The 64,069-nt window shown below is 46.4% G+C and overlaps 1 protein-coding gene across 1 annotated transcript; it reads right to left on the reverse strand.

Moving 5' to 3' along the window:
* Positions 1 to 39,271: 39,271 nt before the first annotated feature.
* LOC122930276 (ras-related protein Rap-1A-like) lies at positions 39,272 to 58,759 on the reverse strand. The gene is made up of 6 exons (XM_044283523.1): positions 58,671 to 58,759; positions 55,828 to 55,884; positions 49,793 to 49,933; positions 49,056 to 49,199; positions 44,437 to 44,555; positions 39,272 to 40,017 (listed from the first exon to the last, which is right to left on the reverse strand). The coding sequence occupies exons 2-5, from the start codon at positions 55,855 to 55,857 to the stop codon at positions 44,466 to 44,468; spliced, it is 405 nt and encodes a 134-aa protein (XP_044139458.1). The 5' UTR covers positions 55,858 to 55,884; positions 58,671 to 58,759; the 3' UTR covers positions 39,272 to 40,017; positions 44,437 to 44,465.
* Between the last annotated feature and the right edge of the window lie 5,310 nt (positions 58,760 to 64,069).

Genomic DNA, 64,069 nt, shown 5'->3' on the forward strand with positions numbered 1-64,069 from the left:
GTTGTCACCGTCTACCGTGGCTCTCACACATCCCGATAACATTGGAGATTTAACAACGTTATACTCATATTTGTCAGTGTTGACTCTGAGGGGCACTTCTTCCATTGTCAAGTGTTGGTGCTGATAGACATTTCTTTGTTTTAGCTGTTTTATTGTTGTGCCATACAAGCTGTTGCCCTTATTCAATATTTGATCAAGATCATCCTTCCTCACATCATCAAGCTCACCGTGGTATGCCAAAAATGTCAGAGCCATGCATGTACACTGTTTGTTCCTTAACCTTCCATAGCCATGATGACCCTGATGAAATGATGCCTGCACAGGTTCTTGCATGCCATGTTTTTCAGAAGTGCCCATCACACTGTCACTGTGCTCTTGAACTTGACACTGAGTTGAACATGGGAATGACACCACAGGTTCACTATATACCTCCTGGGCAAATTCACTGCCACAAACCTCCATTTACACTATTCTGCTGCGGATCCCGAAAGCGTGGGTCTGAAAGGTCCAGTTTAGTCCAGCATATCTTTGCTGCTTTAGATCTCTTTCTTTTAGCTGGCATGATGACATTCACACCGCTCTAATTTCTTTTCATAAATGTAGCTAGTTGAAACACCTCAAATACTCTCTACTGTATAAAACATATTTCCAAACCTTAAAGGGAACCTGTCACCAAAAAAATTGCCTACTAAGCTGTTAATAGTACCTTATAGTGCTGCATAGTAGTTTCCTAATGCTCTTTTTCATCGTTTAGCCGCATCTAGCCTCCTTGAAAAATCAATGTTTTATTCAGCCGCTGCCCCCTGCTTCAAGTCAGGTTTGAAGTCAAGGGGGCAGCGGCCTAGGCGTCTCCAATCCTGCTCTAGATGTGGCTAAACGATGAAAAATTGCATTAGGAAACTACTATGCAGCACTATAAGGTACTATTAACAGCTTAGTAAGCTATTTTTTGGTGACAGGTTCCCTTTAACCAGAAGCCAACCAAACTGTCTAGAATTCAAAATTAGATTTCAAATAGGGCAGAGAAGAGTGGTTAAAAACAAACTGCTCCAAATTGCTCACTTCACTGGAGGTTGCCATCTTCAAATGGTCATAGCTTTAAAAACTATAAATCCTAAGAGCTTTATATTGTGAGAATCACAAGACCCAGACCTACATTTTGATGCATAGTATGTCTCTGAAATATTAAAAATGAAGGCACAGTTGCATTTTAGAAATTACCCTTCAAATTTGAGGTGGCTAGAGTGGCGTTTCAATGAATGTCAATAGGCGGCGTGAGTTGCATACAAATGGTCATATTGTGAAAACTATCAGGACTATGGCTTAGCCTTGGACATTTTTAGTGGCAACAGGGATACCTGAACGTTTTGATATAAGATTTGTCAAGGTGGGCTTGAAAATGAGGGCGTAGTAGCAGTTTAGAAATCATGTCCTGATTTTTCAGCTCCCACTCTAGCTTTTGTCAGCTCCCACTCTAGTGTTGAACATTCCGCTATTCATTCCCATGGGACCAATTTCGCCACAAAAACATTGATATTTTGTGAACCATTCAGCGAAATGTTCCACAAAGTAATAGCACACCAATCGGGAACAATCCGCAAGTTTCGGTATATTACTGTCTATGTAGTGTAAAAACTGTGGGAGGAGTTAGGGTGGTAAATTTGGCTATAATAATAAGAATAACATATATGTGAGATAACAGTAAGTGGTCTTGCCAAGCAAATAATTCCCCAGTGTAAATGAGGGATATGATCAACAATATCAGTGAGAACTGACTGATCTAATTAGGGGTGCACCGAAATTTCGGCGGCCGAAAATATCGGCCGAAAATGCACCTAATCTGTTTCTGCCGATATTTTTACATATCGGCCGGAAATAGCAGGGAGGGACTGGGAGGAGGAGCTGGGGGCCGGTGCGTTCACTGTGCTCCGGCCCCCAGCTCCAGTAGTTATAAAAAGTGTGCAATTAATACGGATTCTATTCATGAGGCCCCCTCTGCAGTATTACATTCAATACAGCCACATCCTACTCACAGGGCTGTCATCTTAATGCTGGCCGGCCGGGCAGACGAGCGGCAGCGTCACGACTGACGTCACATGCCTGCGCCGCCTCCTTCATTCAGAAAGTAGGCCGGGCACATGACGTCAGTTGTGACGCTGCCGCTCCTCTGCCCGCCAGCATTAAGATGACAGCCCTGTGAGTAGGATGTGGCTGTATTGAATGTAATACTGCAGAGGGGGCCTCATGAATAGAATGCTTATTAATTGTACAACATTTTATAACTACTGGAGCTGGGGGCCGGAGCACAGTGAACGCACCGGCCCCCAGCTCCTCCTCCCAGTCCCTCCCCGCTATTTTCTATTAATTGTACAATGGGGGGGGGGGGGGCTGTGGATGGCACTGTTATGGGGTGGGGGTCTGTGGATGGCACTGTTATGGGGTGGGTGGGGGTCTGTGGATGGCACTGTTATGAGGTGGGGGGGTCTGTGGATGGCACTGTTATGGGGTGGGTGGGGGTCTGTGGATGGCACTGTTATGGGGTGGGTGGGGGTCTGTGGATGGCACTGTTATGAGGTGGGGGGGTCTGTGGATGGCACTGTTATGAGGTGGGGGGGTCTGTGGATGGCACTGTTATGGGGTGGGGGGTCTTCTAAAAGTATTTGGGCAAAAAGGCAGTTTCGGTTTCGGTTTCGGTCAAGGGGTATCCTGAATTTTCGGTTTCGGTTTCGGACCAGAATTTTCATTTCAGTGCACCCCTAGATCTAATATGTAAAGCTGTGTGTCTTGCTGAGTGTATGTGTGTGTGTGTATGTCCGCTAAAGGAATCCGCACCATCGCATTTACAATCACAAAATTTGGCACACAGGTACATCAGGTGTCAGGGAAGGTTTTAGACCAGCTCAGCTCTCTAGGACATACAGTTCCTGAAATATTCCCCCAAAAATGCATTAGCATTTAGAAGCTTGGTCACATGACCCTTATCAGACAATAGAAGGCCGTTAGCTTCCACATACACAGTTTTACTCCAGGTTTCCATAACAACCCAGCCATTTATTTTCACTGCTGTAGGTCAGCTTTAAAGGAAATCTGTCACCAGGATAATTGCTATTGAAGTAAAGCCATGTCCTAATAGCACTTAGTACCTTATTTCAAGATGTGCCTTTGTTCCAGCAATAGATGTTTTTATCCTCTGAAAATCCAGTTTTTTTAAATGCAAATGAGCCAGTAAGGTGCCCAGAGGGGCGTCACTCTAGCAGGAAGGAGCCCAGACACGCTCCCTGCCACAATGTGTCCACCGTCAAAAGACGAACTTAAAATCCCACCCCAGGTCCTGCTAAACCACGTCCCTAATCCGGTTAGGCCATGCCCCCTCCCACTCATTAGCCGACAAGGATTTAAAAAATTTTGTTAAAAATCAACTTCTGTCAGCTGCAGGGATGGGAGGGATGGTGACTTTCTTCCTGTAGCTCACACTCAGACAGCAGAGTGCTGATGTCTGAGAGTGAGCTGTTCAAAAGGACATCCTTGTGTCCATCCAGGCCCTGTGCCAGATAGAGAACAGGGAGTCTGAAAGTTGGATTGTCTGGCCTAAAACTGGACCTCTGGCCACCCTAAAGGCAGGCTACTGTGCAGGTCACAGTTAAGGGGATGGTCCGCTATGGAGGTCAATGTTAAGGGGCAGATTGCTGTAAAGGCCACTGTTAATGGGGCGGGCCCCTGTGGAGGTCACTGTCAAGGGGGTGGTGTGCTGTGAAACTCACTGTTAAAGGGGCAGGCTGCTGTAAAGGTCAAAGTTAAGGGGTGGGATGCTGTGGAGGTCCAATTTTAAGGGACGGGGCACTGTGGGGGGGTCAGTGTTAAGGGGTGGGGGGCTGTGGAGGTCATTGTAAAGGGGACGGGGTGCTATAGATGTCACTTTTATAGTGGATAGTGTTGGTATCTTTTAACGACACACACAAACATGAAATGAAATAGATTAAATATACACAAGCGAAGCCGGGTCCTTCAGCTAGTCATAAATAAAAATGATTATTCTCATTTTGTGATCTCGTTCCTTTGTAACTTTTTAGAAATTTGTCCCTTGACATTTACAACAGTGATGTAACTATGAAAAGGAAATCCCTTGTAGTGTGTATAAATAGTATTAAAGGTGTAACCATCCACCTTATCATTAGCATGTATCAATGGACCTTTCAGGAACATTTTGGGAGGGGTCATATTTTATTTATAGACAGGTCAGGACATTACAGTGGGGAGGTGTTGCTGGAACTAAACTATAGGTAGAGCTCAAATTGCACAGGTAAACTGACAGAGTAACCACCAGGGAAGGGACACCGACTATCTTAGAAAAGCTATAGGAAATGTGTCACCAGAAATAACCAATTATTTCAATGAGGTTTTTATTAGTGTTGAGCAAATTAAAGTCAACTATTTGACTTCCATCCGAATTTCAGGAAACATTTGATTTGCTGCAAAGCTGAATTTCCTAACGTTTCATGGCAACAAATCAATTTTCACTGAAATGGCAGCAAAAACAAAAAAATACATACCTCATCCACTTGTGCAGAGGTGGTCACGACCATCTTGATAGAAGATACAATGCAAAATTTCGTGCGCAGCGATGTATGATGTCGCCACGCCGGCCAGCGCGATGGCGGCATCATGTCACCCCCTGAGATTTTGCACAGTGTCTTCAATCAAGATGGCCGCGACGGCCTCTCCGCAATCAATTTGATGAGGTGAGTATGTACAGTATTTATTAATTTTTTACCCTGATCAACCTGAAAGGCCTAAATGGTAGCCTCAGATGCCGCGATCAGCGATAAACGTGGCATCTGAGGGGTTCATTGATGGAGAGAGAGGCAAAATGACTGTCCCCTGTCATTGCCACTGCTACATACAGAAAATGTGCTTTGTAATATTCAGCAAAGCAGCCAAATCAAATTTTCCATAACTTCGATAATCTATAGTTGTTTTCACAACATATATATTTATTTTTTTCACACTGACCACTGGAGAACTGGAAATAGCACTGGAGCACCTTCTGTCCTTTGTAGCTTGCTTTTTAGCTTTGCTGTATAGATTGTGACAGAAAGTCAGTTGGGACTTTACTACACCATTGCATTCATACTAGTTTAAGACTGTATGGGAAATTGTGGGCACATCTATACCTCACATCCACCTTCTCACATCTTGTATTCATAAATAGTTTTCATATCAATAGTTACTCAGACAGAAGACTATCAAAATGTTAATATCCCAGCTAGACAAATGAAAGGGAATCTGTCACCATCATATACCGTTTGTAACTGTTGGTATGGCACTGTAACTCTGCTATAGCCATGGGAAAATACATAATTATGTCCAGATCCATGTGCTCTTTCACCCATACATTTGATAATTAGGGTTGAAAAGAGCCCAAGGGGCTATACTTATCTGTTGTGGAGTCCCGCTCCTCCCCAATTTCGCACAGGTGCACGTTCACCTTTCTGTGTAGGCTCGTCTGATCTGTAATCTTCTGCAGGCAGTGGCTTCATTAACTGAACCATGCATGCACCAGCAAGATTTGGAGCGGCAGCATGATGGTGTCACCGCTGCTAGGGGGTGGAGAGAAGACGGGGAGGAGCAGGGCTCACTGCTGATGGGTGCGGCTGGGCTCCGCAATGGGTAAGTACAGCCCCTTGGGCTCTTTTCAACCTAATTAGCATATCTATGGAAACATGTTTTTTGGGTGATGGAGAACATGGATTTGGACACAAAGGTCTATTTACACATGGCTATAGCAGAGCTATAGTGCCATACCAAAAGTTACAAAGGGTCTACGTCAGGGGCAGACTAGGAGCCTGGAAAAATACTAAAAGTGTCCCTGTTTGGTAGTCGGGTCCAAATTGATGGAAGGCAGGGCCAGCAATACCATATTGTGGCACATTATACCTCTCCAACAGATCCAAATGCCATAGTCCATCACAAAATACTGCCAGCAGCACAAAATACATCCCCAAAAACTTCCACTGGCCAGCTGTGAGGAAGGCTCAGGCTCCCCCTGGGCATCGGACCACCGGAAAATTTCCTTGTAAGGTCTATGGCCAATCCGCCCCTGGTCTACGTTGGTGACAGATTCCCTTGAAGGCTAGGTTAACATCTGCTGTATAGCTTTTGTTAGGAGCCTCCAATGCAGGACAAAATATACTACTGCGCCATGCTGGCTATTTTGGTGGCCAAATATAAGACTTGTGGGGTCATTTATCAAACTGGTGTAAAGTAGAACTTGCTTAGTTGCCCATAGCAACCAATCAGATTCCACCTTTCATTTTTGACAGCTCCTTTGTAAAATGAAAGGTGGAATCTGATTGGTTGCTGTGGGCAACTAAGCCAGTTCTACCTTACACTAGTTTGATAAATGACCCCATAGGTTTTTAGATATAATGTTTAAAAGGGTTTTTCCAAGATTCTGATATTGATGACCTGTCCTTAGTATTAAGTCAGTGGGGGTCTCACTCCTTATCACTCCCACCAATCAGCAGGCCAGTGATGTCTTGTCCATCCGTCACATGGCCTAGGCGCAGCTCAGTCCTATTCAAGTAAATAGGACTGAGGCGCAATACCAAGCACATCCGCTATCCAATGGATGGCGCTGTGATTGGTAAGGTGTGAGGAGGCTGTTCGGTAGGGCTCCCGGTTGTTGGAAACCCCCTTTCATACAGCACTCTAAGAACAGTTATAAATACAATTTTGCACAAATAATGCAAGACTTTAAGAACTAGTCTCATCACAAAAAGCAGGGTGTTGTGTAATTTTGTAACAAAACATTATGAGCCTTTATTTTCCTGTGGTTCTTGCTGCTGTGTCCTACACCTTGGATCTTCCCTTGTTGTGATGAAGGGTGTGTGGTGACATTTGAGGTTAGTTAAGCAAATTATAGGCGGGATCATTCTCGTCTAATTGAGTTGGTTAACATAATACATAATGACATAATAAAATAATAATTATTATTATTATGATTACTAAGACATGCATACATAAAAGCCTAAATATGTGTATGTACTGAGTTTTTATAGTGGTGTGGTCATTGATATTACAGGACCTACCTGCAACGGACGGGTTCAGCGTTTGGGGTATCCCTTACCCTTTAAGAGTTTTTTTACGATTATATGTCCCTCTGTTAGAGTAAGTAGTCGTGACGCCAGTTGTCTTCCAGCAACGGAAGCACAAGGCTCCCTTTAAGTTAATTGCTGGTACCCAGGTGTGGGATTGCCAGGGTGGTGTAGAAGTGGCCACAATATCCCTGAAGATGTTGTGTTGCACGTCACAGTGCTCTTACCTGGATACGGTTGGATCCCAGACGTGGCCGTCCGAAGCAGTGCAAAAGGGGTAGTTAACTTGGATAATGTAAAAATAAAGTTGAGTCCAGACTTGGTTAAACATTGAACAATTGCTTTTACTTGAAATAAACGGTAATCCAAACAATCCACAGAACTTGTCTTGGTTGCCAATAGGTTTTAGAAGGACTTTGGCAGGCGAACAACTTCTGCAAAACAAACTACTCTCTGCCAAATCTGTAGTGTACTCTCTTAGCTCTGCTATGTCAGCAATATTAAATAGGAATGCTTTCCTTTCTGCTTGATGCTGTTGTTCTAAGTCTGTCTCTCACTGTGATCCTAGAAACTGTGTCCTGGCTGGCTTTTAGGGAGAGCTCAGTCCCACGAGGACGAGTGCCTGTGTTCCTCCCTACAGCATGGAGTACAGGAACTAACTGGTTCTAACTAGATCCATACTTTATCCTGGAGGAGAGTATAATGGCACAATACATAGCTCAAAGATATTGTCACTATGCATCTAAAATAGAAAATGAAGCAATTGTATAAGTCTTAAAAACCTCATATGATTTTGTGTATACAGTTTGTATGCAGACCTATGTGTCTCCATGCTTACAGGCTACAAACAAACCTTTACTAGCCCTTACTTATGGGCCTTTTAAAATATATGGTCACACCACCCTAGATTTGGCTGAACATGGTAACTTTTAGGCAGGGCCGTAGATAATTTTTTTTCCTGGGGGGGGGTTCAGCTTTCTCAAATTATAAGAGTCATCATCCACATCCACAGATATCTCCCCCCCCCCCATAACAGTGTCCCTGACAGTGTCCCTATCGTAAGACGGACCCGCCGTTCCTTATGTAAGTGACTAAGTGAGCTATTTGTGCAAAGTATATGTACTACTACTATCTAATAATCTATCACTAACTTAAAATACCCCAAATTGGGTCATAAACTGAAAAATTTGGTCGCCAAATTTAAAATACATATAATTGTAATAAAAAAGACATGGAGGAGAATACAGCACCACATACCTCTTACATCCAGTGACATCTCCTGTCATGTAGACCTTCTCTTTCCTCTTCTCCTCCATTTGACCCAGACCACCATGGCAAATTCTTACAGCCGCATCTCTTCTCTACAGTTTGTAACACAGACACGTTAGATTTCAAAATTTTTCCATCAACCTCCCCATCCTGGTGTCCCCACAGTGTCATCCTGCCACCCCCAATACTGTGCCCGTTGTGCTCCCCAATGTCCTAGGAACTATACTGCTGAAAAAATAGTGACCCTAATAGACATAATTGGGGTAATTTATCAAACTGGTGTAAAGTAGAACTGGATTTCCAAAAGAGCTGTCAAATATGAAAGGTGGAATCTGATTGGCTGCTATGGGCAACTAAGCCAGTTCTGCGTTACACCAGTTTGATAAATTACCGCAATGTTTATGTCCACAGCAGCTATAATGTCTCCTAGAGTGCCCCCAGTAATAATACCACCCTCTATTGTGCTCCAGGCAATAATCCCTGTATAGTGTCCCCAGAAATAATAGAATTGCCCCTACAGTGCCTCCCAAATAGCAACACCCCCATATAGTAATTTCCACCACACTGCCCCCACATAGTAATCCCCCCATAGTAATTTGCCCCCACACAGTAATTTCCCCCAAACTGCCCCCATATAGTAGTTTGCCCCCACACAGTAATTTGCCCCACACTGCCCCCATAGTAATTTCCACCACACTGCCCCCACATAGTAATTTGCCCCCACATATCAATTTCCCCACACTGTCCCCACATATCAATTTCCCCACACTGCCCCCACATAGTAATTTGCCCCCACATAGCAATTACCCCACACTGTCCCCACATAGAAATTACCCCACACTGCCCCCACACAATAGTTTCCCCCACACTGCCCCACATAGTAATTTTCCCCACACTGCTCCACATAGCAATTTGTCCCCACATAGCAATTTCCCCACACTGTCCCCACATAGAAATTACCCCACACTGTCCCCACATAGCAATTACCCCCACACAATAGTTTCCCCCCACACTGCCCCCATATAGAAATTTACCCCCACATAGTAGTTACTCCCATAATAATTTGCCCCCACATAGTAGTCCCTCCCATAATAATTTGCCCCCACACTGCCCCATCTAGTAATTTGCCCCCACATAGTAGTCGCTCTCATAATAATTTGCCCCCACACTGCCCCCACATAGCAATTTGCCCCCACACTGCCCCATCTAGTAATTTGCCCCCACATAGTAGTCCCTTATAATAATTTGCCCCCACATAGTAATAATATTTCCTCCCATAATAATTTGCCCCCACACTGCCCCATCTAGTAATTTGCCCCTACATAGTAGTCCCTCTCATAATAATTTGCCCCCACATAGCAATTTGCCCCCACATAGTATTCCCTCCCATAATAATTTGGCTCCATACAGTCCCCACATCCCCCCCCCCCATGTACTCGATTTATCTTCCCTAATATGTCCTCCTGTGTGTCCCCCCCCCCCCCAAAGTAGGCACATGAAATAAAAAAAATAAAAATGAACAAAAAATAAAAAGATAAATATTCACCTATGTCCAGGGCCAGGCGCTTGCTCGCAGAGGAAGGTGGGATGAGTCAGGCGCGTCACAGTGCTGCGTCCCGGCACAGGCGCGCGATTACATCATCACGCATGCCTGCGCCGGTATTTCACTACCGCATAGGCCTCAGGCCTACAAGGCCTCAGGCCTACAAGGCCTGAAGCCTATGGCGGTGATCGGCGACAGGACAGGGAGCTATGCGCTCCCGTGCCCCGGCGCAGTATGTGGGCGTTCGGGTCAGCGTTGGGCCCCCCAGCGGTGCTGGGCCCGGGGCTGCCGACCCGAACGTCCCTATTGTAATCCGTAAATCCGCCACTGATGCTGAGGACAGACACTCTGGGGGGGGGGGGGGGTTTGAACCCCCTATCTCCCCCCTTATCTACGCCCCTGCTTTTAGGATACATTAACACATTTTGGAAATTTTCTACTGTCACATTTGCTTTGTTTCTGTATCGCAAAGAGTCAAAACATAAAAAAAATTGCAGAAAATCTGCAACATATACTGTTGAAGCTAATCAGAATTTTACTGCCACGATTGATTTAACAAAAAAAAAAACATTAATTTGCATTGTACTATCATTTGCATCAGCTTTTCTGTGCTGAATATGCAAAATCCATAACAAATTCACCACATCTGAACATGGCTGTATATTGAAGATTGTTTGTCAGCAGTGCCATGAACTGTACCAGACAATGACAGGCTCAAGAACTAGCCAACCTTCTGCTGTACGTAGAAATGCAAGGCGGGTACAGCTTTTTTTAGAGAAGTAGTTTTGGCTGGGGACTCTCCACCTTGGCTTGGCAAAAGCCATCAGTTCTCTGAAATGTGTAGAGTCCACCACATGGAACGGGAGAAACTGTAGTACCAGCAACCTGGCCAGGAGCACGTTCAGCTTCTGGGCCGTTGGATGAGTGCACGCATACTGTTGTCTCTTTGCAATCGCCTTGGTGGTCGATTGCTGCCAAAACGTGTTACGAGGAGTAGGAGCATCAGGACCAGTAGACAATGGGAAGGAAACACAGCTCTCTTCTGCTGAGGTGGTAGAGCCTTGACTGCTGGAGAAGGGGTGCAGGACGCTGGGAGATGCATCAGGCTGTACCACTACATTAGCACCACGGTTTTCCCATGCCACTTTGTGGTGGTGCACCATGTGATGACGCAGAGCCATGGTACCAACATTGGCACCCTGGCTGCGCTTCACCTTCCCACACCGGCTACTACCACTCTGAGCTGACTGACTGCCGCTGCCTTTATGAAGCCGTGCACCACTAGTTGTTTCCAGACCGGTAGGCTCTTGAGTAGCACACGGTCTACCCCGGGAATGTTTGGCTCTGGATTGCACACCGCCGCCACCCTGCTGGCTCAACCACATGCTGCCCCCCGCCACTGTCTCGTGGGCAAGCTTTCACCCTCTGATAATGATGAAACCCCCTCTTTACCTGGCTCCCATGTGCATTCCCCTACATCATCATCCACTACTGTCTGCTCGTCACTTATGTCATTCTCACATTACTTATCTATTAAACAAGGTGGACACCACAATAACAGTTATATTACACAGCTTATTCACCCCAATTTGAGAATCAAGGCTTAATAGAATTGCTTATGTGTTAAACAAGGTGGACACCCCAATAACAGTAGAACAAGACAGCGTATTCAACCCAATTTGAGAATCAAGGCCTAATAGAATTGCTTATGTATTAAGCAAGGTGGACACCCCAATAACAGTAGTATTACACAGCTTATTCACCCCAATTTGAGAATCAAGGCCTAATAGAATTGCTTATGTATTAATACGGTGGACACCCCACTAACAGTAGAACTAGACAGCTTATTCACCCCAATTTAAGAATCAATGCCTAATAGAATTTGTTAGCTATTAAACAATGACACTGTGCCCTTCACAGGGAGTAATGCAAACTGCGCTGTCTCCTATGGATCCCTTCAGCTTCAGATTACAGTCCCTGCCCTGTCCCTACACTCTCCCTATCCAATGTTCCACAATTAAAAGCTTCTAGCAACACTGGCCCTTGACACGTCTCTCCCTATGTTCAGCTCACAGTGAAATGGTACAGACTGCGTGGGGTGAGGCTTTTAAAGGACTGTGACATTACCGGGGCTGGCTAGCACGACATTATGGGTGATCTTGCATTACTTTCACTTTGTTTAACATGTGTACTGATTCATTGCGAATCAAGTTTTTTCTAAACTTCAGGATCAGATCGAATTCCACTTCGGATGCTTTAATTCGCTCAACACTACTTATCTGCAACATGTGAATAAGAAGCTAAATGACTAGAGTTGAGCGGACACCTGGATGTTCGGGTTCGAGAAGTTCGGCCGAACTTCCCGAAAATGTTCGGGTTCGGGATCCGAACCCGATCCGAACTTCGTCCCGAACCCGAACCCCATTGAAGTCAATGGGGACCCAAACTTTTCGGCACTAAAAAGGCTGTAAAACAGCCCAGGAAAGGGCTAGAGGGCTGCAAAGGGCAGCAACATGTAGGTAAATCCCATGCAAACAAATGTGGATAGGGAAATGAATAAAAATAAAAATAAAATAAATAAAAATTAACCAATATCAATTGGAGAGAGGTCCCATAGCAGAGAATCTGGCTTCACGTCACCCACCACTGGAACAGTCCATTCTCAGATATTTAGGCCCCAGCACCCAGGCAGAGGAGAGAGGTCCCGTAACAGACAATCTGGCTTCATGTCAGCAGAGAATCAGTCTGCATGTCATAGCAGAGAATCAGGCTTCACGTCAGCCACCACTGCAACAGTCCATTGTCATATAAATAGGCCCAGCACCCAGGCAGAGGAGAGAGGTCCCGTAACAGAAAATCTGTCTTCATGTCAGCAGAGAATCAGTCTGCATGTCATAGCAGAGAATCAGGCTTCACGTCAGCCACCAGTGCAACAGTCCATTGTCATATATTTAGGCCCAGCACCCAGGCAGAGGAGAGAGGTCCCGTAACAGAGGATCTGGCTTCATGTCAGCAGAGAATCAGTCTGCATGTCATAGCAGAGAATCAGGCTTCACGTCAGCCACCACTGCAACAGTCCATTGTCATATATTTAGGCCCAGCACCCAGGCAGAGGAGAGAGGTCCCGTAACAGAGAATCTGTCTTCATGTCAGCAGAGAATCAGTCTGCATGTCATAGCAGAGAATCAGGCTTCACGTCAGCCACCAGTGCAACAGTCCATTGTCATATATTTAGGCCCAGCGCCCAGGCAGAGGAGAGAGGTCCCGTAACAGATGATCTGGCTTCATGTCAGCAGAGAATCAGTCTGCATGTCATAGCAGAGAATCAGGCTTCACGTCAGCCACCACTGCAACAGTCCATTGTCATATATTTAGGCCCAGCACCCAGGCAGAGGAGAGAGGTCCCGTAACAGAGAATCTGTCTTCATGTCAGCAGAGAATCAGTCTGCATGTCATAGCAGAGAATCAGGCTTCACATCAGCCACCACTGCAACAGTCCATTGTCATATATTTAGGCCCAGCACCCAGGCAGAGGAGAGAGGTCCCGTAACAGAGGATCTGGCTTCATGTCAGCAGAGAATCAGTCTGCATGTCATAGCAGAGAATCAGGCTTCACGTCAGCCACCACTGCAACAGTCCATTGTCATATATTTAGGCCCAGCACCCAGGCAGAGGAGAGAGGTCCCGTAACAGAGGATCTGGCTTCATGTCAGCAGAGAATCAGTCTGCATGTCATAGCAGAGAATCAGGCTTCACGTCAGCCACCACTGCAACAGTCCATTGTCATATATTTAGGCCCAGCACCCAGGCAGAGGAGAGAGGTCCCGTAACAGAGAATCTGTCTTCATGTCAGCAGAGAATCAGTCTGCATGTCATAGCAGAGAATCAGGCTTCACGTCAGCCACCAGTGCAACAGTCCATTGTCATATATTTAGGCCCAGCGCCCAGGCAGAGGAGAGAGGTCCCGTAACAGAGGATCTGGCTTCATGTCAGCAGAGAATCAGTCTGCATGTCATAGCAGAGAATCAGGCTTCACGTCAGCCACCACTGCAACAGTCCATTGTCATATATTTAGGCCCAGCGCCCAGGCAGAGGAGAGAGGTCCCGTAACAGAGAATCTGTCTTCATGTCAGCAGAGAATCAGTCTGCATGTCATAGCAGAGAATCAGGCTTCACGTCAGCCACCACTGCAACAGTCCATTGTCATATATTTAGGCCCAGCACCCAGGCAGAGGAGAGAGGTCCCGTAACAGAGGATCTGGCTTCATGTCAGCAGAGAATCAGTCTGCATGTCATAGCAGAGAATCAGGCTTCACGTCAGCCACCACTGCAACAGTCCATTGTCATATATTTAGGCCCAGCACCCAGGCAGAGGAGAGAGGTCCCGTAACAGAGGATCTGGCTTCATGTCAGCAGAGAATCAGTCTGCATGTCATAGCAGAGAATCAGGCTTCACGTCAGCCACCACTGCAACAGTCCATTGGCATATATTTAGGCCCAGCACCCAGGCAGAGGAGAGAGGTCCCGTAACAGAGAATCTGTCTTCATGTCAGCAGAGAATCAGTCTGCATGTCATAGCAGAGAATCAGGCTTCACGTCAGCCACCACTGCAACAGTCCATTGTCATATATTTAGGCCCAGCACCCAGGCAGAGGAGAGAGGTCCTGTAACAGAGGATCTGGCTTCATGTCAGCAGAGAATCAGTCTGCATGTCATAGCAGAGAATCAGGCTTCACCTCAGCCACCACTGCAACAGTCCATTGGCATATATTTAGGCCCAGCACCCAGGCAGAGAAGAGAGGTCCCGTAACAGAGGATCTGGCTTCATGTCAGCAGAGAATCATTCTGCATGTCATAGCAGAGAATCAGGCTTCATGTCAGCCACCACTGCAACAGTCCATTGACATATATTTAGGCCCAGCACCCAGGCAGAGGAGAGAGGTCCCGTAACAGAGAATCTGTCTTCATGTCATCAGAGAATCAGTCTGCATGTCATAGCAGAGAATCAGGCTTCACCTCAGCCACCACTGCAACAGTCCATTGTCATATATTTAGGCCCAGCACCCAGGCAGAGGAGAGAAGTCCCGTAACAGAGGATCTGGCTTCATGTCAGCAGAGAATCAGTCTGCATGTCATAGCAGAGAATCAGGCTTCACGTCAGCCACCACTGCAACAGTCCATTGGCATATATTTAGGCCCAGCACCCAGGCAGAGGAGAGAGGTCCCGTAACAGAGGATCTGGCTTCATGTCAGCAGAGAATCAGTCTGCATGCCGTAGCAGAGAATCAGGCTTCACGTCAGCCACCACTGCAACACTCCATTGGCATATATTTAGGCCCAGCACACAGGCAGAGGAGAGAGGTCCCGTAACAGAGGATCTGTCTTCATGTCAGCAGAGAATCAGTCTGCATGTCATAGCAGAGAATCAGGCTTCACGTCAGCCACCACTGCAACAGTCCATTGTCATATATTTAGGCCCAGCACCCAGGCAGAGGAGAGAGGTCCCGTAACAGAGAATCTGTCTTCATGTCAGCAGAGAATGAGTCTGCATGTCATAGCAGAGAATCAGGCTTCATGTCAGCCACCAGTGCAACAGTCCATTGTCATATATTTAGGCCCAGCACCCAGGCAGAGGAGAGAGGTCCCGTAACAGAGGATCTGGCTTCATGTCAGCAGAGAATCAGTCTGCATGTCATAGCAGAGAATCAGGCTTCACGTCAGCCACCACTGCAACAGTCCATTGTCATATATTTAGGCCCAGCACCCAGGCAGAGGAGAGAGGTCCCATAACAGAGAATCTGTCTTCATGTCAGCAGAGAATCAGTCTGCATGTCATAGCAGAGAATCAGGCTTCACGTCAGCCACCAGTGCAACAGTCCATTTTCATATATTTAGGCCCAGCACCCAGGCAGAGGAGAGAGGTCCCGTAACAGAGGATCTGGCTTCATGTCAGCAGAGAATCAGTCTGCATGTCATAGCAGAGAATCAGGCTTCACGTCAGCCACCAGTGCAACAGTCCATTGTCATATATTTAGGCCCAGACAGAGGAGAGAGGTCCCGTAACAGAGGATCTGGCTTCATGTCAGCAGAGAATCAGTCTGCATGTCATAGCAGAGAATCAGGCTTCACGTCAGCCACCACTGCAACAGTCCATTGTCATATATTTAGGCCCAGCACCCAGGCAGAGGAGAGAGGTCCCGTTACAGAGGATCTGGCTTCATGTCAGCAGAGAATCAGTCTGCATGTCATAGCAGAGAATCAGGCTTCACGTCAGCCACCACTGCAACAGTCCATTGTCATATATTTAGGCCCAGCACCCAGGCAGAGGAGAGAGGTCCCGTAACAGAGGATCTGGCTTCATGTCAGCAGAGAATCAGTCTGCATGTCATAGCAGAGAATTAGGCTTCACGTCAGCCACCACTGCAACAGTCCATTGGCATATATTTAGGCCCAGCACCCAGGCAGAGGAGAGAGGTCCCGTAACAGAGAATCTGGCTTCATGTCATCAGAGAATCAGTCTGCATGTCATAGCAAGCAGAGAATCAGGTTTCACGTCAGCCACCACTGCAACAGTCCATTGTCATATATTTAGGCCCAGCACCCAGGCAGAGGAGAGAGGTCCCGTAAAAGAGAATCTGTCTTCATGTCAGCAGAGAATCAGTCTGCATGTCATAGCAGAGAATCAGGCTTCATGTCAGCCACCACTGCAACAGTCCATTGGCATATATTTAGGCCCAGCACCCAGGCAGAGGAGAGAGGTCCCGTAACAGAGAATCTGGCTTCATGTCAGCAGAGAATCAGTCTGCATGTTATAGCAGAGAATCAGGCTTCACGTCAGCCACCAGTGCAACAGTCCATTGTCATATATTTAGGCCCAGCACCCAGGCAGAGGAGAGAGGTCCCTTAACAGAGGATCTGGCTTCATGTCAGCAGAGAATCAGTCTGCATGTCATAGCAGAGAATCAGGCTTCACGTCAGCCACCACTGCAACAGTCCATTGTCATATATTTAGGCCCAGCACCCAGGCAGAGGAGAGAGATCCCGTAACAGAGGATCTGGCTTCATGTCAGCAGAGAATCAGTCTGCATGTCATAGCAGAGAATCAGGCTTCACGTCAGCCACCAGTGCAACAGTCCATTGTCATATATTTAGGCCCAGCACCCAGGCAGAGGAGAGAGGTCCCTTAACAGAGGATCTGGCTTCATGTCAGCAGAGAATCAGTCTGCATGTCATAGCAGAGAATCAGGCTTCATCTCAACCACCACTGCAACAGTCCATTGACATATATTTAGGCCCAGCACCCAGGCAGAGGAGAGAGATCCCGTAACAGAGGATCTGGCTTCATGTCAGCAGAGAATCAGTCTGCATGTCATAGCAGAGAATCAGGCTTCACGTCAGCCACCAGTGCAACAGTCCATTGTCATATATTTAGGCCCAGCACCCAGGCAGAGGAGAGAGGTCCCTTAACAGAGGATCTGGCTTCATGTCAGCAGAGAATCAGTCTGCATGTCATAGCAGAGAATCAGGCTTCATCTCAACCACCACTGCAACAGTCCATTGACATATATTTAGGCCCAGCACCCAGGCAGAGGAGAGAGATCCCGTAACAGAGGATCTGGCTTCATGTCAGCAGAGAATCAGTCTGCATATCATAGCAGAGAATCAGGCTTCACGTCAGCCACCAGTGCAACAGTCCATTGTCATATATTTAGGCCCAGCACCCAGGCAGAGGAGAGAGGTCCCTTAACAGAGGATCTGGCTTCATGTCAGCAGAGAATCAGTCTGCATGTCATAGCAGAGAATCAGGCTTCATCTCAACCACCACTGCAACAGTCCATTGACATATATTTAGGCCCAGCACCCAGGCAGAGGAGAGGGGTTCCGTAACAGAGAATCTGTCTTCATGTCAGCAGAGAATCAGTCTGCATGTCATAGCAGAGAATCAGGCTTCACCTCAGCCACCACTGCAACAGTCCATTGTCATATATTTAGGCCCAGCACCCAGGCAGAGGAGAGAAGTCCCGTAACAGAGGATCTGGCTTCATGTCAGCAGAGAATCAGTCTGCATGTCATAGCAGAGAATCAGGCTTCATGTCAGCCACCACTGCAACAGTCCATTGGCATATATTTAGGCCCAGCACCCAGGCAGAGGAGAGAGGTCCCGTAACAGAGGATCTGGCTTCATGTCAGCAGAGAATCAGTCTGCATGTCATAGCAGAGAATCAGGCTTCATGTCAGCCACCACTGCAACAGTCCATTGGCATATATTTAGGCCCAGCACCCAGGCAGAGGAGAGAGGTCCCGTAACAGAGGATCTGGCTTCATGTCAGCAGAGAATCAGTCTGCATGTCGTAGCAGAGAATCAGGCTTCACGTCAGCCACCACTGCAACACTGCATTGGCATATATTTAGGCCCAGCACACAGGCAGAGGAGAGAGGTCCCGTAACAGAGGATCTGTCTTCATGTCAGCAGAGAATCAGTCTGCATGTCATAGCAGAGAATCAGGCTTCACGTCAGCCACCACTGCAACAGTCCATTGTCATATATTTAGGCCCAGCACCCAGGCAGAGGAGAGAGGTCCCGTAACAGAGAATCTGTCTTCATGTCAGCAGAGAATCAGTCTGCATGTCATAGCAGAGAATCAGGCTTCACGTCAGCCACCAGTGCAACAGTCCATTGTCATATATTTAGGCCCAGCACCCAGGCAGAGGAGAGACGTCCCGTAACAGAGGATCTGGCTTCATGTCAGCAGAGAATCAGTCTGCATGTCATAGCAGAGAATCAGGCTTCACGTCAGCCACCAGTGCAACAGTCCATTGTCATATATTTAGGCCCAGGCAGAGGAGAGAGGTCCCGTAACAGAGGATCTGGCTTCATGTCAGCAGAGAATCAGTCTGCATGTCATAGCAGAGAATCAGGCTTCATGTCAGCCACCACTGCAACAGTCCATTGGCATATATTTAGGCCCAGCACCCAGGCAGAGGAGAGAGGTCCCGTAACAGAAGATCTGGCTTCATGTCAGCAGAGAATCAGTCTGCATGTCATAGCAGAGAATCAGGCTTCATGTCAGCCACCACTGCAACAGTCCATTGGCATATATTTAGGCCCAGCACCCAGGCAGAGGAGAGAGGTCCCGTAACAGAGGATCTGGCTTCATGTCAGCAGAGAATTAGTCTGCATGTCATAGCAGAGAATCAGGCTTCACGTCAGCCACCACTGCAACAGTCCATTGGCATATATTTAGGCCCAGCACCCAGGCAGAGGAGAGAGGTCCCGTAACAGAGAATCTGTCTTCATGTCAGCAGAGAATCAGTCTGCATGTCATAGCAGAGAATCAGGCTTCACCTCAGCCACCACTGCAACAGTCCATTGTCATATATTTAGGCCCAGCACCCAGGCAGAGGAGAGAAGTCCCGTAACAGAGGATCTGGCTTCATGTCAGCAGAGAATCAGTCTGCATGTCATAGCAGCGAATCAGGCTTCATGTCAGCCACCACTGCAACAGTCCATTGGCATATGTTTAGGCCCAGCACCCAGGCAGAGGAGAGAGGTCCCGTATCAGAGGATCTGGCTTCATGTCAGCAGAGAATCAGTCTGCATGCCATAGCAGAGAATCAGGCTTCACGTCAGCCACCACTGCAACACTCCATTGGCATATATTTAGGCCCAGCACCCAGGCAGAGGAGAGAGGTCCCGTAACAGAGGATCTGTCTTCATGTCAGCAGAGAATCAGTCTGCATGTCATAGCAGAGAATCAGGCTTCACGTCAGCCACCACTGCAACAGTCCATTGTCATATATTTAGGCCCAGCACCCAGGCAGAGGAGAGAGGTCCCGTAACAGAGAATCTGTCTTCATGTCAGCAGAGAATCAGTCTGCATGTCATAGCAGAGAATCAGGCTTCACGGCAGCCACCAGTGCAACAGTCCATTGTCATATATTTAGGCCCAGCACCCAGGCAGAGGAGAGAGGTCCCGTAACAGAGGATCTGGCTTCATGTCAGCAGAGAATTAGTCTGCATGTCATAGCAGAGAATCAGGCTTCACGTCAGCCACCAGTGCAACAGTCCATTGTCATATATTTAGGCCCAGGCAGAGGAGAGAGGTCCCGTAACAGAGGATCTGGCTTCATGTCAGCAGAGAATCAGTCTGCATGTCATAGCAGAGAATCAGGCTTCACGTCAGCCACCAGTGCAACAGTCCATTGTCATATATTTAGGCCCAGCACCCAGGCAGAGGAGAGAGGTCCCGTAACAGAAGATCTGGCTTCATGTCAGCAGAGAATCAGTCTGCATGTCATAGCAGAGAATCAGGCTTCATGTCAGCCACCACTGCAACAGTCCATTGGCATATATTTAGGCCCAGCACCCAGGCAGAGGAGAGAGGTCCCGTAACAGAAGATCTGGCTTCATGTCAACAGAGAATCAGTCTGCATGTCATAGCAGAGAATCAGGCTTCATGTCAGCCACCACTGCAACAGTCCATTGGCATATATTTAGGCCCAGCACCCAGGCAGAGGAGAGAGGTCCCGTAACAGAGGATCTGTCTTCATGTCAGCAGAGAATCAGTCTGCATGTCATAGCAGAGAATCAGGCTTCACCTCAGCCACCACTGCAACAGTCCATTGTCATATATTTAGGCCCAGCACCCAGGCAGAGGAGAGAAGTCCCGTAACAGAGGATCTGGCTTCATGTCAGCAGAGAATCAGTCTGCATGTCATAGCAGAGAATCAGGCTTCATGTCAGCCACCACTGCAACAGTCCATTGGCATATATTTAGGCCCAGCACCCAGGCAGAGGAGAGAGGTCCCGTAACAGAGGATCTGGCTTCATGTCAGCAGAGAATCAGTCTGCATGTCATAGCAGAGAATCAGGCTTCATGTCAGCCACCACTGCAACAGTCCATTGGCATATATTTAGGCCCAGCACCCAGGCAGAGGAGAGAGGTCCCGTAACAGAGGATCTGGCTTCATGTCAGCAGAGAATCAGTCTGCATGTCGTAGCAGAGAATCAGGCTTCACGTCAGCCACCACTGCAACACTGCATTGGCATATATTTAGGCCCAGCACACAGGCAGAGGAGAGAGGTCCCGTAACAGAGGATCTGTCTTCATGTCAGCAGAGAATCAGTCTGCATGTCATAGCAGAGAATCAGGCTTCACGTCAGCCACCACTGCAACAGTCCATTGTCATATATTTAGGCCCAGCACCCAGGCAGAGGAGAGAGGTCCCGTAACAGAGAATCTGTCTTCATGTCAGCAGAGAATCAGTCTGCATGTCATAGCAGAGAATCAGGCTTCACGTCAGCCACCAGTGCAACAGTCCATTGTCATATATTTAGGCCCAGCACCCAGGCAGAGGAGAGACGTCCCGTAACAGAGGATCTGGCTTCATGTCAGCAGAGAATCAGTCTGCATGTCATAGCAGAGAATCAGGCTTCACGTCAGCCACCAGTGCAACAGTCCATTGTCATATATTTAGGCCCAGGCAGAGGAGAGAGGTCCCGTAACAGAGGATCTGGCTTCATGTCAGCAGAGAATCAGTCTGCATGTCATAGCAGAGAATCAGGCTTCATGTCAGCCACCACTGCAACAGTCCATTGGCATATATTTAGGCCCAGCACCCAGGCAGAGGAGAGAGGTCCCGTAACAGAAGATCTGGCTTCATGTCAGCAGAGAATCAGTCTGCATGTCATAGCAGAGAATCAGGCTTCATGTCAGCCACCACTGCAACAGTCCATTGGCATATATTTATGCCCAGCACCCAGGCAGAGGAGAGAGGTCCCGTAACAGAGGATCTGGCTTCATGTCAGCAGAGAATTAGTCTGCATGTCATAGCAGAGAATCAGGCTTCACGTCAGCCACCACTGCAACAGTCCATTGGCATATATTTAGGCCCAGCACCCAGGCAGAGGAGAGAGGTCCCGTAACAGAGAATCTGTCTTCATGTCAGCAGAGAATCAGTCTGCATGTCATAGCAGAGAATCAGGCTTCACCTCAGCCACCACTGCAACAGTCCATTGTCATATATTTAGGCCCAGCACCCAGGCAGAGGAGAGAAGTCCCGTAACAGAGGATCTGGCTTCATGTCAGCAGAGAATCAGTCTGCATGTCATAGCAGCGAATCAGGCTTCATGTCAGCCACCACTGCAACAGTCCATTGGCATATGTTTAGGCCCAGCACCCAGGCAGAGGAGAGAGGTCCCGTATCAGAGGATCTGGCTTCATGTCAGCAGAGAATCAGTCTGCATGCCATAGCAGAGAATCAGGCTTCACGTCAGCCACCACTGCAACACTCCATTGGCATATATTTAGGCCCAGCACCCAGGCAGAGGAGAGAGGTCCCGTAACAGAGGATCTGTCTTCATGTCAGCAGAGAATCAGTCTGCATGTCATAGCAGAGAATCAGGCTTCACGTCAGCCACCACTGCAACAGTCCATTGTCATATATTTAGGCCCAGCACCCAGGCAGAGGAGAGAGGTCCCGTAACAGAGAATCTGTCTTCATGTCAGCAGAGAATCAGTCTGCATGTCATAGCAGAGAATCAGGCTTCACGGCAGCCACCAGTGCAACAGTCCATTGTCATATATTTAGGCCCAGCACCCAGGCAGAGGAGAGAGGTCCCGTAACAGAGGATCTGGCTTCATGTCAGCAGAGAATTAGTCTGCATGTCATAGCAGAGAATCAGGCTTCACGTCAGCCACCAGTGCAACAGTCCATTGTCATATATTTAGGCCCAGGCAGAGGAGAGAGGTCCCGTAACAGAGGATCTGGCTTCATGTCAGCAGAGAATCAGTCTGCATGTCATAGCAGAGAATCAGGCTTCACGTCAGCCACCAGTGCAACAGTCCATTGTCATATATTTAGGCCCAGCACCCAGGCAGAGGAGAGAGGTCCCGTAACAGAAGATCTGGCTTCATGTCAGCAGAGAATCAGTCTGCATGTCATAGCAGAGAATCAGGCTTCATGTCAGCCACCACTGCAACAGTCCATTGGCATATATTTAGGCCCAGCACCCAGGCAGAGGAGAGAGGTCCCGTAACAGAAGATCTGGCTTCATGTCAACAGAGAATCAGTCTGCATGTCATAGCAGAGAATCAGGCTTCATGTCAGCCACCACTGCAACAGTCCATTGGCATATATTTAGGCCCAGCACCCAGGCAGAGGAGAGAGGTCCCGTAACAGAGGATCTGTCTTCATGTCAGCAGAGAATCAGTCTGCATGTCATAGCAGAGAATCAGGCTTCACCTCAGCCACCACTGCAACAGTCCATTGTCATATATTTAGGCCCAGCACCCAGGCAGAGGAGAGAAGTCCCGTAACAGAGGATCTGGCTTCATGTCAGCAGAGAATCAGTCTGCATGTCATAGCAGAGAATCAGGCTTCACGTCAGCCACCACTGCAACAGTCCATTGTCATATATTTAGGCCCAGCACCCAGGCAGAGGAGAGAGGTCCCGTAACAGAGGATCTGGCTTCATGTCAGCAGAGAATTAGTCTGCATGTCATAGCAGAGAATCAGGCTTCACGTCAGCCACCAGTGCAACAGTCCATTGTCATATATTTATGCCCAGGCAGAGGAGAGAGGTCCCGTAACAGAGGATCTGGCTTCATGTCAGCAGAGAATCAGTCTGCATGTCATAGCAGAGAATCAGGCTTCACGTCAGCCACCAGTGCAACAGTCCATTGTCATATATTTAGGCCCAGCACCCAGGCAGAGGAGAGAGGTCCCGTAACAGAGGATCTGGCTTCATGTCAGCAGAGAATCAGTCTGCATGTCATAGCAGAGAATCAGGCTTCATGTCAGCCACCACTGCAACAGTCCATTGGCATATATTTAGGCCCAGCACCCAGGCAGAGGAGAGAGGTCCCGTAACAGAAGATCTGGCTTTATGTCAACAGAGAATCAGTCTGCATGTCATAGCAGAGAATCAGGCTTCATGTCAGCCACCACTGCAACAGTCCATTGGCATATATTTAGGCCCAGCACCCAGGCAGAGGAGAGAGGTCCCGTAACAGAGGATCTGTCTTCATGTCAGCAGAGAATCAGTCTGCATGTCATAGCAGAGAATCAGGCTTCACGTCAGCCACCACTGCAACAGTCCATTGGCATATATTTAGGCCCAGCACACAGGCAGAGGAGAGAGGTCCCGTAACAGAGGATCTGTCTTCATGTCAGCAGAGAATCAGTCTGCATGTCATAGCAGAGAATCAGGCTTCACGTCAGCCACCACTGCAACAGTCCATTGGCATATATTTAGGCCCAGCACCCAGGCAGAGGAGAGAGGTCCCGTAACAGAGAATCTGGCTTCATGTCAGCAGAGAATCAGTCTGCATGTCATAGCAGAGAATCAGGCTTCACGTCAGCCACTACTGCAGGAGTCCATTGGCATATATTTAGGCCCAGCACACAGGCAGAGGAGAGAGGTTCCGTAACAGAGAATCTGTCTTCATGTCAGCAGAGAATTAGTCTGCATGTCATAGCAGAGAATCAGGCTTCACGTCAGCCACCACTGCAACAGTCCATAGGCATATATTTAGGCCCAGCACACAGGCAGAGGAGAGAGGTCCCGTAATAGCGAATCTGTCTTCATGTCATAGCAGAGAATCAGGCTTCATGTCAGCCACCACTGCAACAGTCCATTGTCAGATATTTAGGCCCAGCACCCAGGCAGAAGAGAGAGGTCCCGTAACAGAGGATCTGGCTTCATGTCAGCAGAGAATTAGTCTGCATGTCATAGCAGAGAATCAGGCTTCACTTCACCCAACATTGGAACAGTCCATTGGCATATATTTAGGCCCCGGCACACAGACAGAGGAGAGGTTCATTCAACTTTGGGTAGCCTCGCAATATAATAGTAAAATGAAAATAAAAATAGGATTGAATGAGGAAGTGCCCTGGAGTACAATAATATATGGTTAAGGGGAGGTAGTTAATGTCTAATCTGGACAAGGGACGGACAGGTCCTGTGGGATCCATGCCTGGTTCATTTTTATGAACGTCAGCTTGTCCACATTGGCTGTAGACAGGCGGCTGTGTTTGTCTGTAATGACGCCCCCTGCCGTGCTGAATACACGTTCAGACAAAACGCTGGCCGCCGGGCAGGCCAGCACCTCCAAGGCATAAAAGGCTAGCTCTGGCCACGTGGACAATTTAGAGACCCAGAAGTTGAATGGGGCCGAACCATCAGTCAGTACGTGGAGGGGTGTGCACACGTACTGTTCCACCATGTTAGTGAAATGTTGCCTCCTGCTAACACGTTGCGTATCAGGTGGTGGTGCAGTTAGCTGTGGCGTGTTGACAAAACTTTTCCACATCTCTGCCATGCTAACCCTGCCCTCAGAGGAGCTGGCCGTGACACTGCTGCCTTGGCGACCTCTTGCTCCTCCTCTGCCTTGGCCTTCCACTTGTTCCCCTGTGACATTTGGGAATGCTCTCAGTAGCGCGTCTACCAACGTGCGCTTGTTCTCGCGCATCTTCCTATCACGCTCCAGTGCAGGAAGTAAGGTGGACACATTGTCTTTGTACCGTGGATCCAGCAGGGTGGCAACCCAGTAGTCCGCACACGTTAAAATGTGGGCAACTCTGCTGTCGTTGCGCAGGCACTGCAGCATGTAGTCGCTCATGTGTGCCAGGCTGCCCAGGGGTAAGGACAAGCTGTCCTCTGTGGGAGGCGTATTGTCATCGTCCTGCCTTTCCCCCCAGCCACGCACCAGTGATGGGCCCGAGCTGCGTTGGGTGCCACCCCGCTGTGACCATGCTTTATCCTCATCCTCCTCCACCTCCTCCTCATCCTCGTCCTCCTCATCCTCCAGTAGTGGGCCCTGGCTGGCCACATTTGTACCTGGCCTCTGCTGTTGCAAAAAACCTCCCTCTGAGTCACTTCGAAGAGACTGGCCTGAAAGTGCTAAAAATGACCCCTCTTCCTCCTCCTCCTCCTCCTCCTGGGCCACCTCCTCTTCCATCATCGCCCTAAGTGTTTTCTCAAGGAGACATAGAAGTGGTATTGTGACGCTGATAACGGCGTCATCGCCACTGGCCATGTTGGTGGAGTACTCGAAACAGCGCAACAGGGCACACAGGTCTCGCATGGAGGCCCAGTCATTGGTGGTGAAGTGGTGCTGTTCCGCAGTGCGACTGACCCGTGCGTGCTGCAGCTGAAACTCCACTATGGCCTGCTGCTGCTCGCACAGTCTGTCCAGCATGTGCAAGGTGGAGTTCCACCTGGTGGGCACGTCGCATATGAGGCGGTGAGCGGGAAGGCCGAAGTTACGCTGTAGCGCAGACAGGCGAGCAGCGGCAGGATGTGAACGCCGGAAGCGCGAACAGACGGCCCGCACTTTATGCAGCAGCTCTGGCATGTCGGGGTAGTTGTGAATGAACTTCTGCACCACCAAATTCAGCACATGCGCCAGGCAAGGGATGTGCGTCAAACCGGCTAGTCCCAGAGCTGCAACGAGATTTCGCCCATTATCGCACACCACCAGGCCGGGCTTGAGGCTCACCGGCAGCAACCACTCGTCGGTCTGTTGTTCTATACCACGCCCAAACATATGAGTTTCAGAATGGCCTGCTGACGTTTACCCCGGGCTGTGCTGAAGTTGGTGGTGAAGGTGTGTGGCTGACTGGATGAGCAGGTGGAAGAAGAGGAGGAGGAAGCCGAGAAGGAGGAGGTGGCAACAGGAGGCAAAGAATGTTGCCCTGCGATCCTTGCCGGAGGAAGGACGTGCGCCAAACAGCTCTCCGCCTGGGGCCCAGCTGCCACTTACATTTACCCAGTGTGCAGTTAGGGAGATATAGCGTCCCTGGCCGTGCTTACTGGTCCACGTATCTGTGGTTAGGTGGACCTTGCCACAGATGGCGTTGCGCAGTGCACACTTGATTTTATCGGATACTTGGTTGTGCAGGGAAGGCACGGCTCTCTTGGAGAAGTAGTGGCGGCTGGGAACAACATACTGTGGGACAGCAAGCGACATGAGCTGTTTGAAGCTGTCTGTGTCCACCAGCCTAAATGACAGCATTTCATAGGCCAGTAGTTTAGAAATGCTGGCATTCAGGGGCCAGGGATCGAGGGTGGCTAGGTGGGAATTTACGCTTTCTCTCAAATGTTTGTGAGATGGAGAGCTGAACGCTGCCGTGTGACATGGTTGAGATGCTTGGTGACGGAGGTGGTGGTGGTGTTGGTGGTACGGCAGGTGCCAACGTTCCTCCAGAGGCGGAGGAAGAGGCCGAGGAGGCAGCAGCAGAAGAGGTAGCAGGGGGAGCCTGAGTGACTTCCTTGGTTTTAAGGTGTTTACTCCACTGCAGTTCATGCTTTGCATGCAGGTGCCTGGTCATGCAGGTTGTGCTAAGGTTCAGAACGTTAATGCCTCGCTTCAGGCTCTGATGGCACAGCGTGCAAACCACTCGGGTCTTGTCGTCAGCACATTGTTTGAAGAAGTGCCATGCCAGGGAACTCCTTGAAGCTGCCTTTGGGGTGCTCGGTCCCAGATGGCGGCGGTCAGTAGCAGGCGGAGTCTCTTGGCGGCGGGTGTTCTGCTTTTGCCCACTGCTCCCTCTTTTGCTACGCTGTTGGCTCGGTCTCACCACTGCCTCTTCCTCCGAACTGTGAAAGTCAGTGGCACGACCTTCATTCCATGTGGGGTCTAGGACCTCATCGTCCCCTGCATCTTCTTCCACCCAGTCTTGATCCCTGACCTCCTGTTCAGTCTGCACACTGCAGAAAGACGCAGCAGTTGGCACCTGTGTTTCGTCATTATCAGAGACTTGCTGAGGTGGTATTCCCATGTACTCATCATCAGGAAACATAAGTGGTTGTGCGTCAGTGCATTCTATGTCTTCCACCGCTGGGGAAGGGCTAGGTGGATGCCCTTGGGAAACCCTGCCAGCAGAGTCTTCAAACAGCATAAGAGACTGCTGCATAACTTGAGGCTCAGACAGTTTCCCTGATATGCATGGGGGTGATGTGACAGACTGATGGGGTTGGTTTTCAGGCGCCATCTGTGCGCTTTCTGCAGAAGACTGGGTGGGAGATAATGTGAACGTGCTGGATCCACTGTCGGCCACCCAACTGACTAATGCCTGTACCTGCTCAGGCCTTACCATCCTTAGAACGGCATTGGGCCCCATCATATATCGCTGTAAATTCTGGCGGCTACTGGGACCTGAGGTAGTTGGTACACTAGGACGTGTGGATGTGGCAGAACGGCCACGTCCTCTCCCAGCACCAGAGGGTCCACTAACACCACCACGACCATGTCCACGTCCGCGTCCGCGTCCCTTACTAGATGTTTTCCTCATTGTTATCGTTCACCACAACAACAAAAATATTATTTGGCCCAATGTATTGAATTCAAATTCAGGCCTTTTTTTACAGACACCTAACACTATCTGGCTATCTATTTAGGTACCGTATTACACTAATACAGGCACAGCAGTAACCACAGATTTAGCTGACTATGAATTTGAGGCCTAGTATTTAGGCGCTCGGTGACAGGCAGGGGTTGAGTGGAGGGGGAACGCGTGGGAACAGCGTTCCTGCACTTTTTTCACGGCAGGAACGACATTCCCTTTCAGCCTCAAGCCAGGTGAACGCGGCTGAATCAGATTCACAGGGGGAGACGGAGAGCACTGTGCAGGGCAGGCTAAGGGAGGAGGAGCAGCTTCAGTTGAGAGGAAGCATGTGCGGTGCTGCTGCCTGCGACTGCCTCACTGTGACTCCTCTCATGGTGCCCCGCCCCCTAATGACATCATCTCCTTCACTACGAGATCATTTAGAATGTCTTTCAGAAAAGTTTGTCCTGGGATTTGAACTCACAACCTCTACACATCAGATGAAGGCATTTACCCTCACAGCCATGAAAGCTGTCTAGGTAGTTGCTTTAAAAAAAAATAAAAAAAAAAAATATATATATATATATAAGACTTCTACTTATACCTAGTGTACTGATACCTAGTGTACAACCATACACATGACAGCTGCCCACTGTGTATAGATGTAGCAGAGCTGGGTGTGTTGGGGCAGCTGTCATGTGTATGGTTGTACACTAGGTATCAGTACATTAGGTATAAGTAGAAGTCTTATTTATTTATTTTTTTAAAGCAACTAGCTAGACAGCTTTTATGGCTGTGAGGGTAAATGCCTTGCCTCTGATGTGTAGAGGTCATGAGTTCAAATCCCAGGATGAACTTTTCTAAAAGTGTTTTTTTTTTTATAAGACTTCTACTGATACCTAGTTTACTGATACCTAGTGTACAACCATACACATGACAGCTGCCCCAACACACCCAGCTCTGCTACATCCATACACAGTGGGCAAAGTTACCTACAGTAGAAGTCTTATATTATTATTTTTTTAAGTAACTAGCTAGACAGCTTTCATAGCTGTGAGGGTATATGCCTTGCCTCTGATGTGTAGAGGTCATGAGATCGAATCCCAGGACAAACTTTTCTAAAAGTGTTTTTTTTTTTTTTTTTTTTTTTGTCTGCAGCGACACAAATTACAGCATGCTAGATTTTCTGATGCTTTTTTATTTTTTGGAGGGGGGGGGGGGGTTGCAGTGGATCTTGGGTGAGTTCCCACACTTTTTTTCCCAGGACTTGACCCCTGGTGACAGGTATACGTTTTACGGACAGAATTAGACTGGGATATGCACAGTAGCGTGTGTGTGAAGTTATTGAGAATGACCCTATCAGCACCTTGATTCTGATATACCCTTTTAGGGATGTATTTAAAGTAGGCCTGATACAGCAGAAACCACTAAATTAGGAAATTGCTAAATTGGGAATTGTATTTCAACCCAGAACAAAAAATGTGCTTTGACGGACACTAAATAACTTGCCCAGCCACAACAGTACAGCAGTAACAACAGATTTAGCTGAATATAAATTTGAGGCCTAGTATTTAGGCGCTGGGTGACAGGTATACGTTTTACGGACAGAATTAGACTGGGATATGCACAGTAGCGTGTGTGTGAAGTTATTGAGAATGACCCTATCAGCACCTTGATTCTGATATACCCTTTTAGGGATGTATTTAAAGTAGGCCTGATACAGCAGAAACCACTAAATTAGGAAATTGCTAAATTGGGAATTGTATTTCAACCCAGAACAAAAAATGTGCTTTGACGGACACTAAATAACTTGACCAGCCACAACAGTACAGCAGTAACGACAGATTTAGCTGGATATAAATTTGAGGCCTAGTATTTAGGCGCTGGGTGACAGGTATAGATTTAATGACAGAATTAGACTTGGAAATGCACAGTAGCGTGTGTGTGAAGTTATTCAGAATGACCCTATGTGCACCTTGAATCTGATATACCCTTTTAGGGATACATTTAAAGTAGGCCTGATACAGCAGAAACCACTAAATTAGGAAATTGCTAAATTGGGAATTGTATTTCAACCCAGAACAAAAAATGTGCTTTGACGGACACTAAATAACTTGCCCAGCCACAACAGTACAGCAGTAACGACAGATTTAGCAGGATATAAATTTGAGGCCTAGTATTTAGGCGCTGGGTGACAGGTATAGGTTTACTGACAGAATTAGACTTGGAAATGCACAGTAGCGTGTGTGTGAAGTTATTCAGAATGACCCTATGTGCACCTTGAATCTGATAAACCCTTTTAGGGATAGATTTAAAATAGCTCTGATACAGCAGAAACCACTAAATTAGGAAATTGCTAAATTGGGAATTGTATTTCAACCCAGAACAAAAAATGTGCTTTGACGGACACTAAATAACTTGCCCAGCCACAACAGTACAGCAGTAACGACAGATTTAGCAGGATATAAATTTGAGGCCTAGTATTTAGGTGCTGGGTGACAGGTATAGGTTTACTGACAGAATTAGACTGGGATATGCACAGTAGCGTGTGTGTGAAGTTATTGAGAATGACCCTATCAGCACCTTGATTCTGATATACCCTTTTAGGGATGTATTTAAAGTAGGCCTGATACAGCAGAAACCACTAAATTAGGAAATTGCTAAATTGGGAATTGTATTTCAACCCAGAACAAAAAATGTGCTTTGACGGACACTAAATAACTTGCCCAGCCACAACAGTACAGCAGTAACGACAGATTTAGCTGAATATAAATTTGAGGCCTAGTATTTAGGCGCTGGGTAACAGGTATATGTTTTACAGACAGAATTAGACTGGGATATGCACAGTAGCGTGTGTGTGAAGTTATTGAGAATGACCCTATCAGCACCTTGATTCTGATATACCCTTTTAGGGATGTATTTAAAGTAGGCCTGATACAGCAGAAACCACTAAATTAGGAAATTGCTAAATTGGGAATTGTATTTCAACCCAGAACAAAAAATGTGCTTTGACGGACACTAAATAACTTGACCAGCCACAACAGTACAGCAGTAACGACAGATTTAGCTGATATAAATTTGAGGCCTAGTATTTAGGCGCTGGGTGACAGGTATACGTTTTACGGACAGAATTAGACTGGGATATGCACAGTAGCGTGTGTGTGAAGTTATTGAGAATGACCCTATCAGCACCTTGATTCTGATATACCCTTTTAGGGATAGTATTTAAAGTAGGCCTGATACAGCAGAAACCACTAAATTAGGAAATTGCTAAATTGGGAATTGTATTTCAACCCAGAACAAAAACTGTGCTTTGACGGACACTAAATAACTTGCCCAGCCACAACAGTAAAGCAGTAACGACAGATTCAGCAGGATATAAATTTGAGGCCTAGTATTTAGGCGCTGGGTGACAGGTATACGTTTTACGGACAGAATTAGACTGGGATATGCACAGTAGCGTGTGTGTGAAGTTATTGAGAATGACCCTATCAGCACCTTGATTCTGATATACCCTTTTAGGGATGTATTTAAAGTAGGCCTGATACAGCAGAAACCACTAAATTAGGAAATTGCTAAATTGGGAATTGTATTTCAACCCAGAACAAAAACTGTGCTTTGACGGACACTAAATAACTTGCCCAGCCACAACAGTACAGCAGTAACGACAGATTTAGCTGGATATAAATTTGAGGCCTAGTATTTAGGCGCTGAGTGACAGGTATAGGTTTACTGACAGAATTAGACTTGGAAATGCACTGTAGCGTGTGTGTGAAGTTATTCAGAATGACCCTATGTGCACCTTGAATCTGATATACCCTTTTAGGGATGTATTTAAAGTAGGCCTGATACAGCAGAAACCACTAAATTAGGAAATTGCTAAATTGGGAATTGTATTTCAACCCAGAACAAAAAATGTGCTTTGACGGACACTAAATAACTTGCCTAGCCACAACAATACAGCAGTAACGACAGATTTAGCTGGATATAAACTTGAGGCCTAGTATTTAGGCGCTGGGTGACAGGTATACGTTTACTGACAGAATTACACTGGGATATGGCCAAAAATTAACCACACTATTGCTGGTTAAATGCACTTGGTGTGACAGCTTGACCAACCACACTACTGAGGGTTAAATGCACTTGGTGACAGGCGCAGCTTGCCCCTGATGTAGTATATGGCCAAAAAATAAACAGACTGTTGCTGGTTAAATGCACTTGGTGTGACAGCTTCACCCTGATGTAGGATTTAGCCAAAAAACAACCACACTATTGAGGGTTAAATGCACTTGGTGACAGGCGCAGCTTGCCCCTGATGTAGTATATGGCCAAAAAATAAACAGACTATTGCTGGTTAAATGCACTTGGTGTGACAGCTTCACCCTGATGTAGGCTTTAGCCAAAAAACAACCACACCATTGAGGGTTAAATGCACTTGGTGGCAGCTTGTGCTGGCACAACACAAGACACAAAATGGCCGCCGATCACCCCAGAAAAAAAGAGACTGAAAAACGCTCTGGGCAGCCTAAAAACAGTGAGCAATTCAATCATCCACAGCTGCAGATCGATCAATGGATGGAGTCTTTTGGAGGTTAATCAGCCTAATCTCGCCCTACTGTTGCAGCTGCAACCTCTCCCTACGCTAATCAGAGCAGAGTGACGGGCGGCGCTATGTGACTCCAGCTTAAATAGAGGCTGGGTCACATGGTGCTCTGGCCAGTCACAGCCATGCCAATAGTAGGCATGTCTGTGACAGCCTCTTGGGGCAAGTAGTATGACGCTTGTTGATTGGCTGCTTTGCAGCCTTTCAAAAAGCGCCAAGAAAGCGACGAACACCGAACCCGGACTTTTACAAAAATGTCCGGGTTCGGGTCCGTGTCATGGACACCCCAAAATTCGGTACGAACCCGAACTATACAGTTCGGGTTCGCTCATCCCTTTAAATGACACTTAACTCTGATCTGCATATGAACATGATGTAGTGGGGTTATCTTGGGTTTTAACTGAAGCTCTATCCATATTCTTCTTACAAAGTGAAATGACCGCTGCCATATTAACTGAAGAAAGTGTAAAGTTCTCTGGAATATGTTGAGGTTATGTAAAGAAGGTAAAATAATAATACTTTTCCCAAAGTGCACAGATCCAGCGCTAAACTGCAATGCTCTGTATTTATCTTATGAGTATGGCTCCATCTAGTGGTGGAAATTTAGTAAGCAGGCTCTAAGGAAATTTTTTGTAGCTGGTTGGTTTCACATATATCAGTTGTGTACAGCCAGCTATTTTATTCCTGATCCAGACACAAATCTATGTATATGCACTTGTTCCGGTTTCCATAGTCACTGCATTTCTGGCCTTAGGAGATGTCGGCCGTCACAACTGATGACACTGACTGTGACTGACAACACTGTTCCCATAGGAAACTATGGGATCACTTCTGACAACAATGTCCTGCATGAAGCAAGGGCTGAACATATGTGAAGTCAAAGGGGTTGTGCACAAGATAGGGGATAACTTTAATACTGATTAATGATTGGGGGGTCCGACCCCTTCAATACTGATTGCTGGGGGTTCGAACACTGGTACCCCCAACAATCCAGAGAATGGGAGCCCATGTTCCTGTCCTGGCGGAGCAGCAGGTCGAGCATGCACCTTGCTGCTCCATTCATTCTGTATGGGACCACTGAAGAGAACTGAATACAGTTCTAAACTGTTTCCAGCAGCCCTACAGAGAATGAATGGAGCAGCAGGGCGTCTGCTCAACCTGCCACTCCACCAGGCTGGGGACTTGGGATCCCGTTAGCTGGATCAGTGGGCTCCCAGGGATTGGACCTCCAGTGATCAGATAGTTAATTTGAACTTTAATACTTGGCAAAAACCCCTTTAAACATCTTAAAGGGGTTATCCAACCTCTATAATCACCCCCAAAGCCTGGGCCCCTCATATAGGTTATACTTACACCCCTCCCCGGCACCCACGTCGCTTCTGATCTCTGCACGGCCGCTGCTGCATCTTGCTGTTGCACGGGGAGAGGAAATTTGCAGCTCTGTAAAAATACACTGGCTCAAATTTACTAATGTGCAAAATCTAAGGCTACATGCACACGACCGTGTGCCCCCCGTGGCCGTATTGCGGCCCGCATACAGCGGGTACGCAATACACAGGCACCGGCCGTGTACATTCCGCATCATGGACCCATCCACTTGAATGGGTCCGCAATCACGGAGATGTGGAATGGAGGCATGGATCGGAACCCCACGGAAGCACTACGGAGTGCCTCCGCACCGCAAAAAAGTAGCGCATTCACTACTTTTTTGCGGTGTGGACAGTCGGATGCGGATCCCATTCAAGTGAACGAGTCCACGATCGGCATGCGGCTGCCCCTCGGTCTGTGCCTGCGCAATGCAGACTGCAATTTGCGGTCCGCAGCATGGGCACGGAGCCCTTACGTTTATGTGCATGAAGCCTAAGGGCTTGTTCACACGACCATGTGAAGCCCGTGCTGTGGACCGCAAATTGCTGTCCGCAATGCACGGGCACAGTCCGTGGGGTAGCCGCATGGGGATCATGGACCCATTCACTTGAATGGGGTCCGCAAAAAGATAGAGCATGTTCTATCTTTTTGCGGTGTGGAGGCACGGAACGGAACCCCAGGAAGCAGTCCATAGTGCTTCCGTTCCGCATCTCCGGATTTGCGGACCCATTGAAGTGAATGCGGTCAGCAATATGGCAACGGGCAGCACACGTTCGTGTGAACGAACCCTAAAAAAGAGGTGAAAATTGGCAACTTTTCTCCATGTTTGACAATGGGGCAGGCAAAAGAGGCAACGATTCCACCATAAAAATAAGTTTAAAAGTAAGCCAACCAATAGTTGGCGTAGAGTCGGAGGAAAGTAGCAATCCCTTCACCAGCCTGAGCCCCTGTGATAAATCTGGTACAGGTCTAGACAGCTGGTCTAAACTAACTCCGTCTTGACAATTCGTAAATCTGGATAGAGGCTGCACATAGTATCAAGACGACATAGGCCTCATGCACACGACAGTGAAAAAAAAAGTCTGTTAAAAACGGACACTGTTAGTTTTTCATGGCCATTTTGCATCAGTGGGTGCATCAATTTTCTGTCCGTGTGTCCATTTTTAATGTCCATTTTGCATCAGTTTTTCATGTCAGTTAAAAACGGACATGAAAAATGGATGAATTTGATTGGCAGTTATTTCTACTCCCACCCTTCTGAGAACACCCACAGGATGGTAGGCCCCCAGCTAAAATAATGTCCCCCATAGTGTAAGATTTTTTTTTTATGCTGCCCCCAGCTTTATTAATGCCACCATGTAGGCCCCCAGCTAAATAAATGTCCCCCATAGTGTATATCATACTTTTTTTTCTGCCCCTAGCTTTAATAATGCCCCCAATGTAGACCCCCTATCTTAAATAATGTCTCCCATTAGTGTGTTTTTCTTTTTGTTTTGTTTTTTAAGGGCCCCCAGCTTTATAACGTGCCCCATTGTTTATATAATGCCCCCATAGTGTCCCGCCAAAAAAAAAAACCTTATCCACTTGCTCGCGCTGCAGCAGTCACTTCTCTTTTCACAGAACGGGACCTGCTGAAGGTGCGCGATGATGTCGCTGCGCGCTCCCAACTGGTTACATCACCACAGATCGCAGGTCCTTCGGCAGGTCCTGCTCAATGAGGAGAGAAGAGACTGCCGCACCACAAGTGGATGAGGTGAGGTTTTTTTTAACCCCTAAATGGCCACTAACTGGTGCACTCCTGTCAATCGGCCGTTCAAAACGGTCCCATTGATTTCAATGGGGTCTGTCCAGCTATGAAAACGGCCAAAGATAGGACATGTCCTATTTTTGGACGGATGCTGTTCATTGGCCGTTAAAAAAAAAACGGCCATGTGAAGAGCCCCATAGACTTTCACTGGTGCTAAAAATGGCCGTGTGACGCCGTTACTGTCGTGTGGATGTAGCCATAGGACCGGTACCTGGTGCTATGTCTTCTAGAGGCTGCACGTAGTATAAAGAAGACATAGGACCGGGTACCTGGTGGTAAAAGACAGAGGGGTGACTTTTTCTGTTATACAGTTTCTGCCCTCTTGATCTCTGTACTCAATGATTGCCATATACACAGTAGAAGCACACCTCAGATAAAAGTGAAATATGCTGTGTAAAAATAAATAAGGGACAAGTTTAATCACAAAAAAGTGAAAGTAAAAAAAAAAAAAAAGCTAAAATTATACAAAAATAGTAAGGCATACATACAGCTGGAGCGAGGACTAATGTTTTAGTTTTTTTTTTGCACAAAATCTTGTGTTTCTACTTTTCCTAATAAGGACACCATTAGCGAGCACAGCAGGTAGTCTAGTGCTGCCGGGTTCTGACAGGTTCTCTTTAACCCCTTCCAATTGCAGCCATTATTCAGTCTTTTTAGATGGCCAATGGCAGGCGGCGACAAGCCTCACTAGGATTGAAGATGACGACCAATGTCTGGGTGGGACTGGCACCTCTCTCTAGAATGGCACCTTGTATTCATTTCTATGGGACTTCTTGAAATAGCAGAGCTCTGCCATCTCTGTCAGCCCCCTAAATGCTTCCCATTCATTTTTATGGCATTTCTGCCACTTACATAGAAGAAAATGATAGGTGGTAGCGCTTGCACTGTCCACTCCTTCAGTTTGCAGGCTCTGTTTTAGGGCTCATGCACAAGACCGTATGCCCTCCAAGACATACAGTCCGCGAGCGGGCCATATGTCCCGGAGAGGAATACATCGTGCGCACGGGAGCGCACAGCATCATAGGTTATGATTTTGAGTGCGGGACAATAGCCCCGCGGGCGACCCGATGCTGTGCGAACGATGTATGCCACTCTGGGACATATACGGTCCGTGAGCGGGCCATATGTCTCGGAGGGCATACGGTCGTGTGCATGAGCCCTTAGCTGCAGGTCCCTGAGATGGGACTTGCAGGTATCAGACATTGATTGATAGACAAGTGATATGCCACTAATGTTTGAGATGACACAACCCATTTATAACTCACTTTTATGAAACTCTTGCCACTGTATTCAGTGGCTCACCCCTCCTAAACCCTCATTACCCAGTGCCATGAAGGAGATGTCCAGATGTCTGTAATGCAGATTGAATACGCCCAACGAAGTCTATGGGTCCGTGAAAATCACTGACACAGCTGGCATCTGTCTTCTGTCAGTGGTTTTCACACACTATCGGTAGGTGATGCTCTGGAAATTATTTTTAGACGAGTAGTGTCTGTGGAATAAGGGTGACGAGGGCAAAAAACAGACACCGACCAAACACAGATTCTTCACGGATATCCCAACAGATATACCACTGACCATCTTGTCGCAGATGTCACCAGACACATGAATAAGGCCCAACGCTGTTATATTGAGAATCTGTATCCAGGATTAAAGGGTCACTGAGTTTTCAAAAAAACAAACAAACTTGTAGACATCAAAAGTTTTGATCGGTGGGGTCTGAGTGCCGAGACCTCCACAGATCCCTGAATAGAGGAGAGAGAAGTGCTCACATAGCGCACTCTCGCTGGAGAGGATGGAATAGAGATGGCCCAAAGACTTCTACTGAGCCTGTCACCTGCAATGCGAGAGTGCAATATGCAAGAATTCACTCTCCTAGTAATTGTGGGGGTCTCGGTGCCCCACAGATCAAAACTTTTGATGTGTGTGTATGACATAAAAGATTTTTTGAAAACTTAGTAACCCTTTAAAGATTTTACTGCATAACATTTGCAGAGCTTTATTTACAGAACACTGGACAGCCACCGAGCCTCACAACATGCTGGTCATCTCATGCAGACTGTCCCTTCATTCGCAGAGGACTCAGGAAAGCATGAAGGAGGTTACAGCAGCCAAACCTCCTGCAATCCCTTATGTATCCTGTGGTTAGAGGAATCATTTTCGTGGTATAACCTTATAAAAGGAAGATCTCTAAAACCTGCTACATTCATTGATTGTAAAGCACCGACTACCAACTGCTACGAACCTTTATTCACTGTTGAAACACATGGTATAGAAAGAGAGCCACTGTGAGCTATGGACTCCTTTAAAAATGGGGGGGGGGGGGGGGGGGGATTATTTTTGATAAAAAAATAAAAATTCACTCTGCAATCTTCATTTTTAGAGGTCCTGAAACTCAGGTTGCAACCTGCTCCTGGCTTCAGACTTTTATCATGTCTTAGGCCTCATGCACATGACCGTTGTTCTGGTCTGCATCCGAGCCGCAGTTTTTGCAGCTCGGGGGCAGACCCATTCACTTCAATGGAACCGCAGAAGATGCGGACAGCTGTGTGTGCTGTCCGCATCCGTTGCGTAGCCCCGCAAAAAGAAATATAAACATCTCCTATTCTTGTCAGTATTGCAGACCAGAATAGTCATTTCTACTATGGGCCGCCTGTCCTGTTCCGCAAATTGCGGAAGGCACGCGGGAATGGACGTGTGCATGAGGCCTTACTCCTAGTAATACATGCTGGAACAGTGTTCCCGATGTTGCTGTCTCTCTCCTGCAAACTGTGTGTTCCCCCACATTAGGCTACTTTCACACTAGCGTTTTGGCTTTGTTTGCGAGATCCATCATGGCCTCTCACAAGCGGTCCAAAACAGATCAGTTCTGCCCCAAGGCATTTTGAATGCAAAAGGATCCGCTCAGAAACCATGACTGATCTGCAAAAAACGCTAATGTAGCCTTGGATTCTTACCCCCATCTCCACACGCATCTGCCCACCCTGTCTCCAACACTGAAGGGAGCTGTCAAACAGTAGCAGAGATCTAATGGCTTCATCAGATTCTGTAGCTAGGCGAAGGATTTACACACACACACACACACTCTGTAAAAGCAAAATAGTAGGAACTTTTTAATGAATACTAATATTTTGCATGAACAATAAAAAATAAAAAAATAAAAAAAAAAGTGTATCCGTAGTCCTAAATGCTCCTAGGCTAAAGTAACATAAAATGGCATCATGGGAGGGAGGAACAAAAACACGCAATCAAGAAAATGAAAATGTACTAAAATTTAATCATTCATAAAAGCTGTAATTTAATTTGTGACAGTAAAACACAAGAAGCAATATTAGAGTTGTTTTAGTATATTATATATTTCAGCTTTGAAATCCATAGAAATCAGTATCCCGGTTTTTCTATAAAAGACCCCACCATCCCTCCCCAAAAGCATTATGCACAAAATGGTTTCTTAATTATAATATAATGGCAAGATGAAAGTTATAATAAACCCAGACGTTTTAAATATAAAATGAAGTCATCGTGACTCAAAAAGGTATTAGCCCCATTGAGTTCTTTACGGGGGGGATATATATCTCTCTGTATATATTTATAAAGAAAAACTATAAATGGCTACATTTTTAGTGCTTGACACAGGCACGGCTAGGGAGGGGAGATGGAAGAGAAGTCAATATGAAAAAATCATTGAAGTCATTGAACATCTGAAATGCATTCATGCTCTCATAATCATTCAGAATAGAGTCAAGTATGTTTATTTCACATCTGCGAGTGCCGCTATTGCAAGAGGTGACACAACAAGTGTCGTATGTTCAGACAGAAACAGCTAAATCATTGCCAGGGAACCTTGTGCAAACAGTATTGGAGATCTAAAGTCTTCACGTAATACAGTATATAAAACAGAAGGAGCCTCTTCGGATATGTTAACTTAGGATTGGATATCTCTTTTTTACATTTTGGAATGCTGGCACTTTCCAACCAGGCAACAGTTCTTCATTCCTATAGTCTACAACGGGAGAGAGGAGGAAAAAAGGTAAATTTTACAATCACTCAACAGCTAATACAAGTCTCTTGACTATGGTTTTAATTACAATCTCCACCTCACAGCTTTTCATATTTTATTGCATACACATACGGCCATAGTCTTGTTCTGCTCACATCATGTTTGAGGCTTCTGGTGGAGATAGACAGAAGACTTCAACATCTGCCACTAATGAAATACACTGGTATGTTGCACTTAGGCTCCTATCATCAACTGTGCAGTACAGAGTAGTATTCTTCTGTATAAGAAAGCACAGCAGACTACTTTCTTAGGACTCATGCACACGAGTGTAAGGTCTCAGTGCCCGCGCTACGGCATGCAAATAGCTGTGCGCAATATACAGGCACCAGCTGTGACTACTTCATTTGCGGACCCACTGATTGATTAAAGGGATCGCGATCCGCAAGTTACGGCCAAACATAGAACATGTTCTATCTTTTTGTGGCGCAGAGGCAGGGACCCGAAAAACCACAGCAGAGATTCGTAGTGCTTCCATGGGCTTCAGTTCCATGCCTCCGCTCCGCAAAAGATAGGTGAAGTCCTATCTTCAGTCATATCTGGTGGACCTATTCAAGTCTGAGTCTGCATCCGCAAACTGAGTGTACACAGCCGGTGCCCATATAATGCGGACAGCTATGGTCCATGCACAGAGACCTTACACTCGTGTGCATAAGCCCTAAGAAAGAATAGTCTGCTGCGCTTTCTTATACAGGAGAATATCACTCTGTACTGCACAGTATGATATATATATATATATATATCATAGGAGGCTATGTGCAACATACCAGTGTATTTCATTACAGTGGCATGGTGCACACAGCCAGCGCCCGTATATTGCAGATTGGCCATTTACAGTCCGCAATATGGTCACCGAGCCAGTATGGGTGTGTGCAGGAGCCTTTTTACAGTAAAATGAAAAAAAAAATATTTAAAAAATAATCTGACATACAGTCCCAGCAATCGCCAAAAGGACACTTAGCATCTCTTGGGTCTATAGGACTGTACTGATGTTTAGTATATGTAGTAAAGGTTTTCCCTAGATATATGTTGAAAATACACTGCAAACGGACTGTCAGCATAGCCTAAGGTCCTAGTACATGGTCTGATAGGACACACAAATGTTTGTTCCTGGTCATTGCCCATGTAAAACATCTGCTGATCACCCAACAAACCAGCAAATGCTTGTATGTTGGTTGATTGCGTCTTTTATGTAGACATTACAATCGTTCGATGGCAGCACATTACCCCATGTGGTCATCGCAGTACTTAAGGTGCACAACCTCCGTCATCTTCACTTCACAAAAACAGCCCAATTAAAAAAAGCCCTTAAAATTTCTGTTGCCAAGTTACATAAAGGCATTTGAAATCTCAAACACTGTTTTGATGGCCACTCCAGAGAACCCAAATGATCAGCAGAATGAAAAAAAATTTGGAAATGCACAACAGATTTATGTTCTATGAACCAACCAGGGTCAGCTGACCATGTAATTTGTATGGGGTCCTCCTGACTACACCTTGATGGCAGATGTTGAGTAAGAGAAGGCGCAGGTATGTTGAATCTCAGTTCAGTTGACAGCTATTTCATGAGCATACCTAGTTTAAAGGGAACCTGCCATCACCTTTATGCTGTCTATACTAACGGCAGCATAGTAGAGACAGGTGAGTTGATTTCAGCTGTCAAAAGTAAGTAGTTGCCGAGAACCAACATCACAATCATTAAAGAGGACCTTTCACTACTCTACAAACTAAAAACTAACTAGATCAGTGGGCGGAGCGGCGCCCAGGGGTCCCCCTGCACTTACTAGTAAGTCTGGGCGCCGCTCCGTTCGCCCGGTATAGGCTCCGGTGTCTGCGCTCCCTCTGACTGATTTATTGTAGGAGGCGTGTCCCTTGCTGCACTGCTGGCCAATCGCAGCGCACAGCTCATAGACGGAGCGGCGCCCAGACTTACTAGTAAGTGCAGGGGGACCCCTGGGCGCCGCTCTGCCCACTGATCTAGTTAGTTTTTAGTTTGTAGAGTAGTGAAAGGTCCTCTTTAAAGACTAGGCCTGGAAAAAAAAAAAAAAGGCATGGCCACCTGAGAAGAGTCATGGTTATTCATGAATTCCTGCTCTCCTGCCCACCTGATGATGACTGACAGTCTTTACCTAGTTTTCTCCCTTTCTCTTCAGGAGAGAACTGCCAATCATCAGCAGATGGTCGGGGGAGCAGGACATTATGAAGAACCAGGACTCTTCTCAAGGCCTGGACTGCAACGATTATGATGCTGGTTCTCAGCAACCACTTTTAGCTGATGACTGACACACCGCTGACATCAGCATTTCTGTCACTAATTTATGCTGCCCTCGGTGAGGTCAGCATAAAGTTGATGACAGGTTCCCTTTAAACGGGTTTCCCAGTTTCTAGATATTTATCACCTATCCTCATGATAGGGCATTAATATCAGATCTTTGGTGGTCCGACACCAAGCACCCCCACCGATCAGCTGCTTTTGGTAGCTGGACAAAACACTGAATGGAGCTGGAAGCAGAAGGTTTCATGCACCCTCTAGTGGCTGTACCAGCTTACTGCATCTCAGCTCCAAAAACAGTGCCTCCAGAGTTAGCGGCTGCTGTAAACAGCAGTCCCGGGTGTTGGCCTCCCACTAATCTCATATTGATAACTATCCTAAGAATGGGTCATCAATATCTTGAAACAGGAAACCACCACTAATGGCCAGCAGAATGTTGCACAAGCATGCTAGACATACCTTTATGTCATTTGTCTTACTAGATATTTGATACAAAAAGCACTTTTAATCCTCTGTAAAACGGCTCCCAAGTGCCCAGCGCTCCTCCCCTCTTCGCCTACTTCCGTGAGATTTGCTGATGAATCGCCTTGTGCTGCGCTTCGTGGGTAGAGGAGTAGAAAGCCTGCTGAAGCATATGTGAGGAGCACACAGCAAGGAAGGGGTGCATTATTGTGACTTCAATGAGGAAGGAGTTTGGGGAAGGAGCATAGAGCAGGAAAGGGTGGCACTTTTAAAAGCAAAGCCTGCCCCGCTGAACACTTGCGAGCCGTTTACAGAGGATTAAGTGCTTTTTTGCTGGAAATTCGCTAATCAGAAATAAAATCACATAAAAAGGTATGTCTAACATGCTTGTGCAACGTTCTGCTAACCATTCGTGATAGATGAGTGAAAACTAAGTGACAGACTCCCTTTAAAAAGGAGCTGTCACCACAAAATGCAATGCAATCTGAAAGCAACATGTTATAGACCAGGAGGAGCTATGCAGATTGATACATTTTTGGGGGAATTTTTATTTAATTTTTTTAAACCTGTAATTTTTATGTTAGCTTTTTCACCTCCTGTGAAGATCAGTACAGTGAGGTGGTGTTATCAGTGACTGGTGGCCATATCACTATACACACAATGCAAGCAATCACTGATAACACCTCCTGCCTCTACGGATGGATCTTCACAGGAGGTGAAAAAGCAGAGATCTAAATGTATAAATTACAGGTTTTACTGAATCTTTTACCCAAAAAATATATATCAGTCAACTCATCTCCTGTTCTACAGCATGGTGAATTCAGATTTAACACTATAGCGAATTCTCAAGTCATAGAAATAAAGGGTTTTTCCAGGTGTTTATATATTGATGACCCATCCTCAGGACAGGTAGTCAATCTGATAGGTGGGGGGTCCGACACCTCTACCGATTATATATTTGCCATTGTATAGTGGTTGTACTTGGCATTGCAGCTCATACCCATTCACTGGAATGGGACTGCTCTGCGCCTAGGACATGTGACTAATGAAGATGACATCCAACGCAGTGTCTCTTCAAACAGCTGATAGGTGGGGGCTCCCGAAGTCGGAGCAAAATGACCATATATTGATGTAGTCAATGTTAAACACCCGGAAAACCCCTTTAAATGCAGCTATTCTAAGAGAAGTGTCACTGTACAAAGGTGGGAAGAAGGGATACAAAGAAGCTACTAACAAGCTCTGCCTCTGATGCCACCAGCTATCCCATCAATGTTCTGCACGGATGAGGAACAATCACCCTGAAACAGCTGTCTGCAGATGAGATGCTGGCTTATTTATTATCCAAGTTATGTCTTAAGTTAAAGTGTGGAATATTGACTTATAGGATAGCTGCCTTACATCTTGTAGTATTAGAGGCAGAGCTTGTTAGGAGCTCATCCCTTTCTTCCCAGAATTCCAGAGGAGCGTGTATGGCCTATAAGTCTCCTCACACTGATTAAGGCACTTTGCAAGGAGAGCTAGTACTCCCCAAGTACAAAAGGTGGCCGGGAAAAGTGAACACTCTGGAGGCAGCAGTTCGTTTTGGCAGTTTCATAAATGGAAAGTTCTTTAACACCCATTCTACAGCTCACCTGGCTCAGACCTGCTGCTTGCCACATGTCTAAAGCAGCAGACAAGTTGATTTCTTTTTAGGTTTCTTCTTTTCCACTGGTGTTTTCCTATTTATCTGTCTGACCAAGTCATAAAAGATCTGAAACAAAAGATGATATTGCTATAAAGAATCAATGAGGACTACAAAATCAGGAACTCTAAGCATATAATACAAAAAAAACTGCAATTGCTTTACAGGTAGGTTCACACATAACATTTGATAAGAAAAATTTTGGTGCCAATCTCCATTTTGCAGAAAAAAAATAAAAATCCAATTACCAATGGCCTGGTGCTCCCGTGATGGTGCTGTCTGGTCCCCCTGCTACTCAGCTAGTTTCAAACAGTCCCATAGAGCTGAATGGCACAGCAGTGCAGATGAATGTGTGCCACGCTATTTAAACAGGGGAACATCGGGTCCCCAGTCTCGTAATATTTTGCCCCTTGAAGGGGGTGTGTGTCTGATCAGCAGGGTCCAACTGCCGATCAGACACATATCCCCTTTAAGGGGCAAAAAAAACTACCCTAAACTGTAGTATACATTGTCAATGTGAAGCTCCTCCATTGCCTATGAAATTTAAAGCAGCAAATATCACAATACACAAAAAAAATTCATATATAGGCCTCATGCACAAGATCGTATTTTTGGTCCAATCTGCATTCATTGCGGTTTCTATCAGGGCACAAAAAATGTGGAGAACACAAGGAAGTCAATCAGTGTTTTGTCTGCAGCCACGCAGCCGTTACAGAACATGTCCTATTCTTGTGAATTTTGCAGACAAAAAAAAAAAGGGCATTTCTTTAATAAGGACTGAGGAAAATGCAGGATGCACACGGAACAGTATCCATATTTTGCATACAGTCGTGTGCATGAGGCCTTATAGAGGTTTAGTATTGATATGAACCCACTCTTTGTGATGTTGTATAGAACAGCCTAAAGGTAAAACAAGAAAAAGGAATACTGAACACAGAAAAAAATTACAGTAGGTTAAAAAGTCACAAATCTACAACTAACTACGATGGTTCACCCTTTCCCGCAATCAGATTTGCTTCCACCCATGGAAACTCCCAAGTGTTTATTTGCCGAGTGCAGCCGCAGGTCAGTTTTCCCCCGAAGCAAACATTACAATGAATCCAAGAAATAAAAAGCGCCAGCCTACACCGTAACCCGTCCAAGAGAAGAAATTGTAGCTATTTGTAGCTGGGAACATGTATGTTTATTCCCAACAGCCCTTATATGCCTTCGTACCCCATCAACATAAGAAATCAGAGGCAAGACTTTTAACCCTTTCACTGCCAGGGGTGTTTGAACATTTTGCAACTCTGGTAGCCTGGAAATATTTGAAGTTTTGACATGTACAAATAAAACAAAATCATACTAACCCACCACATATTTTCTGAAAGTGTACACAGGGCAAAATATAAAAAATGCCCTTCTGCAATTTATATACAAAGACACCGTCATGTAACTACGTCAAATTGTAATTTTTTTAAAATTAAAATTGCATAAAAGTTGATACTAGTGGGTAAAAGTCTGACATAACATATCTATGCAAATCTGGTTTTCAGCTGAAAATGTAAAAAAAAAAAAAAAAAAAAAAAAAGTAACCTATAATACATAGTCCTTGAAAAGTAAGGCCTCTTTCACACGAACTATACGGATTGGCTCCGGATGCGTTCAGTGAAACTCGCACCATTTTGAAAGCAAATACGGTCAGTTTTGTCTGCGATTGCATTCAGTTTTTTCCGCACGGGTTCAATGCGTTTTTCACACACGTGATAAAAAAACTGAAGGTTTACAAACATCTAGCAACCATCAGTGAAAAAAAACACATTGCATCAGCACCTGCCTGCGGACACAATGCATTTTTCACATAAGCTCCATTCACTTCTATGGCGCCAGGGCCAGTTTTTCATGCAACACAGAACTGATGCGTGACAAAAGACTCATGTACACAGAGCCATTGAAATGAATGGGTCAGGATTCAGTGCGGGTGCTATGCATTCGTGTGAAAGGCCTAAGTGAACCTGATGATTGTAGCTGTCTTGACTGTTGATAACCACGTCCACCTCTTCGTGTAACATTTGCACCGAAAACTCCAAGCAGAGGTTTACACTTAAAAAACAATGTAAGGCTACTTTCACACTAGCGTTCGGCTGTCCGCTCGTGAGCTCCGTTTGAAGGGGCTCACGAGCGGACCCGAACGCTTCCGTCCAGCCCTGATGCAGTCTGAGCGGATCTGCATCCATTCAGACTGCATCAGTCTGGTGGCGTTCAGCCTCCGCTCCGCTCAGCAGGCGGACACCTGAACGCTGCTTGCAGCGTTCGGGTGTCCGCCTGGCCGTGCGGATCCGTCCAGACTTACAATGTAAGTCAATGGGGACGGATCCGTTTGAAGATGCCACAATATGGCTCAATCTTCAAACGGATCCGTCCCCCATTGACTTTAATGTAAAAGTCTGGACGGATCCGCTCAGGCTAATTTCACACTTAGCCATTTTTTGCCAATATAATGCAGACGGATCCGTTCTGAACGGAGCCATCTGCATTAATATGAGCGGATCCGTTCAGAACAGATCCGATCGAACGCTAGTGTGAAAGTAGCCTAAGAATACTACATCGAGGTGTGCGAAGCGCGTATGTATACATATGCATACATCAACAAGAACTTGTGCTCTTAAAATGTATACACCAGCAGTGTAATCCTGGGGCTCTGATCGGTTACCATGGCAGCCAAGACGCTACTGAAGCCCTGGCTGCCATGGTAAGCTCCCTGCTGCAGTGTGTACTGCACGGTCGTGTGCAGCCCGCATCATAGACCCATTCACCTAAATGGGTCCAGGATCCGGGATATGAGTGCTACAGAGTGCTTCTGGCTGTGCCTCCGCACTGCAAAAAAGTAGTGCATGCACTACTTTTTTGCGGTGCGGGGGCACAGCCAGAAGCACCACAGAAGCACTCTGTAGCACACATATCCCGGATCATGGACCCATTCACTTCAGCATGCACTACTTTTTTGCGGTGCGGGCAGTCTGATGCGGATCGTGAACCCCATTCAAGTGAATAGGTCGGCGATCCTCATGCAGCTGCCCCATGGTCTGTGTCCGTGCATTGCGGACTGCTATTAGTGGTCCGCAGCACAGGCAAGGCGCCCTTACATTCGTGGGCATGAGCCCAAAGTGTGTTTTACATACTTTTATATGTACTTTCTTTTATTTGGATCTTGATTATTATTTTATCTTTATCATTTTTTTATTTTATTAAACTCGTCTGCAGACATTACTTTTGCTGTTTAAACACATGCCAAGTAAATGCTGATGCCAAATAATTGAGTCACCTGTAGAACGAGGTACACTGACTCTGAAAGGAGGTACACTAACTGACTTGTAGCCTGCAGCGGTGTTTGTCTCTGGCAGATTTTACTGCCCGATAAGTTTTCAATACCCCTCGTCACTTCCTCCTCGTTCCGACGTCTACTCTAGAAGGAGGCGTGTACTGCCGGCCCTACTGTGATGCGCGTGCGCTAATACTAGTTAGCGAACACGCCCTCTCTTGCTTTGTGGAACGCAAATGCGTCCCACAGGCAAGATTCGATTCCTCTGCAGTGCAGGATGGGTCGCCAGGGGAAGAGCCGCTTGTGGCTTTGCCGACCACTGGTATATTCTAACAGAGGCGTTACCATGGTGATGGGGACGCTTCAAGTTAAAAATATACCATCGGATTGGAGAAAACTCTGATAGGGACTCCTGACTTTACATTGAAAGTCAATGGGGGGCGGATCAGTTTGCAATTGCACCATATTGTGTCATCGTCAAACGGATCCGTCCCCATTGACTTGCAGTGTAAGTCAGGACGGATCTGTTTGGCTCGGCACGGCCAGGCGAACACCAAAACAACTTTTTTTTTTTTTTTTAACTTTCCTTCATATCCGTGGATTCTCTAAAAATCAAGGAAGACACACGGAAGAAAAAACGGACAGGGATCACGGAACAACGGAACCCCGTTTTGTGCATGAGGCTTAATACTGTACGGAGCTGCTGTACAGTATTACAAAGTTTTATGCAGATAGACTTTGCATGAAGCATCCCAAGTCAATTCGCTCATCCCTAATCACTATCATTTCTGATCTGGATACAGGAGAATGATGGGGGATTATGTTATGCTTGCACTCAAAGTAAAAAAGCCTGTAAAGAAAAAAAATAAAATCTACCACCAACCCCAACCCACCTGCATCGATGCAGGCGGGTTGGGGGTAGATTTTTTTTTTCTTTACTTTACAGGCTATTTTACTTTGGAGGTACTGACGGCAGCTGTTAGAGAAGGCAGCAGCGCTCCTGTGAGCGCCACGGCCTTCTGGCAGCTTATCAAGCACAAAGTGTCTGTGCCTGGTATCGCGCCAATGCCTTCACAAACAGCTGACCTGTGGGGGACCCGAGTGCCATACACACCCACCAATCAGATACGGATTACCTATCTGGAGGATAGGTCATCAGTTAAGTGCCAGAAACCCCTTTAAAAGACCAATCTGTGCTTTTATTGGCTCACTGGAAAACACTAATAAATATATTAGAATTTACATGGAGAAACTAAAGGGTCACTCACCTCATTTACGTTGATTTTAGACTTTGCAGAAGATTCTAAAAAGGCACAGTTATTCCACTGTCTGGCTAGATTTTGTCCCTGCTCTTTGCCAACTACCCGTTCATCTTCCAAATCACATTTATTGCCAACTAATATCATGGGAACCTGTAATGGAAGGAAAAAACAAACAGGTGAGAAATAAATGGGCACACAGCACACCTATAATCAAAAAGGTGGTCTTTTCCTCTGCATGTGAATGGGGTCTTAGAAAATGTAACTGTCCTGTGGGACACCTTAGGAGGCACACGGCTGTACCTATTATGCGGTCAGCAAAACGCAGATACCGACCGTGTGGGCCCCATTGTATAAATACCAGACAACATAGGACATGTTCCTGTAATTTGTGACCTGGCCGCACAGATGTGGACAGTACATGGATGACATCGTGTGCTGTGCAACTACCCCCCTCCCCCCCCCCAATTAGAAATTAATTTGTCCACATGCAATCCAGCAAAAAAAAAAAAAAAAAAAAAAAGTGGATCGGACGTGGACTGAAAATACGGTTGTGTGCATGAGGCCTTAGGATAAACTCTCACCCATGCTCTTTTCCACAACCATAAAAATACAGATATGAAAAAATAAAGTCAAAGCAGCATCTAAACCAGCGCAGCTAAATACATTGTGCTCAGTGAAGGCCGACAGAGGATAAAAGTTCGGATAACATGCACATTGCTTATTTGAAGCTATTTCAGACTTACGTCTTCTGTGTCTTTAACTCGCAAAATCTGCTCCCTTAAGTCTTGTAGGTCATTAAACGTAGATTGTGCTGTGATAGAGTATACTAGTGCAAATCCCTGACCGTTCTTCATATACAAGTCTCTCATAGCTGTGAATTGTTCCTAAATTAATTAAAAAACAGAATGAATAAATCATGAAAAATATGCAATATGCTAAATAATGTCACGTGAAAAGGCCATAACTACTCTAGAACATAAAACATCTTGAGCGTCAGATAGTCCACTGAGAGTTATGCAGCTTACGTGTTAGGCTAAGTTCACATCTGCACTCGCCGTCCCGTTATAAGAGCAGAAAAACGGAAAGCCGGAATTAGACTAACCGGTAATTCAGTTTCCACGAGATCACCACGACGGCTACAAGGAGATTGACCCCTGACCTCTGTAGGGGCAGGAACAGAGAGAGGGTTTAAATCCCCCCCTCCCACCACCAGCACCAGTGTGTCCAAAATTACAGAGACAGAAATAAGTGGTGAGAACAGAAAAAATAATGAACCGAGAGGGTATTACTTCATAACCTCCCAGGTAAGACTAAAGGAAGGGTAGGGAATATATGTGCCGTCGTGGTGATCTCGTGGAAACTGAATTACCGGTAAGTCTAATTCCGGCTTTCCACCTCATCACCACGACGGCTACAAGGAGATATAAAAAATTATAGCTTAGGGGGGGACGACCGCCTGAAGGACCTTACGTCCAAAAGACAAGTCTGAAGTAGATAGGTCTAACCTATAGTGTTTAGTAAAGGTGTGGATGTTAGACCAAGTAGCAGCTTTACAAATATCCTCAAGAGAAGCTCCGGCCCGCTCGGCCTGGGAGGAGGACATAGCCCGGGTAGAGTGAGCTCTCAAATTTGGGGGGCACGACAGACCTTGGGACTCATAGGAGATGGAAATGGAATCCTTTATCCACCGTGCCAAGGAGGACCTGGAGGCTTTTAGACCCTTATTCTTACCTGAGAATAAGACAAATAGGTTGCTGGATTTATGGAAACCTTTTGATACCTCAAGATACCGTAAGACAGAGCGTCTTACATCTAGAGAGTGGAAGCTAGATTCCCTAATATTAGAGGGATTACTGCAAAAGGAGGGTAAGACTATCTCCTGGTTACGGTGGAAATCCGATACCACTTTAGGCAAAAATCCTGGGTCTAACTTAAGAATGATTCTGTCATTGGTGATACGGAGATAGGGTTCCTGTATCGATAGTGCTTGGATCTCGCCTAGCCTTCTTGCGGACGTGATGGCCACCAAGAATGCAGTCTTAAGCGATAGATGTTTGGTGGAACAACTAGATAGGGGCTCAAATGGAGCAAGAGTCAAGCCAGTGAGTACCGTATTGAGGTCCCAGTTGGGGATCCTAGATTTTAGAGAGGGACGTAGTCGGGAGGCAGCTCTCATGAATCTTTTGATCCAGCGATGACTGGCTAGATCTCGATCAAAGAAGCAAGCAAGTGCCGAGACCTGTACCCTCAGGGTAGAGGGTCTAAGACCTAATTCAAGCCCCTGCTGGAGGAAGTCCAAGATTTTCAGAAAATTGGGCGGCTCTAAATTTGGGGCAGGGTTGCCAATCCAGGTACAGAATCTCTTCCAAATCTTTAAGTAAATTGAGAAGGTAACCTTCTTCCTACTCGCTTTTAGGGTGGCTATCACTTGGTCTGAGAGCCCTTGGGACTTCAACCTCTGGACCTCAGGATCCAGGCTGACAGCTTGAGGAAGCTCGGATCTGGGTGTAGGATTGGCCCCTGGTGAAGCAGGTCCCTCCTGGAAGGAAGAGGCCAAGGGTCCTCTACTGATAGATTTTTTAAAGAAGAGAACCAGCTCCTTTTCGGCCAATAGGGAGCTATTAGAATTAGTGTCGTATCTTCTAGGTAGAGTTTCTGGATTATCCTGGGAAGTAGAGGCAAAGGTGGGAATGCATAACTGAGATCCCAGTCCCAATGAATCGTGAGCGCATCCAGCGCCCAGGGATTGTCCTGTGGGTTTAGCGAACAGAACGTTGGTACCTTTGCGTTCTTCTTGGAGGCGAACAGATCCACTTGTGGAGTGCCCCATCTTTCTGCCAGAACCTGAAATACTTCTTGATTCAGGGACCACTCGGTATGATCTATTAACTGGCGACTGAGGTAGTCTGCTTCTACGTTCAGTATTCCTTTTAAGTGAATTGCGGAGATGGAACTCACATGGGATTCTGCCCAGTTGAAGATCTTCCTTGCAATAGACATCAGTTTCTCCGATCTCGTACCTCCCTGGTGAGAGAGATAAGCCACAGTCGTCGTGTTGTCCGAAAGGATTTTTACGTGCTGACCCACCAGAAGGGTCTCTGCAGCCTTCAGGGCTTTCCAGACTGCTTCCAGCTCTCTGAAATTGGAGGACTGAGAGCGGGTTGTTGGAATCCAGGAACCTTGGAACAAATGATCTCCCACTTTCGCTCCCCATCCTTTTCCGCTTGCGTCCGTAAGTACTTGAATGTAGGGAACCTTCTCCCAGGCAACTCCCAAGGACAGATTGCTTGTGCTTTTCCACCAATTCAGGGAGGTCTTCACCGCTAGGGGAATCAGAACTTTGTGATCCAAGGAGGACTGTTGTTTGTTCCAAGTTCTGAGGATCCATGCTTGGAGAGATCGGAAGTGGGCCTGACTCCATGGGACGGACATGATACAAGACGAGAGAAGACCCAGGAGGCTCATAGCTTCCCTTATGGGACATGACCTCCTGTTCTGGAAACGTCGAACCTGTAATTGAAGGTTTTTGACCTTGTCTGGTGGAAGGAAGGTATGCTGCGTTCGGGAATCCAGGATGACGCCCAAGAACTGGATAGTGCTGGAGGGCACCAGGTTCGATTTTTTCATGTTCACCAACCAACCCAGATTTTGAGTGAGAGACAGGAAGGTTTGTAGGTCTGTTCTGAGTTTGTTCTCCGAATTCCCAATTAAGAGGAAATCGTCCAGGTACGGTATAATCACCAGACCTTTGTGTCTCAGGAAGGCCACCATCTCGACTACCAGCTTCGTAAACACTCTGGGTGCAGATGATATCCCAAAGGGGAGGGCCGTAAACTGGAAGTGATGAGTTACTCCCTTGTGGTCCTGGATGGCGAACCTCAAGAACCTTTGTGACTCTGGATGAATTGGGACATGATAGTAGGCGTCCTGAAGGTCTACTGAGCACATCAGGGCGTTCCTCCCTATTAACGGAATCAGGGACTTCAGGGATTCCATCCTGAACTTCCGATAAATGACAAACTTGTTCAGGGCTTTCAAGTTTATAATTGTGCGGAATGAGCCCTCTTTTTTCTCTACCAAAAACAGGTTCGAATAGAACCCTTGTCTTTGCTGTGTTGACGGGACTTGTACTATCACGTCCGTCGCCAGAAGACTTTGGACCCCTTGCAGAATCTTTTTGCGCACTTTGGGGGAACTTGGGTTGGTGACAATGAAGCGGTTTGGGGGAGATGAAGAAAGTTCGATGTGGTACCCGGATTTTATTATGTCCCGAACCCAAGGGTTCAGGGTAGTAGACTCCCAGGGAGTCAGAAAATTCTTCAATATCCCCCCAACTCTGGTGTTATTGCTTGTCCGAGGGCTTATTCTGGGAGGAGAGGTTGTTCCTACCCCTGCCCCCTTTTGGGTAACTCCAGCGTCCTGACTTCCCTTTATCCTTAAAGGGTCTATTCTGGCTGGTGGGGGCCCGAAAGGGATATCTCCTTTTATAGGGTCTCTCCTCTGGGAACCCCTTTTTTTTGTCCGCCGCTTTCTCCAGGATACGGTCTAGGACGGGCCCAAAGACGTATTCCCCCGAGAACTGGATGGAGCATAGTTTCATCTTTGATGTGTTGTCACCTGACCAGCTCTTCATCCACAAGGCACGGCGGGCCGCATTAGAGAGCCCGGCATCCTTTGCCGCAAATCTGACAGACTCAGCTGAGGTGTCTGCCATAAATGCTGTGGCGGATTTCAATAGGGGGAGGGACCTTAGGATCTCATCCCTGGAAGTATTATCTCTGATGTGAGATTCCAGTTCCTCTAGCCACAGCCTCATGGATCTTGCCACTGAGGTAGCTGCGATGTTTGTTTTTAAAGTGAACATCGCCGCTTCCCACGATTTTTTTAAGAGGCTATCTGCCTTCCTATCCATGGGATCACGCAGCTGAGAAGTGTCTTCAAAGGGCAAGGCAGTCTTCTTATTGACCTTTGCCACTTGAATGTCGACCTTTGGTGTTTCACTGAAAATTTTTGCTTCGCTCAAGTCAAACAATAGCCGGTTCTTAAAGGACCTGGACACCCCCAACCTCTTTTCCGGGTTGGACCACTCGTCCAGCACCATATCTCGTATGTTCTTGTTTATTGGAAACACCTGGGTCTTTTTAACCCCGAGTCTCCCAAACATCTCATCCTGGACCGAGTGGGCTCTAGGGGTTTCTTCGACCCCCATAGTGGCCCGGACCGCCTTTAGAAGGTCTGGCATCTCGTCCAATGAAAAGCAGAATCTTCTATCTGATTCTGAAGTATCAATATCAGAGGAGGCCCCCTCGTCCTCCCAGGCTCTAGATGATGAGGCATCTTCCTCTATCATCTCCGGGTCTGATAAGGAAGGAGATGGACCCCTAAGTTTTTTTGGTGGAGGTGCATCCCTGGGTGAAGGCATCTGGGATAAGGAGGTTCTTACTTCCTCATGGATCATGGACCTTAATTCGTTAAAGAAGGAAGGCTGTTCTTCAGCGATAACGCTAGAGATGCAGTCTTTGCAAAGCTTTTTGCGATAGTCGTCCGGAAGCCGTTTAAGGCAGGACACACACTTTGACTGTTTTCTGATTTTTTTCTGGGCCTCCTTAGCGACCTGGGAAGAATAACCCCTATTAGCCATACTAGGTATACATGGAACTAACAGTTAGAAGCCCCAAGCCAGAGAAGTGGAGGAGGAGGAACAAGCAACCTGGTACGGTGTCTAGGAACAAGTAACAGGGTGGAAAAAAGCGCTTCCCCACAGGGGAACTTACTGCAGGCGGCACAGAAGGGTCTCCAGGGGAGCGGGGTTCGGTCGACATGACTGCACGCTGCTCCGATGTACGCCGGTACACTGAGACATTCGGCACCGCTGGCGCCGAAAATTTGAATGGGAGACGCCTCTGAATGACGTCACTTCCCTCGTCCACCGGAAGTGACGTCTGCCGCTTTCATGAAGCGCTTAGGAGCGCACCTGGCGATAGCCAAGCCGGCCCGGCGGGAGAACGCGACCCGGGAGCAGGCTCACATATTATAATGGAGCGAGTCCTCCCTCCTTCACCCCTGCCCAGCGTTAGTACGAGGATCGCAGGAGGGCAGGGGGAACACCCGGTAGGTGTCAGGAAGTTACATTCTCTTCATCTCCCCGCAGGGAGACTCTCTCTGCCCCTGTCCTCTGTAGGGACAGGAAACACTGGTGCTGGTGGTGGGAGGGGGGGGGGGGATTTAAACCCTCTCTCTGTTCCTGCCCCTACAGAGGTCAGGGGTCAATCTCCTTGTAGCCGTCGTGGTGATGAGGTGGAAAGGACGGGTTTGTCACATAACTGAGCCGAACGGAGCCTACGGACCCCATGGAAATATAATGGGATCCGTTAGATTTCCATTCAGGGGATTGATTTTGTAGCGGGGACAACAGAGCAGAAGGACGGAAAGGTGAGCGCAGATGTGAACAAGCCCTTACGGCTTACATTTCTGGACTGCAGCAGGCAATGGTGACTGAGGGCAAGTTCACATGCAACAAACTTGCAATAGAACTTTCTGTGACTGAAGTTCTGCACATATCTGAACAGGGTTGTTCCTGCAGCACATACAAAACAGTTGTAGAAAGCCGAACTAGACTAAAATGATGTCAAATGTGAACTGTCACATGTAGAGAGCGAGAAATAATAACTAATGAAGGTAAAGCAGTTCTGCATCATTGTGAGACCATTGAGCGAATTCAATTATAAAACAGAACTAGACTAGAGAAACAAAAGGCACAGACTGCCAAGTGACTTACAGTTCCAGCTGTATCGAGAATTTCAAGCATACATTGTTGTCCTTCTACCTCCACTTGCTAAGAAGAAATACCAGAAGAAACCATGAATAATATTGATGTACATTCACACATACAGATGAGTATATTATAATATTATACACACTGCAAAATATTGTGTAGATTCTACTTATGCTGCCCAAAAAAAAAAAAAGCTCTGACCTAACAAGGCTGGACCCCAGACCTCTGAAGGGGTCCTTTGGTATCTGGCATCAACACAATAGCAGCAAATCCTATAGGGATAGGGGGTCATAAGTATTCCCCTATCCACAGGATAGTGATACCACTGGACCCACCAATCACGAGAACGGGTACAGCGACCGGCCATCTCTGGCACTCCCACAGAAATATGAAGCGGTGCCGCACTTTTCCGACCAGCCACTCTGTCCATTTCACGGGGGCTCCACATGGCACGTGGCTCCCATTCTTGTGATCGGTGGGGGTCCCAGCAGTAGGACCCCCACAAATCTTATTCCCGATCCTCTAGATAGGGGACAACTTGTTATAACCAGAACACCCCGAGGTGTGGTCTCCAGGGATTGTTTTTCTAGCACACGTCACAGATGCTCGATAGAATAGAGATCTGGGGGATTTGAAGGACAGTGTGCACCAGCTGGCCTTCCTCCCATAGTGCATCCTGGTGCCATCTCTTCATTTAGTAAGAGACACGACCACCCTTGACAGTGCACATGACGTAAAAGAAAATGCTATTTATCCGACCAGGCCTTCTTTGTCCACTGCTCCAAGATCCACATGCCCACAACAAGCGTTTTTGGTGGAGGACAGGGGTCAGCACTTGTGGATATGTGGCTACACAATCCAATATACAGCAAGCTGCGAGGTACTGTGCTCTGACACATTTCATTTAATGCTGGCTATGATACAGTTCTCCATTATTTTTAAAATATGGCACAGAAGGCTATATAAATATGGGGGGGGGAGACACACATTTCCCCCCCCCCGCCTTTAAAAATGTCCCGCACCAGCCTCCAAAGATGCTGTCACATTCATCATTCATGTGACTGCTACAGACAATCAATGGTCCCAGCAGTCATGAATGTAGGAACAGAACATGACCACTGCAGCCAGGAAATGGCTGCAGTATTCAGTGGGGATCAGAGTGGCAGGACATTTAAAACACTAGTAAGGTTTTTCACTTTTTAAATTTTACACAGCCCACGACACAGCTAGATAATTGGGAACGTGTGAATGTTCGTTCGACAATCTGCCCGTCTAAAGGCGCAGCAGATCTCTTGCTACCCCATATATTCAAACCATTGATAGATGCCACTGTGAGAGATAACGTTACCCACTGATGGCACCTTCTTACCTATCGGTCTAAGTCTCTGTCTGTATATTATATTGATACATCCTTATTATGCTCCCAAAAAGCAGCACTATTGGTGAAAAGGGGCTTTGGGCGTTGTTTAGCGGGGGCAATTGTACCCAGTAGTTTAACGCTGATTAGGGCATCATACTGACAACTCCTAGTGACAAGTTCTCTTCACATAAACGTTCAATCTAAGGGTCCGCAAAACACGGACACCAGCCATGTGCACTCACACATTTTGAGGACCGCACTTGGACGGCCCTGTGATAGAAATGCCTATTGTTGTCTGTAAACAAGAATAGGACATGCTCTATGTTTTTTTTGCGGGGCTGCGGAACGGAACTACAGATGCAGACAGTGTGCTGTCAGCATCTTTTGCGGCCCTATTGAAATGAATGGGTCTGCACCTGCTCCGCAAAATTGCGGAACGGTTGTGGACCCATTCATACAGACGCGTGAATAGAAACATAGAATGTGTCGGCAGATAAGAACCATTTGGCCCATCTAGTCTGCCCAATATATCTGAATCCTATGAATAGTCCCTGGCCCTATCTTATATGAAGGATAGCCTTATGCCTATCCCATGCATGCTTAAACTCCTCCACTGTATTTGCCGCTACCACTTCTGCAGGAAGGCTATTCCATGCATCCACTACTCTCTCAGTAAAGTAATACTTCCTTATATTACTTTTAAACCTTTGCCCCTCTAATTTAAAACTGTGTCCTCTTGTGGTAGTTTTTCTTCTTTTAAATATGCTCTCCTCCTTTACCGAGTTGATTCCCTTTATGTATTTAAAAGTTTCTATCATATCCCCTCGGTCTCTTCTTTCTTCCAAGCTATACATATTAAGGTCTTTTAACCTTTCCTGGTAAGTTTTATCCTGCAATCCATGGACCAGTTTAGTAGCTCTTCTCTGAACTCTCTCTAGAGTATCTATATCCTTCTGGAGATATGGCCTCCAGTACTGCGCACAATACTCCAAGTGAGGTCTCACCAGTGTTCTGTACAGCGGCATAAGCACTTCACTCTTTCTACTGCTTATACCTCTCCCTATACAGCCAAGCATTCTGCTTGCATTTCGTGCTGCTTTATTACATTGTCTTCCCACCTTTAAGTCTTCTGAAATAATTACTCCTAAATCCCTTTCCTCAGATACTGAGGTCAGGACTGTGTCAAATATTCTATATTCTGCCCTTGGGTTTTTACGCCCCAGGTGCATTATCTTGCACTTATCCACATTAAATTTCAGTTGCCAGAGTTCTGACCATTCTTCTAGTTTTCCTAAATCCTTTTCCATTTGGCGTTTCCCTCCAGGAACATCAACCCTGTTACATATCTTTGTGTCATCAGCAAAAAGACAAACCTTACCATCGAGGCCTTTTGCAATATCACTTATGAAGATATTAAACAAAATTGGTCCCAGTACAGATCCCTGCGGAATGGACCCCAAGCGGAATCATTCTTTATGACATTTACCTTTCTGTAGGAATCTTCTATGGTAGGGTCATACTTTTCCACAAAAATTCCTTGAACAAACTGCACCGTCTAACAAAGAGTAAAAAAAATAATAATAATTACACAACAGTTCACCGGCACGAGAGGAATATAAATCCACGATTACATTCTACACATTCACCCGTCTTGTTGAGGTCGTAGGACTTTTACAAGATGCGGTACAGATCTTTGCATAATGTCGGATGTAGATATTGGAAGGTTTATTGTATATATTACTTGATTCTTAAGCTTCAGCACAGCGTCTCAGTGCCACTCCTCACGTAGCAGACACATCACGCTTTAAACCTTCCCTTTCATATACTGACATCATTTAGCCTCTCCTTGTACAGATACTCATAACTCTTCACTTGATGTGTGGATAGATAATACACATATATATATATATATATATATATATATATATATATATATATATATACACATATACACACATACATACACACACACACACACACATATATATACAAAAACACTACTTACAAAAAGCTAGGGATATTTGGCTTGTGGGTGAAATTTCCAGGTGAACCTAAAATGCACTCTAACCTTCTCAGGTGAATTTAATGTGACCTTCTCTAAACTTCTGAATGCACATGTCCAACTGTTCAATGTTTTAGCACAACTTTATGTTCTCTAACAATGAGCTTAACGACAAAATTCACAACAGGTGTTTGATCCATGAATTGCCCAATAAAGTTTCCTGGTTCAATTAGAATTGGTAATTAAACTGTCCTCCTCATCATCATGCTGTTCACATTTTGAAATCATGAGACCAAAACACCACCTAACAACTGATCAACAGTACCTCACCATTGGGAGGCTTCAAGCAGAATGTTCTCAGACAGGAGTGTCATGAGTAGGTTGCAACAGAGATACAGAGAGACTGGAAGAGTGACAGAGAGGCATAGAAGTGGACATCCATTGGCCACATCCCACACTGATGACCGCTTCATTGTGAACAATGCCCTGCAGAACCAGATGATGAATGCCACACAACTTCAGACACATTTAAGAGAGGTGAGAGGCACCCAAGTGTCACGTCAGACCATTCAAAACCGTTTACATCAATGTGGTCTGCGTGCTAGACGACCTGCAAGGGTACCTGACCACAGGCATCATCGTCGTAGATGCTCCCTGGATCATCCAAGCTGGACGAGGGGCCAGTGGGCCTCAGTGCTGTTCACTGATGAAAGTCTATTCACGCTGAGCAGAAATGATGGCCGCCAACAATGTTGGAGAAGGTCAGTGAGAGCACTATGCATCAGCCACTGGTGAACCTTTGGTGGTGGTGGTGTTACAGTGTGGGCAGGTGTGTGTGGTCAATACAGAACTGCCCTACACTTTGTGAATAGTACAGTACCAAGCCCATACTCTGCATGAACTACACTGGCCTAATTTCAACTTCATGGACGACAATGCACTAGTTCATCGAGGTTGCATTCCCCTTCATCATTTACCAGGCAAAGTGCAGTGCTTGTCCTAGTGGCTGTGCCTGGTACTGCAGCTTAGTCTCATGCACTAGAATGGGACTTAACAGCAGTGAGCTGCAATACCAGGAACAGCTGCTGCAAAACGTATGGAGCGGTGCCTAAGGAAGGGCCAAAAACCATCAAAAAGCTGGAACATCCTTTATTTACCTAGTTACATTGATGCTGGAAGAGATTCACGGTCTATATTTCATAAACCGCTGCCGGACACTTATCTCACCTAACAAAAGGATCGCCATGTTGATATCCAGTCGCCCATATACATTAGATGCACTGCAGGTTCACCTCACATTAATCTAACATTTATGGCCAGTTCCAAACTACCTGCCCATGGCTTGTGGGCCATCTTTTAGAAATTCCAAATGAATTTCGATGTGGATTATGCATTTCCGCACCAAAGGCCGCATGTGTTACTCGCATTTTTTGGTGCACATGCTGCGGATTTCAAAATCAGCAGGTCATTTTGCACATGTAACGAAAAAGCAACATGTACGTGAGATTCGTGAAATGATACTGTATAATGCTGTGATTTTTATGCAGGAGGATCCGCCACATGTTCAGGTAGTCTTACAGTGTACATAAGAAGAAAAGCCACGAAACAGCGCTCTCACACTGACTAAGCAGATGACCGGAGTAGTTGTTGGCTTTTGCTATACTGCTGACCTAGCCTCTCTTCTCCGTCGACATTGCAGCGGTAAGCAGTGTAATTACAGCTCCGCCATCTCTATGCACTTCAATGGGACGGCTCCCTCCTATTCACTTCAATTACACCTGTTCGCCGTCAACATTGCAGGGGCAACAGAAGAGAGCACAGCGCTCGTACAAACACTGGGGTTCTCTTCCCACAGCTGATCAGCGGGGGTGCCAGGTGTTGGCTCCCCGCAAACCTGATATTGACGTCCAATCCTAAGGATAGGTGATCAATATAACAAAAGCAGACAACCCCTTACTGTTGTCCTATATAATACCCACGACTGCTGATGTGTTTTAGTAAATATATGAATTCCCCATGCAATAAGAGTTCTGAATCATCTTTACTTATGACTCTGCAGTGTTGTGCCTCTGTTACTCCTCCAAGAAATAAAATGAATAACCTCACAACTAATGTTACTGTTCGCCTTGTTAAATGGAGTGTTTCCAACTTTCCATACAGGGGTAGTACCGATTTCTGATTGGACAATGTGAGGCTGTGCAGGGACACACCCAGTTGTCAATTTATTCATATATTTCTAGTAGGACTAAAAAACTAGATAAAAGATACTCTAGAACTTTAAAATGTAAGGGAATACGATTATTTACTAGAACTGACATGTCAGGAGGGCTAACACCCTATACAGTATTCACCTCAAACCGGCTGGGAGCGTTAGTGCCTGCATGACCTGTGTCTACATTGTGCTCAGATAAGCACTCCAGCTAAGTGGGAAAACAAGTTCCATCGCCTCGTGCACATGAGCAAAATCATAGCCGTCCATCTGTACATGTACGAGCTGCGTGGGAATAACCTTTGATCTTGCATAATGTTTGATGAACTTGTCCAAACAAAAGCCGAGGAGAAGAGGTTTTCCTGCAGCCTCATCTGTTCTCTGCTGTGCTGGGCGGCAGAACCGACGCTCATTCTCATGTTTCACACATCAATGGGAAGCCCTCATGTATTTCATTACTTAGATGTCAATCGGTAGAAGAGGAAGACATTTTCCCTGTATTGTCCGTATAGAAAGGACAGCAGGGTGTGTACATGCTTTATAGTAGCAGAAATGAATGAAAGTCAATACACAAGAATGTCAGATTACAGCGGCCTCCAGGAGGTGATGGAGTACCATAATACCTCACAGCAGGAAGATGGCTAACCTACAGCATCCTAGAGCTGTGCCCGTGCCATCAATGTCACATAGCTGGCAACCCACTAACTGCAGGGATCCAACAAACAATGCCATGATCAAAAAGGTGACAATGGCATCTAAGTGGTTAAAGGGAGGGAGGGGGCTTCCTCTCACACAATTACAACGCCCTCACCTTCCCACAATGCGATCGTGAGATGCCAAGGGGATACCATGGTAGCCTGAGGCACTACAATGGAACACAGGCAGAGATGCCTAATAAACCCGTTTCAGCAGGATCTAATAGGCATTCGGTTAGTCGTACTAAACCTGATGTAATACACTGCAATACAGAAGAATTGCAGTGTATTATATTTACAAACAGTTAAATATATATTATTTACATAAAATAAATATTACAAACAGTTTTTAGAGGGGGGAATAAAAAAAAATATATAGATCTGACCTCTGTAGTATGTATATGTGTGACCTCTATAGTGTGTGTTGTGTGTATATGTATGCGTGTATATATCAAAAATAGGCAGCACTCCAAGGATTAAATGAAAAAATAATCACCTTTTATTCACCCATGTGGGCAGCACAACGTTTCGGCTCAGCACTAGAGCCTTTCTCAAGCTTAAGAAAGGCTCTAGTGCTGAGCCGAAACGTTGAGCTGCCCACATGGGTGAATAAAAAGGTGATTATTTTTTCATTTAATCCTTGAAGTGCACCACTGATCCGATATTGATGACCTAGCCGGAGGAATAGGTCATTAATATTTTTACTTCCGGATAACCTCTAACTTTTATTAGAACGGAGCCCCACAAGGTGGTGACTGAACCGTCGGGTTCCTGGCCACCACCAAGGCGGCTCCCCATAGAAGTGAATAGGAGAGCACCCGCAGCACTGACCGGCCACCGCTCCTGCTATTTTCGCCAACCCAATAGCAAATGAATGGAGGGCAGCTGTGCATGCACAGTGCACCCTCTTCACTTTCAGGGCTCCATTCTCGATATAGGTGCAGGTCCCAGCAGTGGACCCACACCTATAAGACAATGGGGGCATATCCTAGCGATATGGCCCCATTGTCTGTCATGATATAACCCCTTTAACAAATTATTATAATTTTTTTATATTTTGTGTCATTCACCACACAGCATTAGGCTCTATTCACATGTCCGCAACGTGTTTTGCGCATCCATGGATTCGAAAAACACGGACAGCGGCAATGTGCGTTCCACATTTTGCGGACAGCACATTGCCGGCACTAATAGAATATGCCTGTTCTTGTCCGCGGAAAGGAAAAGGACATGTTCTATTTTTTTGCGGAACAGAAGTGCGGACCCGGAAGTGCAGATCCGCAATTCCGTGTCCGGGCAGCACATCGTGCTGCCCCATAGAAATAAATGGGTCCGCAATTCAGTTACGCAAAATGTGGATCGAAATTGCGGACGTGTGAATGGAACCTAAATGTGTAGTCTCTATTCTGTGGGTCAGTTTAGGCGTCCATACACATTAGATAGTAGGTTTAATAAACAATCCATCTGGTGATCGATCATTTTGCAGACATGACCGCACACATTTTAGTCCATCAGTCGGCCAAAAATTCTTGTTGTTAAATTTCCACCGACGAACGTTCATCCGATCAATTACAGATTTTTATCAATTCCTGCAAGACTACGGCAATACCAAACTGCACATGGACAGCTCCATTCACAGCAGAGCCGTAACTTTATTGTGTGCTGCAGCTTTCGGGACACGTACGACCACTGTTAGGCTGGAGGAATTAAAGATTGCAATTCAGATTCTATTGTGCCAGAGAAAACAGATCCGTCCTCACTGACTTACATTGTGTGCCAGGACGGATCTGTTTGGCTCAGTTTCGTCAAGCTGATGCATTCTGAGCGGATCCTTTTCTATTCAGAATGCATTAGGGTAAATCTGATCTGTTTTGGACCGCTTGTGAGAGCCCTGAACGGATCTCACAAATGGAAAGCCAAAACGCTAGTGTGAAAGTAGCCTTATACGGAGCGGTATGTTTTTAGGCCTGCCAGTAGAA

This window comes from Bufo gargarizans, chromosome 3 (genome assembly GCF_014858855.1).
Source record: "Bufo gargarizans isolate SCDJY-AF-19 chromosome 3, ASM1485885v1, whole genome shotgun sequence".
Classification (NCBI taxonomy): Eukaryota; Metazoa; Chordata; class Amphibia; order Anura; family Bufonidae; genus Bufo; species Bufo gargarizans.

Excerpts from the sequence above, each read along its gene's own strand:
- LOC122930276 (XM_044283523.1), bottom strand. The coding sequence starts at position 55,857 with ATGCTTGAAATTCTCGATACAGCTGGAACT. Across the intron at positions 49,934-55,827 it reads TTCTCGATACAGCTGGAACT|GAACAATTCACAGCTATGAG; the intron begins GTAAGTCACTTG and ends TAATTAATTTAG. Across the intron at positions 49,200-49,792 it reads GAGTTAAAGACACAGAAGAC|GTTCCCATGATATTAGTTGG; the intron begins GTAAGTCTGAAA and ends CTTCCATTACAG.